At 44.2% G+C, this 57,496-nt stretch overlaps 3 protein-coding genes across 6 annotated transcripts in view; 2 read left to right on the top strand and 1 right to left on the bottom strand.

Annotated features, from left to right (window-relative positions):
• The first annotated feature begins 6,916 nt into the window (after positions 1-6,916).
• Positions 6,917-24,417, top strand: LOC121271416 (deoxyribonuclease-2-alpha-like). 3 transcript variants are annotated; one of them, XM_041177415.1, is made up of 8 exons: positions 6,917-7,114; positions 9,466-9,477; positions 10,571-10,683; positions 15,397-15,562; positions 17,485-17,560; positions 21,042-21,203; positions 21,951-22,148; positions 23,078-24,417. In XM_041177415.1, exons 3-8 carry the CDS (start codon positions 10,571-10,573, stop codon positions 23,443-23,445), a joined length of 1,083 nt encoding a protein of 360 aa, XP_041033349.1. In that variant the 5' UTR covers positions 6,917-7,114; positions 9,466-9,477; the 3' UTR covers positions 23,446-24,417. The 3 variants fall into 3 exon arrangements, with proteins under 3 accessions (XP_041033349.1, XP_041033348.1, XP_041033347.1); XM_041177414.1 differs by having other exon boundaries at positions 9,463-9,477; XM_041177413.1 differs by lacking the exon at positions 9,466-9,477 and having other exon boundaries at positions 6,918-7,114.
• Positions 24,418-27,279: 2,862 nt separating this feature from the next.
• Positions 27,280-48,238, top strand: dcaf15 (DDB1 and CUL4 associated factor 15). Of its 2 annotated transcripts, none has more exons than XM_041177198.1 (13): positions 27,280-27,384; positions 31,994-32,091; positions 35,170-35,314; positions 36,100-36,206; positions 37,394-37,530; positions 37,626-37,796; positions 39,060-39,881; positions 42,094-42,182; positions 43,216-43,344; positions 44,198-44,280; positions 46,227-46,331; positions 46,433-46,548; positions 47,429-48,238. In XM_041177198.1, exons 1-13 carry the CDS (start codon positions 27,310-27,312, stop codon positions 47,482-47,484), a joined length of 2,133 nt encoding a protein of 710 aa, XP_041033132.1. In that variant the 5' UTR covers positions 27,280-27,309; the 3' UTR covers positions 47,485-48,238. The 2 variants fall into 2 exon arrangements, with proteins under 2 accessions (XP_041033132.1, XP_041033133.1); XM_041177199.1 differs by lacking the exon at positions 27,280-27,384 and adding an exon at positions 27,419-27,437.
• Positions 48,239-55,676: 7,438 nt separating this feature from the next.
• The window catches only part of LOC121271415 (guanine nucleotide-binding protein G(I)/G(S)/G(O) subunit gamma-10-like), a 5,258-nt gene continuing 3,438 nt past the window's right edge, over positions 55,677-57,496 (bottom strand). Inside the window, exon 3 of the mRNA XM_041177412.1 lies at positions 55,677-55,899. The gene's annotated coding sequence lies outside the window, so the exon portion shown is untranslated. The remainder of the gene's footprint in view (positions 55,900-57,496) is intronic.

The raw sequence follows: 57,496 nt of genomic DNA, 5'->3' as shown, positions 1-57,496 counted from the left end.
CGCGAGGGGTGATGGGGGGGGGAGGAGAGAGGTGGGGGGTGGGGGGAGCTAGACTGAGATCCCTTTATTACTGAGTTAGTGTTGATCCTGTGTCTGTATTTAGAAGGCGGGTGAGGTACTGGGGATGTCGTCCTTTTTCCTTAATCAAGGAGCACCCATTCCCCTGTCTCCTACACTGTGGCTGACAAGGTCCTCAGCCTGTCAGACCCATTTCCTGCACTTCTGCCCTCGCCCCTTCTCTCCCCACCCCCCCCCACCCCCAGAACCATGATCAGGTTCACCGTTGTCCTCACCTTTCACCCCACCAGCCTCCGCATTCAGAGGATCATCCTCCGCCATTTCTGCCAACTGCAGCATGATGTCACCACCAGACACATCTTCCCCTCACCCCACCCTGTTAGCATTCTGAAGGGACCATTCCCTTTATGACACCCTGGTCCACTCCCCTATCACCCCCCCAACTCCTCATTCCCTTCCCACGGCACCTTCCTGTGCAATCACAAAGTGTAACAGCTGCCCCTTTATCTCCGCCCTCCTCACCGTCCAAGGGCCCCAAACGCTCCCCCAGGTAAAGCAGTGATTTACTTGCACTTCTTTCAATTTAGTCACTGTATTTGCTGCTCACAATGCGGTCTCCTCTGCACTGAGGAGCCTAAACGCAGACTGGCTTTGCGGAACACCATAGCTCAGTCCGACCTCCCTGTTGCTTGCAGTTTCAATTCACCACCTTGCTCTCAAGCCCACATTTGAGTCCCCAGCCTGCCGCATTGTTCCAGTGAAGCCCGGTGCGAGTTGGAGGGACGGTACCTCATCTTCCACTTAGGTGCTTTACAGCCTTCTGGGCTGTATAGACTTCAGACCATGAACCCTGTCCTCCACTTTGATCTGCTTTCCCCCCCCAAGTGCCAGCCAGTATCTTGTTCTCGTATTTTTGTTTCCAGACAACGCTGATCTTTATACTGCTATTCACACCTACTCTGGATCTATCCTTTGTTTCTTTAATACAATCATGACCACTCTCTCTGCTTTTTGTTCCGTGTCATTTAATCTCCCCTGCCCCCTAATCTACCCCTGACCTCTTTTGTTCCATCTAATGCCCTCCGCACCCATCTTCTTTCTCAACAGCATAAAGCCCATCGCGCTCCTCATCAGCTCCAAGGAACAGTCAGAAAGCCTTGAATCGATGACTCTGTTTCTCTCTCTGCAGATGCTGCTGAGTATTTTCCAGCACGTTCTATTTTTATTGAGGTATTGGGGCAATTGGACACCAGTCATCGTTTCTTCTGCTGCTTGTGAGATCTTTGAGGGGGAGGGGGAGGGGGGGGGGTGGGGGGGGATGGTGGTAGACAAACCTCTCAGAGATTCTCCTAAGTTGGTCGAAGGGTTTTTTTTCTTTCTCTGTGTTTCGGTATCTTTTCCCAGGAGACTTTCCCTCGAAGTTGCACAAACGCGGGGCGCGGTCCGAAACACCCTGGGCACAAATCAGCCCCTTGAATTCATCGAAAGCCCAGTGACACACGGAAACGCTCCAGAGAAACTTAGCAGGAATATTGACTGCATGAGGTAAAAACAAAAAAAAACTGCGGATGCTGGAAATCCAAAACAAAAACAGAATTAGGCGGAAAAACTCAGCAGGTCTGGCAGCATGGGCGGAGAAGAAAAGAGTTGACATTTCAAGTCCTCATGACTCTTCAGCAGAACTGGGTGAATATTGGGACAGGGGTGAAATATAAGCTGGTTTAAGGTGGGGGTTGGGGAAGAGAAGTTGGGGAGGGGGGGTGTGGTTGTAGGGACAAGCAAGCAGTGATAGGAGCAGATAATCAAAAGATGTCACAGACAAAAGAACACAGAGGTGTTGAAGGTGGTGATATTATCTAAATGAATGTGCTAATTAAGAATGGATGGTAGGACACTCAAGGTACAGCTCTAGTGGGGGTGGGATGGAAAGACTAGCAGGGCATACAAGATTTAAAAATAATTGAAATAGGTGGGAAAAGAAAAATCTATATAAATTATTGGAAAAAACAAAAGGAAGAGGGAAGAAACAGAAAGGGGGTGGGGATGGAGGAGGGAGTTCAAGATCTAAAGTTGTTGAATTCAATATTCAGTCCGGAAGGCTGTAAAGTGCCTAGTCGGAAGATGAGGTGTTGTTCCTCCAGTTTGCGTTGGGCTTCACAGGAACAATGCAGCAGGCCATGGATGGACATGTGGGCAAGAGAGCAGGGTGGAGTGTTAAAATGGCAAGCGACAGGGAGGTTTGGGTCATTCTTGCTGACAGACTGCAACAACAACTTAGATTTCTATAGCACCTTTAGTGCACACCACGGTGCGTCACAGGAACATTGTCATAGAAGGTTCGACACCGAGCCACTGAGGGGACAAGGTGTAAAAGGCCAGGATTGGAGGAGCTCAATTAGCTGGGATGTTGGTAGGGCTGCTGGAAGTTAGAGAGATAGGGTGGTGTGAGGCCCCGGAGGAGCTTGGAAACATGGATAAGAATTTTAATATTGAGGAACTGCAGTTGGCAATCATTATGAGTACACCTATCCCCTTATTGTAACTTATAGTTTTAACACACATTTCTCCTGATCCGACTGAATGGAATATTCTACAGTTAGCAATAAGCAGGCCTCTTTCTGTCCGCGCAGTCCCATTCTCACTGGATGGCTGAATGCACTTTGCTGATACCTCAGGAGGGCTAGTTCCCAGGGCAGAACCACAGCCTGACATTTGAATGGAGGTCCGGATGCTTGGACTATTTCAGTTCCTGTATCCTCCTCTTGGCCTATCATATCCTTTCCTGCATTAGCTGTGGTTCAGTGTGCAGCAATCTTGCCTCTGAGCCAGGAGAGTTGTGGGTTCGAGTCCCATCCCAAAAACTTAAGCACAAAAGGAGATCCAAGCTGACACTCCAGGGCAGTATGACAGAGTACCATGCCGGAGGCACTCTCCAATGGATGAAATGTTAAATCAAGGCTTGTCTGCCCCTTCAGGTGGAAATAAAAGATCCCACGGCATTATTTCTAAAAAGACTGGAGGAGTTCTCCCTGGTGTCCTGGTTAATGTTTATCCCTTAAGCAACATCACAGAAACAGATGATCTGGTCACTATCACGTTGGTGCTTGTGGGAGCTTGCTGTGCGCAAATTTGCTGCTGCGTTTCCTACATTACAACAGGCACTACATTTCAAAAGTATTTAATTTACTGTAAAGCACTGAGCCGGTGAAAGACACCATATAAAAAGCCATTGTCAACATCCCTTTGTCCTTTTGTCTATGACATCTTTGGCAATCTTTTCTTGGCCTCCACCTATCACTGACCCCCCTATCCAGCTATCCTGTCCCACCCCCTGTTACCAGCTTATATTTCACCTCATTTCTATATGTCTTTGTTCTGTTGAAGAGTCATTCGGACTCGAAACGTCAACTGTGTTCCTCTCTGCAGATGCTGTTAGACCTGCTGAGTTTTTCCAGGTATTTTTGTTTTTGATATAAAAAGCCTTTCTTCTTTAAAGGTAAAAAAGCCATAATGGGAGTTATGTACAGGCCTCCGAACAGTAGTCAGGATGTGGGGCACAAGATACACCAGGAGATAGAAAAGGCGTGTAAGAAAGGCAAGGTTACAGTGATCATGGGGGATTTCAATATGCAGGTAGACTGGGAAAATCAGGTTGGTAGTGGATCCCAAGAAAAGGAATTTGTGGAATGTCTACGAGATGGCTTTTCGGAGCAGCTCGTGGTGGAGCCCACTAGGGAACAGGCAATTCTAGATTTAGTGATGTGTAATGAGGCAGATTTGATAAGGGAGCTTAAGGTGAAGGAACCCTTAGGAGGAAGTGACCATAATATGATAGAATTTACCCTGCAATTTGAGAGGAAAAAGCTGGAATCAGATCTAATGGTATTACAGTTGAATAAAGGCAACTACAGAGGCATGAGGGAGGAGCTGGCCAGAATTGACTGGGAGATGAGCCTAGCAGGAAAGACAGTGGAACAGCAATGGCAGGAGTTTCTGGGAGTAATTTGGGAGACACAGCAAAAATTCATCCCTAGGAAGAAGAAGCATACTAAAGGGAGGACGAGGCAACCATGGCTGACAAGGGAAGTCAGGAACAGCATAAAAGCTAAAGAGAAAGCATACAATGCGGCGAAGAGCAGTGAGAAACCAGGGGATTGGGAAGCCTACAAAGACCAACAGAGGACAACTAAAAAAGAAATAAGGAGGGAGAAGATTAAATATGAGGGTAAACTAGCCAGTAATATAAAAAAAAGCAAGAGTTTTTTTAGATATATAAAGATATATATATGGGCCGCTGGACAATGACGCTGGAGAAGTAGTAGTGGGGAACAAAGAAATGGCGGAGGAACTGAATAGGTACTTTGCATCAGTCTTCACAGTGGAAGACACGAGTGACATCCCCAAAGTTCAAAGAGTTGGGGGGGGCAGAGGTGAGTATGGTGGCCATTACCAAGGGGAATGTGCTAGGAAAACTGAAAGGTCTGAAGGTGGATAAATCACCTGGGCCAGATGGATTACACCCTGGAGTTCTGAAGGAGATAGCTGAAGAGATAGTGGAGGCGTTAGTGGTGATCTTTCAGGAATCACTCGAGTCAGTGAGGGTCCCAGAGGACTGGAAAATTGCTAATGTAATCCCCCTGTTTAAGAAGGGAGTGAGGCAAAAGACAGGAAATTACAGGCCGATTAGCCTGACCTCGGTCGTTGGTAAGATTTTAGAGTCCATTATTAAGGATGAGATTTCAAAATACTTGGAAGTGCATGGTAAAATCGGGCAAAGTCAGCATGGTTTCATCAAGGGGAGGTCATGCCTGACAAATCTGTTAGAATTCTTTGAGGAGGTAATGAGTAGGTTAGACAAAGGAGAGCCAATGGATGTTATCTACTTGGACTTCCAGAAGGTCTTTGACAAGGTGCTGCAGAAGAGGCTGCTCAGTAAGATAAGAGCCCATGGTTTTAGAGGCAAGGTACTAGCATAGATAGAAGATTGGCTGTCTGGCAGGAGGCAGAGAGTGGGGATAAGGGGGTCCTTCTCTTTTCCCTTCTCCGAGTCTTTTGTTTTCTGCATAAAACCTTTCAGAATGCCAAGAGTTAATTTCCAGAGGGAGGTGGGAGGGTGAAGTTGTGAGAGGTTCACCCTGAAAGAGGCTGAACACCAGGAGCACAGACTGTGTGTCTTCACAAAATGTCAGAGCTTCTTCGCAAGAGAGTGAAAGCAAATTGCCTCGTTGACACAAAATCAACTGGTCGCCCAGCTTTTGAAACGAAAACGCTGACTGGAAAATGATAGTTGTGTGGGTCTAAACAGGGTTTCGCTTCCCACTTTTAAACATCTCAATTTGTCAGCCACCTCGATATCCAGGCTGCTGATTAAGACCATAAGACATAGGAGCAGAAATTAGGCCACTTGGCCCATCAGGATGGCGGCCAGTGACTAGTGGAGTTTCGCAGGGGTCAGTTTTGGGACTACAACTTTTCACTTTATACATTAATGATTTAGATGAAGGAACTGAGGGCATCCTGGCTAAGTTTGCAAATGATACAAAGATAGGTGGAGGGACAGGTAGTATTGAGGAGGTGCGGAGGCTGCAGGAGGATTTGGACAGGTTAGGAGAATGGGCAAAGAAGTGGCAGATGGAATACAACGTGAAGAAGTGTGAGGTCATGTACTTTGTTAGGAAGAATAGAGGCTTAGACTATTTTCTAAATGGGGAGAGAATTCAGAAATCTGGAGTGCAAAGGGACTTAGGAGTCCTAGTCCAGGATTCTCTTAAGGTTAACTTGCAGGTTGAGTTGGTAGTTAGGAAGGCAAATGCAATGTTGGCATTTATTTCGAGATGACTAGAATATAAAAGCAGGGATATGCTGCTGAGGCTTTATAAGGCTCTGGTCATACCACATTTAGAATATTGTGAGCAATTTTGGGCCCTGTATCTCAGGAAAGATGTTCTGGCCCTGGAGAGGGTCCAGAGGAGGTTCACAAGAATGATCCCAGGAATGAAAGGCTTAACATATGAGGAACGTTTGAGGACTCTGGGTCTATACTCGATGGAGTTTAGAAGGATGAGGGGGGATCTGATTGAAACTTACAGAATACTGAAAGGCCTGGAGAGAGTGGACGTGGGGAAAATGTTTCCATTAGTAGGAGAGACTAGGACCTGAGGGTACAGCCTCAGAGTAAAGGGAAGACCTTTTAGAACAGAGATGAGGAGAAACTTCTTTAGCCAGAGAGTGGTGAATCTATGGAATTCATTGCCACAGAAGGCTGTAGAGGCCAGGTCATTGAGTGTATTTAAGACCGAGATAGATAGGTTCTTGATTGGTAAGGGGATCAAAGGTTACGGGTAGGAGGCAGGAGAATGGGGTTGAGAAACTTATCAGCCATGATTGAATGGCAGAGCAGACTCGATGGGCCAAATGGCCTAATTTCTGCTCCTATGTCTTATGGTCTTAATCAGCAGCCTGGATATCGAGGTGGCTGACAAATTGAGATGTTTAAAAGTGGGAAGCGAAACCCTGTTTAGACCCACACAACTATCATTTTCCAGTCAGCGTTTTCGTTTCAAAAGCTGGGCGACCAGTTGATTTTGTGTCAACGAGGCAATTTGCTTTCACTCTCTTGCGAAGAAGCTCTGACATTTTGTGAAGACACACAGTCTGTGCTCCTGGTGTTCAGCCTCTTTCAGGGTGAACCTCTCACAACTTCACCCTCCCACCTCCCTCTGGAAATTAACTCTTGGCATTCTGAAAGGTTTTATGCAGAAAACAAAAGACTCGGAGAAGGGAAAAGTCAGTCATGCAATGCAGAGAGCCCTAAATTAGGAACTTGTTTTATTGACTCAGTTAACGCTGCCAAGTTTCATATGGTTCAAACACCCCCCTCTCCTAAACTTTTAAGATGGACTCTTCCAAATAAATGTTGAAAGAGTCCTTGTGACTCGGTGGGTTGAGCTAAGTGTTTGTATGGAGAAAGGGTTAGAACTGGTTAGACGGCTGATTTCTGACCAGAAGATGTTTTAACCGCAGCTGAAGGGGAAGGGAGCAGGACAGGGAGGGTCGAGACACTGAAGACACTGCCGGAACCACAAGCAAGACAGCAGTGAGTACATGAGAAATGTTACAGGGTGGGTGGGTAGGTAAAGTCGAGGACTGGGGGAGAGGGGATGGGAAAGGGTCGCTCTCTCACCTTGTTAATGCAGCTGCAACACTGAAATTGGATTTGTGTGTGTGTGTTTTAAATATCAGCTCTATTTTAGGCTTCAGCTGAGGACTGTTGGAATTTTCTCGTCTTTTATGATACAATCTGAACTCTTTGTCTCATTGTTACCAGCCTTCAATCATTCAGCCTCGCACTCTTTTCCCTCTCTCTATCTCTGTTGGAAATGAACTTGCACACATCGATTAAAGTTCTGATCTGGCTTCTTATCCATAAATTGTGCCCAGTACTCAGCAATGTATTGAGATGTGGTCACCAATCACCCTTACAGAGACCCAGTGAGGTTTGTACTGGTTATTGAGACACTAGAACGAGAGGCCAGTCAGGTTGGTTTGGCTGGTTTCGTACCTCACGTCTGAACATGTTTTTGTGGGCCCAGCACTGGCATTTATCCAGCTTAAACAATTCATCCACTAGGTTGTCTAGGGATGGTCATGACTAAAGATTTCACAATTCGAAACCCATGACCACTACCTTCTAGAAGGACAAGGGCAGCAGATAGATGGAAACACCACCAGCTGGAAGTTCCCCTCCAAGTCACTCACCATCCTGACTTGGAAATATATCGCCGTTCCTTCACTGTCGCTGGGTCAGAATCCTGGAACTCCCTCCCTAACAGCACTGTGGGTGTACCTACACCACATGGACTGCAGCGGTTCAAGAAGGCAGCTCACCCACCACCTTCTCTAGGGGCAGTTTAGGAATAAATTCTGGGCCCAGCCAGCGATGCCCACATCCCGTGAAAGAACGAAAAAAACATTGGCCTAGATTTTCAGCTTGGCGTGCAGGTACGGGGCCCCTCCTGACACACACGATTGTGAAATAGCGCGCGATGAGGTTGGGCGAGCGTCCTGACGACATGACGCGCTCCTGTGAGGTTTCGGTCGGTGGGCACACGTGGAAGTCGGCAGCACGCCCACCGACAATTAAGAGCAATTTTTGCAAAACCTCTTCCGTGGCAGGTTGAGCTTTCGAAAGTCGTTTTTAAAAAAATTTAATTCATTTCTAACGTGTCCTTGACAGGGTCACATGAGGGGACGTGTTTTCCTCACTTTTGAACTCCATTTTATTTTTAATGTTTAAAAATCTTCAGCTCCCTGAGGCAGCTCTGTGCCTCCAGGGAGCTTTCACTGAGCGCACCCCTGTGCATGTGCACACTGCAGCGCCCGCCCTCCTCCCACCCTCGCCCCGGCAGCGCTGAGGTCATCAGCGTGAAATCGCAGTCGAGGCCCAATCGCGGGTGACAGACCATTGCGCAGCTGCTCCTGTGTCCGCCCACCATGCCTGCCCAATGAGGGGAAAATCCTCCCCATTGTTAACATTTTGAAAAGCAGACCAGACTGGTTAAATATAATGAAGTACAAGTCCTGTACTCTGCTGAGGGTATTTTGAGTATGTCACTCCCGGCGTATCTGCAAATCATGTGCCCAGCTCCGTTTATCTCTTCTCAGCTTAAAGAACATAGAGGAGAAAAGTTTTGCAATTGTTGTGCCTCAGTTGGTAACGTTCTTGCCCGTGAGTCAGAAAGCCGATGGCTCAAGCTGTGCTCCAGAGGTTTGAGTGCATAATCTACACTGACACTCCAGTGCAGTGCTGAGGGAGTGCTGTACTGTCAAAGATGCCGTGTTTTGGATGAGATGTTAAATGGAGACCCTGTCTGCCCTTTCGGGTGGACATAAAGGTCCTATGGGGCTACTCAAAGGATATATGGGGAGTTTTTCCAATATCCTGCTCAATATGTGTAACGAAACTAACATCACTGAAACAAATTATCTGGTCAATATCACATCTTGTTTGTGGGATCTTGCTGTGTAGAACTGGGCTACAGCTTTTCTTACAACAGTAACTACATTTCAAAAGTACTTCATTGGCTGTAGTGGTTTGGGGCTCCCTGAGGTTCTATTAATGCAAGTCCATTCTTGTTATAATCCAGAAAGCCAGTTAGTGAAGGATATAACTGGAGCCAATCTTTACATATTTTTATGTGCATTTATTTGCAAGGTTACAAGAACTCCTTACCCAACAACCACAGTTTAAGCCAATATTTATTTTTAGGGGCACAAATTTATCTTCAATTAATGTCCACCACCTCCTTACAGTTAAGCACAATTAAGAGAAAACTAACAATCCTTTTCCATGTTTGTGGTGCAAAGTGTCCCAGCTCTCAACGCATGCCTTCTGAAATGACTCTGATGTTCTTATAAACTGAAAACCTTTTTCCTTTATTCAAGTAGTAGGCATCGCTGGTAAGGCTGGTCGTTTATTGTGGTCCTTTATTCAAGTAGTAGGCATCGCTGGTAAGGCTGGTCGTTTATTGTGGTCCTTTATTCAAGTAGTAGGCATCGCTGGTAAGGCTGGTCGTTTTTTGTGGTCCTTTATTCAAGTAGTAGGCATCGCTGGTAAGGCTGGTCGTTTATTGCTCATCCTTAGTTCCTCTAAGGTGGTGTGGGTTAGTAACAGTCTGATGCAGCTGAATGACTTGCTGGACCAGTTCAGAGGGCAGTTAATGGTCAACCACATTGGTTTGAGCCTGGAGTCACATGTAGGCTCAGACTGAGCAAGGAGAGCAGGCTTCTTTGCCTGAAGGGCGATACTGAATACTGAAATCCAGTGTTGCCTGCTCTCCTTGCCCAGTCTGAGCCTACATGTGACTCCAGGCTCAAACCAATGTGGTTGACCATTAACTGCCCTCTGAACTGGTCCAGCAAGTCATTCAGTTGGGCTTTTTACAACAATCTGTCAGCTTCATGGTCACTTTTACCCATACCAGCCTTTTTTTATTTCCAGATTGTTTTAAATCCAAGCATCCATGGTGGAATTTGAACTCCACATTCTCTGGAGTATTAGCCCAGGTTTCTGGATTACTGGCTCAGTAACATTGTCACTGCATGACCACACGTCTATGTGAAGGTCTGAGCTGACATGAAACACGACACCACTAAAATTGAAAAGGGCGGGAAAGTATAAGTTCTTAGTGATTTTGTTAATGTCGACCCTGGATTTCAAAAGACCCATAGTTATGAGGCAAAGGGAACATTGTGGTAGCAATGGAATAAAATGATGGCTTTAATGTAAATTGTGGAAACTGATGCAATAAATATCGATGTTGACACTATGTAGTCGCAAGGCGAAGGAAGAAAATGTCAAATAGTATATTTGGAAATCCTATCCTTGTAAGTTTATGCCACTGCCTAATTTTTTTTTTAGTCTATTCTTGGGTTAAGGGTATCAATGGCAAGGCTGGCATTTATTGCCCATCCCTAATTGACTACCACCTTTTCCCTAACCACTTCGGTTCGTGTGGTGAAGGTGTTCCCGCATAGTCTCGTTGTTTTTCAGATGCTCCACTCCGATTGTTGGCACGTGCTTGCTTCTTTGACTGTCGCCTGTTTTGCATCTTTCGTGACCTCAGACATTTCCTGTTACAATGATGATGGACAGCCTGTTGATTGGTAAGTTGAGGCATTTGTTATCTACATCTGTAACTCGTTTACCTAAAGACCGAGCTGTAAATGTCAGGAAAATATTAGAAGTGAGCAGGGGTAGGCCATTGTAAGATTTAATCAGGGGCGGCACATTATTCAGGAGAGCTGAAGAGTCCTAAGCAGTTAAGTTTAAAGGTTTAAAGTGCTTTACTGAGAAGTGATAGTTTGAATATAAACACATAATCAGAATAGATATAGTAAACATATGGCCCATGATAGGTGAAAAGGTCCATATGGACCGAGCAGCCTGGTCTTTGCTGCCTGGAGTAATGATCTCTTCCGCACCTTTAGGGTGATCAGGGTGGTAAGCTGAAGCTAGCAACCTTAAAGAGTCTCCTCACTTGATCCATGCTTTTTCCCTCTTGCTTGTCCATTTGTAAGTTTTATTTTTAGGGCTTGGTAGGCAACCCATGCCAATCACTAAAATAAAAGCAAAAAAAAACAGCAAATGCTGGAAATCCAAAACAAAAACAAAAATATCTGGAAAAACTCAGCAGGTCTGGCAGCATCTGCGGAGAGAAACACAGTTAACGTTTCGAGTCCTCATGACCCTTCAAATAGAAAAATAGAAGAGGGGTAAAATATAAGCTGGTTTAAGGGGGGTGGGGTGGGACAAGTAGAACAAAGCAAAAGAGAGAAACGAAAATTCTGTTGAAGGGTCATGAGGACTCGAAACGTTTACTGTGTTCCTCTCCGCAGATGCTGCCAGACCTGCTGAGTTTTTCCAGGTATTTTTGTTTTTGTCATGCCAATCACTCGTTGAATTATGTCTTCCCATCCAATTGTTCAAATTACCCCAATGGATGGGTACAGTTACGACCGGTCCACTGGTGAGATTCCCCCAATTTGTTAACTTCCCAAATGGGACCCCAATTTTGTTATTTTCCCGGGTGAGGAAGAATGAGTTGGTTCCCCCTCTTTATTCAACCTCCTCAGTTGGTCGCAATTAGGTTAATTTAAAAGGGATCCCTTCCCCCTGTGGATGCCTTTTCCCGGTCCAGATGTATTTATTTTTTATAAAGGGTCAATTTAACCAGGCTCCCTTGAGCCAAAAAAAGAGTAAGTTTATTAGTTAAAACCCGAGAAAAATAATAAAATGCAACACACATACACACAGATCAGAAATGAAAAGTTAAGAGTCAGGTAAAAGTTTTTAAAAATATACAAATCCAGTCTTTGGCTTGTCCGTGAGGCATAGGTGGTGGTATGTTGTGGCTGTTAAGTTGGGTGATTCTTGTAGAGCTGACTTTGGCAGTTTTGCAGTTGGCTTGGAGAAACTTGATTCTGCAGGATAGCTGAAGAGGTTGTCCTATGTCCTTTTTGAATGTGGCTTCAGCTGAGCCCTGTCTCCATCAATAGAGAGAGATAGAGAAACTTTCCCTGCAACTGCAGGGGTGACTAGTTGGTCGTCTTGGTCACTCTCACAGCGCACCAGCACACACTGTACCGCTCTGCAACTAGCTTTTTAATCCATTTTTCCTGTGCATTCCATGAGTGGGAATAGTCATCCTGTATCCACCTCAGAACTATTTACACTTTCTGAGATATGAATCAACAGGAGATGGATTTTTGGGTGACTGCTGAGATGTGCAAATCAGTCTTTTGTCTCTGCAACCACAGGAGATTAAAGTTCAGTCTTTTGCATCTTTCCTATATCCCTTTCAAGTGTCTCTGCTTGAATAAGGTCATGACACCTTTTCAGGTGCAACATCCATTTTCTGTCAGGACAGATCTGTCAGTATAATCCACATAGGAGTTTTCCAGAAAGTGGTTACTTTACTTGATCAGTTATCTTTTGATCAGTGTCCTTGCTTGTATTTCTTTAAAAACACACACATCTTCCTTAAAAAGTTCAATATAAGTGTAAGTGTCTTTATGATAAGCAAGCACGAGGCTGTACCTTATCACACCCAGACCTGTGCATAGAGAGTTGTCTCTGGATGGCTGACCTAGATACCTATACAAAACACAATCTACCTTAACAAGTCCAGAGCCTGTGCTTATCTATAGGAGGTGGTTGAAGGATTCCTTAAAGTGAGAGAGAGGGAAAAAAAATCCTATTTCTAAAAATCCACCACTCCGGCCTTTCTTTTAATATCTCTACCATCTCTAGTAAATCTATAATATTCTCAGAACTGCCAATTCTTGCTTCATCCAGCCCCTTGAGCCTCTTCTACCACTCAGTTAGATCTTGGCTGATCTTAACTCTATCTACCAGCCTTGGTTCCATACCCTTTAATGCCCAACCTCAGAAACATAACAGATCCTTCTTTGTCTGTTATAGCAGGAAGAGCTGTTTGATTCACTGAGAACAAAGGGAGAAAACTGAACATATTTTGGTGTTTACAGCATTGGTTTTCAAACTAAAGGAAAAATTTGCCAATTTGTCTTATGCACTGGCATATTCTATAACGCCCCCAGTCAATTACTCTTGATCGAAGCAGTCATTTTCCAGCCTTTGATGTTTATTGATCTTCAAGGTTATTATTGCTATATATTCATGATGTAAAATAGATATTTGTTACAATGATAGTGCTACCTCCTCAGAAGGACAAAGGTCCCGGAAAAGTGTGGGGTCCCTCAGAGCATGTGTATTTGCTGGAGGGTGTCCCAGGAAGAGGCCTGTATTACAGAGGTGCCCTGGGACAATGTGTATAATTATGGGGTGGGGGGAGGAAGCACCAGGAAGGGGTGTGGATTGCAGGGTGTCCTTGTGGATGTAATGACAGGGGTTCCATGGAGACGGTATGTAATTATGGGGAGGTCCCCAGGAGTGTACGTGTGTGTGTGTCTGTGTGCATGCTGAGGGGGCCTTGGTTTAACATCTCATTGAAAATATGGAACCTCCAAAAGTACAGCACAGGGATATCAGCATAGATTTTCGTGCTGCAATCTCTGGAGTGGGAATTGAACCGAGTACCTTGGTGAGTCAGGTAAGAGAGTGCCACCCATAGCCACAACTGACACCATAAGAAGATTGAATGTCATGATCAGTCATTAATTCTTGTGACTACCAAGATGATAGAGGGTGAACTAGCTGGCCTGTGGTCTATTTTTCATCTAGCAACTAATCTCTTCCCCTAAATTTGCTTCTGAACTATCCACAATTTCCCTCCCTTCCTAAATCTCATTGAGGTTTGTGGGTTTCGGCAGAAGCAACACCATATTCACACATCTGACCATTTAACCCAGTAACTGACAAAATCTTGTTTCATTATTGTTAATATCTTGTCAATTACATTGTTAAGGTTAAGAGAAACAGGTGATGGATGTGACTGGTCTTTGAGCACATATAAATAGGGGACAGCTGAGACACTGGCCTGAGCGGGAGGAGAGCTGTGAGACTGAACAGGACAATAAACTCTCTCAATAAAAAAAAGCTTTGTGTCTTGGTTTCAACTTCACCAACCAGCTTAGGATCTTGTTAACAACTATTTGGAGAAATGTTTTCTATTAGTCCGCAAAGAATATATTTTTTTAAAGCAAAGCTCTTATTAGTAACTCAAGTAAACACCACCAGGGAAATTGTTAGCAACCATACTGTGCTAGTGATATTGCATAATGTTTCAGATCTACTGATAACTTTCTTAAATTAATTTTATATCCCATCAAAGTGTGAGTTTGATAATACTTGAAGGTGGTCATTTTGATTCTGATATTGTAAGATGGGTGGCAGAGACTTGGTGATGCTTTTTACATCTCTTGGAATTATTGTTTTGACTGCAGTCAATTGGCAGAGGCTTTAAATGCCCTGTTGCCTCTTTATCACTTGGTTTGCACTTGCACAATCAAAATGAACTCCAAAAGCTTTCATTTCTGGGGCTGTGGATTAGTATTGATTGCTGACGAGTCAGGTACAGCACAGACTGATCCCAACCTCTGGGAAGCTGCTCTTCAGTCTTGGTACCAGTGTGTTTCTGTTCCCCACAGTGGGCATAGATTTTCTTTTATGCAGAATGTAACTATGGTTGCAATCAGTATATTTTCCATTCTGGAGGAAAGCAGACTGGTGAAACCTTCCCCCTCCTGAATAAGATTGGTGATTTTTTTAAAAATCCATTCATGGGATGTGGGCTTCGCTGGCTGGGCCAGCATTTATTGCCCATCCCTAATTGCCCTTGAGAAGGTGATGGTGAGCTGTCTTCCTGAACTGCTGCAGTCCCTGTGGTGTAGGTACACCCATAGTGTGGTTAGGGAGGGAGTTCCAGGATTTTGACCCAGTGACAGTGAAGGAACAGCCAAAAAGTTTCCAAGTCAGGATGGTGAGTGACTTGGAGGGGAACTTGCAGGTGATGGTGTTCGCATGTGTCTGCTGCCCTTGTCCTTCTAGGTGGTAGTGGTCATGGATTTGGAAGGTGCTGTCTAAGCAGCCTTGATGAGTTCCTGCAGTGCATCTTGTAGATGGTACACACTGCTGCTACTGTGCGTCAGTGGTGGAGGGAATGAATGTTTAAGGTGGTGGATGAAATGGGCTGCTTTGTCCCAGATGATATCGAGCTTCTTGTCTCTGAGTGAGGGGGGATATTGTGTTGTGGCCTCCTACTCAACAGGAGTAGTGGATTGATGCTGCCCAAGACCAGATTATAGAGCAGTGTTCTCTTTTCATTCACACACACTGGCTTGGCTGTTAACTTTTGTCTCCTTCCCCCAACCCCATACCCTCAACCCCTCTGCTTTCAGGTTCATTATTTACAAGTTACCCAAAATTGTCAGTGGATCTGGTTTAACATACATGTACATGGACCCCTCAAAGAGTGGCTGGACAGCTGGAAAATACCCAATAAGTGACACCAAAGGGGCTGTGGGCGGGACTCTGCAGCAGCTGTACAAAGGAGCTAAATCTCAGGTAATTGGAAGTGTTGTTTGTGTCACTAAAGCCGTCAATGTTGAGGCAGTTTGGTCAGAAAAGAACCACCTAGCTACCCCTCACATTCAGTATCAGACTATGGGGCGAATGTTAACCAGCAGAGTGAACTGAAATCTAATCAACCTCGCCTTGGATTTGAGAAAGAAAATGTTTGCATTTATATAGCGACTTTCACAACCTGAAGCTATCTTCTAGCACCTTAGAGCCAATGAAGTACATTTGGAATGTAGTCACAGCTGTAATGTAGGAAACACGAGTTAATTTTCACACAGCAAGTTCTTATAAACAGCAAAACGATAACGACCGGATCACCTGTTTTTTGTGATGTTGGCTGAGTGATAAACATTGGTCAGGACACCGGAGAGAACCCCCCTCCTCTTTTTCACAGTGGCGGCCATTGGATTTTTTTCAGGTCCACCCCATAGCGATTGACTGAAATCTACAATAATATATTGAAATGCCGGCCCTCTCCCTGCTCCCAACAGCAGTGCTGAGCCTTTCTTTGAACGTGTTTCACACTGGCTATCCGTTAATTGGCCAGCCAGCGTAAGATCGCGGTCCCAGCACCATCTCGGCCAGGAATGGGTTTTACGTCTGCTTCGGGCACACCCCGAGGGTAAAATTCAGACCATGTAGTGTAATGTTTCCTATGGCCGTCCCATAAATATTCAATTCCCCCCCCCCCCCCGCCCCCACAAAACATTCTCTCCCCTCACATCCAAATTCTACATGTGCGGTTAACCAAAATAAAATTTGGAGGTTAATGAAGAGGGAGCAGAGGGGAAGTGAAACAAGTTGATTATATTTTTCAAAGAGCCAGCACCCTTATGATGGGCAGGTGGCCTCTTTCTGTGCTGTATCGTTCTATGATTTGGTAATTCTACAGTAGCTGAAGTCGGCATAGGGAGCAGAGCTGGGTGGTTCTTGTCCCAGGCAGGCTATGGGATCCATTTTAAGGGAGCCAAAGCCTTGGGGGCTGGTTTGTTCAATTGATCCACCAAGTCTGCAGCTTCATGGGTTGGTCTGAGTGAGGTCCTAACACCAGAGGTGGGGCAGTGAGCTGTTTGACAGTGACCCCATGCTCTGTAATATTCATGTGGGTTGGTAAATATCCAAACTGCAGTGAAAATCTGTGAACTGCTACAATTTACACATATCTCAGCCAATGATTGAACAGCTCACTGAATGGGTCATGGTTTTAACCATCAAAAAGTTACTGACATAATTATTTTCTTTCCCCATCACCTTCTGGAACTCGTGGCTAATCTGTATCTTAACCCCATCCACCTGCTTTAGTGCCCTGTCCCTTTAATGCGCTTGCATACCAAAAAAAAAAATCAATCTCAATTTTGAAATCTTCATTGACCTGCCAATTTTAACAATTTTTGGGGATCAGCGAGTTCCAAATTTCCACCCCCTTTGTGTGAAAAAGTGCTTCCTGACATCACCCCTGAATGGTCTGGCTCGAATTTTAAGGTTATACTTTGTTGTTCTGCGCTTGCTCACCAGGAGAAATAGTTCCTTTCTATCGACCATATCGAATCCTTTAATCATCTTAAACACACCAATTACTTCACCTTTTAATCTGCTATACTTGTGGGAATACAAACTTAGTCCATGCAACCTGGGCCTCCTTGCCTAACCCTGTTTGCCCTGGTGTTGCTGGGTTTGCACAGGCTGGTTTGGAATTGGGAGCTGTGGGAACAGTGTTCTCTCTTCAGGATACAGAGCGAGAGAGAATGATTTTGTTCAGGCAGTGTGTAGCTGAGTTGGGCAGGGAATACTCTCCAATTGTGTCGTTTGTGCTGAAGAAAACATGTTGTTGTGGGATTTCCAGCGTTAGAGGCAGGAAGAAGCAGTCAGAAGGATTTCTGCATTCATTCTCTATTTTCTTCTTCCAGAGTGACAATGTGGCCTACGTGCTGTACAATGATCAAAGCGGCAACCTCTCTAATAGTCGTGTTGGCCATACTAAAGGTGATGATCAGTGACTGTGCAGTGATGTTTCTTCCTTATGTTTCAGGCCGTAGGCCTCTCCATGAGAAAGTTGGACAAGGGAGTCCAACAAGCTTCTTTAAAATGGGCCTGGTTACAGGGCTATATTCTCCCACCTTCCTGCTGCTCTGTTTCTCTGTGTTGCTACATTTCTGCTTGAAATATGGGGGGTTTTTTTCAAGGATTTTTGTAAAAGGTGTTTCCCCCAGTGTGCTCTATGTTGGCTCACTTACCTCCCTGTCAGAAGTTTCAGGACCCACTCTGGAGACTTGTGCACGTAATCTGACACTCCACTGCTAGTACTGAGGGAGTGCTGCATTGTTGTAGGGTCAGTACTGAGGGAGCGCTGCATTGTTGGAGGGTCAGTACTGAGGGAGCGCTGCATTGTTGGAGGGTCAGTACTGAGTGAGCGCTGCATTGTTGGAGGGTCAGTACTGAGTGAGCGCTGCATTGTTGGAGGGTCAGTACTGAGGGAGCGCTGCATTGTTGGAGGGTCAGTACTGAGGGAGCGCTGCATTGTTGGAGGGTCAGTACTGAGGGAGCGCTGCATTGTTGGAGGGTCAGTACTGAGGGAGCGCTGCATTGTTGGAGGGTCAGTACTGAGGGAGCGCTGCATTGTTGGAGGGTCAGTACTGAGGGAGCGCTGCATTGTTGGAGGATCAGTACTGAGGGAGCGCTGCATTGTTGGAGGGTCAGTACTGAGGGAGCGCTGCATTGTTGGAGGGTCAGTACTGAGGGAGCGCTGCATTGTTGGAGGGTCAGTACTGAGGGAGCGCTGCATTGTTGGAGGATCAGTACTGAGGGAGCGCTGCATTGTTGGAGGGTCAGTACTGAGGGAGTGCTGCATTGTTGGAGGATCAGTACTGAGGGAGCGCTGCATTGTTGGAGGGTCAGTACTGAGGGAGCGCTGCATTGTTGGAGGGTCAGTACTGAGGGAGCGCTGCATTGTTGGAGGGTCAGTACTGAGGGAGCGCTGCATTTTTGGAGGGTCAGTACTGAGGGAGTGCTGCATTGTTGGAGGATCAGTACTGAGGGAGTGCTGCATTGTTGGAGGGTCAGTACTGAGGAGTGCTGCATTGGTGGAGTGTCAGTCTTGAGGGAGTGCTGCATTGTTGTAAGGTCAGTCCTGAGGGAGTGCTGCATTGTTGAAGGGTCAGTACTGAGGGAGCGCTGCATTGTTGGAGTGTCAGTCCTGAGGGAGTGCTGCATTGTTGTAAGGTCAGTCCTGAGGGAGTGCTGCATTGTTGGAGGGTCAGCCCTGAGGGAGTGCTGCATTGTTGGAGAGTCAGCCCTGAGGGAGTGCTGCATTGTTGGAGGGTCAGCCCTGAGGGAGTGCTGCATTGTTGGAGGGTCAGCCCTGAGGGAGTGCTGCATTGTTGGAGGGTCAGCCCTGAGGGAGTGCTGCATTGTTGGAGGGTCAGCCCTGAGGGAGTGCTGCATTGTTGGAGGGTCAGTCCTGAGGGTATGCTGCATTGTTGGAGGGTCAGTCCTGAGGGTGTGCTGCATTGTTGGAGGGTCAGTCCTGAGGGTGTGCTGCATTGTTGGAGGGTCAGTCCTGAGGGTGTGCTGCATTGTTGGAGGGTCAGTCCTGAGGGTGTGCTGCATTGTTGGAGGGTCAGTACTGAGGGAGAGCTGCATTGTTGGAGGGTCAGTACTGAGCGAGTGCTGCATTGTTGTAAGGTCAGTACTGAGGGAGTGCTGCATTGTCAGGGTCAGTACTGAGGGAGCGCTGCATTGTCAGGGTCAGTACTGAGGGAATGCTGCATTGTTGGAGGTGCTGTCTTTTGGACGAGACACTAAACCAAGACACAATCTGCCCTCTGGTGGACTTAAAATGACTTGTGGTAATATTTTGAAAACGAGCTGGCGAGTCCTCCCTGGTGTTCTGGTCAATATTTATCCCTCGATCAACGAAAACAGTATATCTGGTAATTATCTGAGCCAGACTGCCTCCAAATGTGACTTTCTATCTGACCTTGGGCTGAACTTCCTAACCCTCTATCATTGCCATGACCAAGACCACATACTTACAGCTCTGTAATATCGCTTCCCTCTACTCCGCTTTAGCCCATCTACTCTGCAACTTACATCCTTTCTTCTGATACCTTCAGACTTGACTATTCCATACTCCTCTAGCTGGACTCCAAACTGGAGCTCACCCAAAACTCTGCTGCCATTACCCTCGTAACAAGTTCCATTCATCCATCCTGTACTCACTGACCTACATTGGCTTTCAATCCAATAACAACTCTCATTTAAAATTCTCATTATTGTGTTCAAATTCCTCCTCTCTATCTCTCAAACTTCCTCCAGCTCTACAATCCTCCAAAAACATGACATTCTTTCAATCTTGACCTCTTAGGCCTCTCCCTGACTTTTTTGTTCCTCCACTAGTGATCCTGCCTAGGCCCCAAACTCTGGAACTCTCTCTCTAAAACTCTCTCTCTGCCTCTCTCCCCTCCTTTAAGACTCTTCTCAAAACCGACCGCTGACCAAGCTTTTATATCTCCTCATTGTTACAGTACAGAAGGAGGCCATTTGGCCCATCATGTCTGCACCTGCTCCCTGAATGAACAACTCACCTAGAATCACTCCCCCCACCTTGTCCCTGTAACCCTGCACATTCTTTCTTTTCTGGTAATGGTTGAATTCCCTTTTGAATGCTTCAGTTGACCCTGCCTCCACCATACTGTCAGGCAGTGCTTTCCAGACCCTAACCCCTCGCTGTGTGAAGAAGTTTTTCCTCATGTTGCTTTTGCTTCTTTTACCAATCACTTTAAATCTGTGCCCTCTCGTTCTTGATCCTTTCACGAGCAGGAACAGTTTCTTCCCAACCTACTCTACCCAGACCCCTCATGATTTTGAATACCTCGACAAATCTCCTTTCAGCCTTCTCTTCTCCAATGAAAACAATTCCAAGTTCTCCAATCTATCTTCATAACTGAAGTCTCTCATCCCTCAAACCATTCTCATGAAACTTTCCTGCCCTCTCTCCAATACCTTCCTATTCTTTCTCACATGTGGCGTCCAGAACTGGATACAATACTCTAGCTGAGGCCAGACTAATGTTTTATGCAAGTTCAACATGACCTCCTTGCTCTTGTACTCTGTGCCCCTGTGAATAAAACCATGTATGCTTTAACCGCTCTCTCAACCTGTCCTGCCATTTTCTGCAGCTCAGTGTCAAATTTTGTTTGCTACTGCTTCTCTGACACACCTTGGGACATTTTACTATGCTAATGAAGCTCTATAAATACAAATTGTTGTTGTATTCCACATGTTGCTGATTATACCTTTTAGTGTCCCATTGAATTTGAAATTCAAACCAATGCCTGACAAGATGTGAAGTCTTTGTCTTGTCTCTACTATTGAATTAGAGTGTCTCAGTTATTCACAATGCGTGAGTAGGAATATGTACGGGTGCTGCAGGTGTTCACAGTGTTTCTTTTCTTCCTAAATGCAGGTGTTGTACTTTTGGATCAGAAACAAGGCTTCTGGTTGGTTCACAGCACTCCACACTTTCCACCCAGAGCTAACAAAAAATACTGGTGGCCAGAGAGTGGACTGAAAAATGGACAATCGTTCCTCTGCGTTACCTACCAGTTCTCCCGGTTCAAGGATATTGGTGAGAGGATTACTCGCCAAATGTTGCTGTGTTTTTCTTGAAGATAGTACAAAGTTCCTCAGTTGGTGAATGTACTGGCTGGAAGGGCCCCAGTCTGGTCCCCTGACCTGTGAGTTAGCTGATCTTAGCCAGGATGATAATGCACTGGAAACAAATCTCCAAACTCCTGGGCTAGGGAGGCGGGGTGGGGGGTATGAAAAAATATCAGCCTGGATTCATACTCTTAATCAATATTCATTGGCTGGGTGCAGGTTAGCCCCAGAGGTCTTGGATCAGCTGATCTTACGACCCCTGTGGTGACTTTGCCTGCTGATGCTCTGTACCAAGGCTGATTGCTGAATACCCAGAGAGCGGTGAGAACGTGGAACTCGCTACAACGGGTAGTGGTTGAGGTGAACAGTGTAGATGTATTTAAGGGGGAAGCTGGATAAACACATGAGGGAGAAAGGAATAGAAGGATACACTGATGGGCTGAGATGAAGTGGGGTGGGAGGAGGTTCACATGGAGCTGTTGGGCTGAATGGGCAGTTTCTGTGCTGTAGGCCCTATGGAAGCTGTGTAACATCTGAGAAGCTCCAGCCTTCAGGAGAGAAAAAAAAATCACCACCACCACCTGCCTCCACCCAAAAAAAAAATCTCCTGCTCTCTGGCCTTTAATTTGTCTTTGCTTTTTTTTAATCATTGAAGGGTTGCATTGTTGTGAAAGTTTCCTGGAAACTCTAACCCCCACTATGTTGTCTTTTGTAGGTACGCAGTTGTTGTACAACAACCCTCACGTCTATGATCATTCACTGCCACCTCCTTTTGACAAAGACCTTGTGAACCTCACAAAGGCAGCGACTGGTGAACTACTGGAGTCGCCCCCCTGGAGCAGAGAAATCATCCTACCATCAGCAGCAGGAAAACGCTTCATCAGCTTTGCAAAATACAGTAAATTTGGAGATGGTAATAACTTTCTCCATTGACACTGTGGCTGTCTTCTCACCCTCTCTGTCTGATTCCTGAATCTGCCCCCTGCTTATAGGTACCTTATTTAAACCTGTCCCATCCAATTGGAAGTGGGTTCAACAGTAACTTCCATAAGCTCATTGGATGTATATTTGAAAATAAAATTTGCAGGGCTGTGGGGAGCAATGGAGTGGGGCTAATAGGATAATTCCTGCAAAAGAGCCAGTACAGTCATGTTGGGTGTGAAAGTTCCTATTGAATCTGCTTCCACTGCCCTTAACCCCCCCTGCCAATTAAATCTGTGTTCCCTGCTTACCTATCCTCCAGCCAACGGAAACAGGTTTCTCTCTATCCACTCTATCAGAATCTCTTATAATTTTGAGCATCCCTGTTAAATGTTCCTTTAATCTTCTGTGCTCTTAGGCAGAACAATCACAGCTTCCCCACGTAATCTAATGTAGGTGGGGAATATTACAGCAGTTTTGACACTTTAGCTATTGTAATTCCAATCTTCTCTTTAGGCTTCCAACACTAATTCTAATCCTTAGGGGATTGAAGGAAATCTTGTATGGAGTTACGTAGAATGTAAAGCACAGAAACAGGCCATTCAGCCCATCAGATCCATGCCTGTGTTTATGTTCCACATGAGCCTCCTCCCAACCTTACTTCATCTCATCCTATCACCATATCCTTCTATTCTTTTCTCCCTCACATGTTTATCCAGCTTCCCCTTAAACGTATCTATACAGTTCACCTCAACCACTCCCTGTGGTAGCGAGTTCCACCTTCTTATCACTCTCTCTGCTAATGATGTTTTTCCTGAATCCCTAACCAGATTTAATGGTGACTATTGTATATTGATGCTCTGAATGAAGAGGTAGAGATCCTGTTGATTACTGCTTCATTAACAAGCTCTTACATTGCAGATTTATACTCTGGCTGGGTGGCGGACTTCTTTCACAGTGACCTGTTGGTTGAGACATGGCAAAACTCTGCGCACACTCTCCCGTCCAACTGTAGCAGGAGCTACGCGGTGTACAACGTGAAGACGATTACATTCCCCACAGACATCAGCTTCAGCTGCCACGTGGATCACTCAAAATGGTGTGTGACAAGGCCGGGTGGAGACGTTAAGTGGACTTGCATCGGTGATATCAATCGAGATGAGGCGCAGGAACACAGAGGAGGTGGAACTGTTTGCACTGATGACCCAGTGGTCTGGCATTCTTTCTTGAGTCTGGTTTCATCCTGCCAGTCCTGCCCGTGTTGTGGCAGTGAGAAGGGAAGAAGCTGAGCTGAGGCTCAGGTGGTACTTTCAGGGTAAATGTATAGTGATTAGCTTCCCCTTTGCCTTTGGGAAGTGGGGTTTAAGAGCCGCGTTTTAGATCTTGTTTGTATATTAGTACCAGGAAAGCATTTTGAAACCCGATGGTGTGCCGGAATCCCAGCCAGTCCGCTCCAACTCATATCCAGACTTTGCCAAGGTTGGCCTCAAACAGACAGATATCTGGAAATTTTCTTTCCGATCTGTCTTTCGGATGAGAATTCAAACTGAGGTCAAATCTGCCCTCATGCCACCTGACCCCATGACCGCTAATTTGAAGGAGAGCAAGGGAGTGTCCTGGTCAGTATGTATCCCTTAATTGACATCACTAAAACAGATTATATAATTGTTGATGTTTCCTGGAGCTTGCTGTGTGCAAATTGGCTACTGAGTTTCCTACATTACAACAGCTTCAAAAGTGCTTCATAGGCTGTAAAGCGCCTTCAGATGCCTTAAGGTTATGGAAGGCGCTATAGAAATGAACCACCTGACCCCAGTAATTTTCCCTGGCTTTCAGGTGAAAAGCAGACACGGTGTTGAAAGGATTGCACAGTTTCGTGTCAGTGAAGAGAGTTGGTGCTCCCAGGAAACATGCCTGCTGCCAATTGAGCTTCGAACTAATGCTGATCTTGCACCAAATCGTATTTTCCTGCAGTAAAGATATGACATGGGGAAGTCCCCGTACCCCACACCCTCACCCCTGCACACATACAGACCTATAAACATGAAAGCTCCGTGCTGTGAATCTTTGAGTCAATCAGCAGCAGGTAGTGAGGTGCCTCACTCTTGCTGTTGGTCCTTGCTTTGCAGTGTCGCTGAGATTAATGGTAGTTTCCAGCTGCAATGTAATGCTGATTCAGGTCACTGAATCCTCAGTAAATTGTAACCTGGCGGCATTGTGTAACGCAATGAATCCTGTTTAAAACCTCTCATTTGATCTGATATGTTGTTTCTGGTCTGGTTTTACTTTGGTAATTTAGTTTATAGAAAGTTATACAAAGTGTCAATCCACAACGCATGGAAATGGGGCATCCAGAAAATCATAGAATCAGGCTGCACACAAGGAGGCTATTTGGTCCATCATGCTGATTCTTTGATAGGGCCACCCAGTTAGCCCCACAATCCGCTTGCTGTTTCCCCACAGCCTTGCATTTTTTCCCGTTTCAAGTTTATGTTCATTTCACTTTTAGAAAGTTGTTATTTAATTTGCTTCCACCACTCTGTCAGGCAGTACAGTCCTGTTCACCTGCGTTTAAAACAACTTTCACATCTCCACCCTTTATCTTTTGCCAATTATCTTAAGTCTGTGTCCACTGGTTACTGACCCTTACACCAGCTTCTCCTTAATTATTCTATCTAAACCTTTGTTAATTTTAAACGTCTTTATTAAATCTCTAAACCTTAAGATAAAGGCGAATGCTGGAAATCTGAGAGAAAAACAAAAAGTGCTGGAAGAACTCAGCAGGCCTGACAGCAACTGTGGAGAGAAAGACAGAGTTAAGGTTTCAAATCCGAATGACTCTTCTTCTTAACCTTCTCTGCTCAAAGAAAATAATCCCAGTGTCTCAAGTCTCTCCACAGAACTGAAGTGTTTCATTCCTGGTAAAATTCCAGCATTTGGACTACATCAGGAAGCAGCAAGGAGCTGTGTAGAATAAAGTTCACAGTTCACTAGGAATATCTGAGATGAGTAAAACCTTGCAAGAAATTGACTTGTTAAATGTCGTACCTACATGAATTTTGCTGCAAATTGCAGTACTCAGTGATTTACAGGCGTGGCCCAGATTGGATCTTTGGTCTCCCTCTGAGGGATAAGTTATATTTATAACCATTTCCACATAAATCATTTTATCTGTGCAGCAGAACTCCAAGCTATGTTCATCACTCTTCAAGTCTTTTTTGCACCTGAACTCATTCTATCCCAGGATCTTAAAAGCAGAAATCCTGAAAGCAACAGTTTGTATTTACGTTCAATAAAAATTGAAGCATCTTGAGATGTTTTTGTCAGGAATGCAATCAAAAAGATTTGACACCAAAGCTTGTATTAGGACAGATGACCAAAACCTTGGTCAAAGATGTAGGTTTTAAAGAGCATCTAAAGAGAGGTGGAGAGGGAATTCCAGGTCTTCAGACCATGGCAACTGAAGCCACACCAATAATGGAAAGATTTGAAATCGGGATCAAGAGACCAGAATTGGATGAGTGCAGAGATCTCGGAGGGTCATGGGGCTGGAGGAAGTTACAGAGATAGGGAGCGGCAAGGCCATTGAGGTATTTGAAAACAGGGATGAGAATTTTTAAAATGGATGCATTCGTCAGGGTGACCAACTCTAAGAAAAAAACAAGGGATAGGTCACTGGGAGGGATGAGGGTGGTGCTGACGAGTCCAGAGGATCCAGCCCAGACTCCCATCCAGCCTCATGCCTGCCTGCCCCTCTCTCCCCCTCGAGTCTGCCAGGACCCTTCTCCCCATTGGGTCTAACTGGACAACACCTTCTTCAGGTCTGTTGGACCCACCCTGGGCCTGTGCCAGAACCAACCACTGCACTCGACTCAGGCCTGAGAGTGCTGCCACCACCGGACCTGACTTCGGACCAAACCGCCCCCTCCCCGTCCACACCAAGAGTCGGCCTCAGTGCTGCTGTTACCACTGCTCGCCTTGACCACCACCATCACCCTCAATGCCCATCCCGAACCCCAAATACCCACCAAAGCCAGACAATTCTCGGGGAGGGGGGCGCTCGCTGCTGCTCCCTCGCTGCTAAGTGTCTGTGTGTGTGCACTGTGCTGGCTCTGGACTAATCTGGGACAAATGGTGTCACAGACAGACCACGCTGGACATGAAGTCAAATTCCGAGACAATCCTGGAAAATCCAGGGTGGTTGGGCACCCTGGCATTGCTTGACTAGCAGCTGATATAGAGCAACAGACACACTGGGTGATGTGTGATTGGGACTTGGTGTGTTTAAGGACATGGCCGGCAGCCCTGGTGATATCAAGTGTATGGAGGGTAGAATGTGATGGAAGGTCTGGAGTGTGTTAGAACAGTCAAGCCTAGAGATGACAGGCATGGATGAGGGATTCAGCAGTAGGTGAGCTCAGGTGGAGGTGAATATCCAGCTCTAATATTAAATGGTAAGGAGGTTTTGTGTTGTGGTGGTCATTTCCCTATCTCTGGGCAAGAAGTTCTGGATTAAGAGTCAACCAGCTGTGAGTTGCAGTAAGGACAGCAGATTTCCTTCCCTAAAGGGCATTAGTGAACCAGATGGGTTTTTACAGTAATCAATGATAGTTTCATGGCCAGTATTACTGAGACTAAATTTCAAATCCAAATTTATTAATTGAATTTTAATTCCCCAAGCTTCTGTGGTGGGATTTGAACCGAAGTCCCCAGGCCATTAGCCTGGGCCTCTGGATTACCAGTCCAGTGACACCACCATCTTCCCCCTAAAGCATAATCATGGACCAATCTAGTGGAAGCCCATGGTTGCCAAAGCATAGCACCTGAAGGAAGAGGAGGAGGAGGAGGAGGAAGATGAAGGCTGGTTGGAACACCAGAGCCATTGACCCTTGGCTCCGTTTGGGCTGGCCTCCGGGGCGCTGCGCTGCCCGCCCTGCAGAGGGCGCTCACCTAGCAACCGGGAGGAGCAACTGCCTCAACCTAACCCGCTAGGCGGCGATGGGCAATGATTGACGTCGGAGGTGGACGAATGAAAAGCGGGGCCGTGGGCGCGGGATAGCCAATAGGGAGCGGAGGTGGGCGGGGCCCCCTGCCTGCGGGCCCGCCCCGAGGTTAGGTTGCGCGGTAGAGAGGAGGAGGAGGAGGAGGAGAAGATGGCGCCGAGCTGGAACAAGCGTCCGAGTGGGAGGAAGAAAAGCAACGTTCTGCGGAACTTATACCGGCTGAAGGTACTGGAATGGGCGGCAGGACAGGCTCAGTTAACATCTGCTGATACTTAAATGTGCGTTTTACAGGGTGAAAAGCCACCGAATAAAGCTGTAAAACTGGGATTGACTGACTGGGGGGGGGGGGGGGGGGGGGGAGGGGAGGGGGAGGGGGAGGGGGGGGACATAAACTCCAGCAAATCCTCCCTCCCTCCCTCCCTCCCTCCCTCCCTCCCTCCTTCCCGCAGCAACAGGCTCAGAAAATAACCAAAATATCATCATTACAACCACTTTCCATCCACCAGGACCACTCAAAACGTTGGCTGTTAATGCAATAGATGCTAAAGCAGCCGAGAGCTGCTGGTCCCCCACCCCCCCAATCAGCATTTATATATATTTATTTGTATATATATTGTTGTAACTATTTATTTAAAGTGCTCCCAATTCATCACAATTTGCAGAATTTAACCCTGCCAGGCTGTGTAAATGAACAGCCCCCACTGGCTTTCAGCATTCACTGTTTGTGTTGTGTGTGTTGTGTGTGTGTGTGTATTTGTAAACTTGCCCACTTGTGAACTGATTTGAAATTGCATTGCCCTATTTTCAGTGTTTGCCTATGAGATTCCTTTGTTTCCATGTTGGACACTGCACTACCTCCCCCCCCTCCTCCCTCACCTCACCTGAAATTGATTTACAGTGAGAGTACAGAAATTTTCATGTTGGTAACCTTGATGTTTAATGTTGTGCATTGATTCCCCTCCCCTCCCCTCCCCTCCCTCTCTTATTTTTTTGAAAGCCTGTAGTGGTTTCAGGAATGGACTGTGGTTTGGGAGCTGCTATTTCCTGCCCTCTTCACAAGCTGCAACGTGTTTGCTGCTAATCCAAAATCATCTTTTAAAAAATTCTGTTACAGGATGTGGGCGTCGCTGGCTGGGCCAGCGTTCATTGCTCATCTGCCCGTGAGAAGGTGGTGGGTGAGCCGCCTTCCTGAACCGCTGCAGTCCATCTGGTGTAGGTGCACCCACAGTGCTGTTAGGGAGGGAGTTCCAGGTTTTTGACCCAGTGACAGTGAAGGAACGGCCGATATATTTCCAAGTCAAGATGGTGCGTGGCTGGGAGGGGAACTTTCGGGAACTCCCATGCATCTGCTGCCCTTGTCCATCTAGTTGGGAGAGGTCACGGGTTTGGAAGGTGCTGTCGAAAGAGCCCTGGTGAGTTGCTGCAATGCATCTTGTGGATGGTACGCACTGCTGCTACTGTGTGTCAGTGGCGGAGGGAGAGAATGTTTGTAGATGGAGTGCCAACCAAGGGGACTGCTTTGTCCTGGATGGTGCTGAGCTTCTTGAGTGAAATGGGAGCTAGAGTCATCCAGGTAAGTGGGGAGTATTCCAATGCACTCTTGACTTGTGCCTTGTAGATGGTGGACAGGCTTTGTGGAGTCAGGTGGTGAGTTACTCACTGTAGAATTCCCAGCCTCTGACCTACACTTGTAGCTCCAGTATTTATATGGCTGGTCCAGTTCAGTTTCTGCTCAGTGGTAACTCCAACGACGTTGATAATGGGGGATTCAGCAATGGTAATGCCATTTAATGTCAAGGGGAGACAATTAGATATTCTCTTGTTGGAGATGGTCATTGCCTGGCACGATGTGTGGCATGAATGTTACTTGCCACTTGTCAGCCCAAGCCTGGATGTTGTCCAGGTCTTGCTGCACTTGCACATGGACTGCTTCAATAGCTGAAGAGTCATGAATGGTGCTGAACATTGTGCAATCATCAGTGAACATCCCCAGTTCTGACCTTATGATGGAAGGAAGGTCATTGATGAAGCAGCTGAAGGTGGTTGGGCCGAGGACATGACCCTGAGGAACTCCTGCAGTGATGTCCTGGAGCTGAGATGATTGACCTCCAACAACCACAACCATTTTCCTTTATGTTAGTATGACTACAACCAGTGGAGAGTTTTCCCCCGATTCCCATTGCTAGGGCTTCTTGATGCCATGCTCAGTCAAATGCGGCCTTGATGTCAAGAGCAGTCACTCTCACCTCACCTCGGGAGTTCAGCTCTTTTGTCCATGTTTGAACCAAGGCAGTAATGAGGTCAGGAGCTGAGTGGCTCTGGCGGAACCCAAACTGAGCATCTTTGAGCAGGTTATTGCTGGGTAAGTGCAGCTTGTTAACACTGTCAGTGACACCTTCCATCATTTTACTAATGATCGAGAATAGACTGATGGGGCAGTAACTGACCAGATTAATGACTGATTGCCTCACCTTTCAACTGATGGAAGGCACTCAACTCACTTCCACATAGTCATTGAGATGAATAGCTTTGTAACATTTCAAAGAGATGCCGGATAAACACAAGGGCGAAAAGAATAGAAGGATATGATGATAGGATGAGAGCAGGCTTGTGTGGAGCATGAACACCAACACCTACCAGATGTATTATTCTTTCATTGGATGTGGGTGGCGCTGGCAAAGCCAGCATTAGTTGCCATCCCTAATTGCCATTGAACTGAACATTTCAGAGGGCAGTTAAGAGTCAACCTCATTACAATGAATCTGGAGTCACATATAGGCCGGACCAGGTAAGGACAGCAGATTTCCTTCCTAAAGGACATTAGTGAACCAGGTGGGTTTTTAAGACACTTGATGAAGGTTTCATGGTCATCATTACGCAGACCAGTGTTTATGCCAGATTTCAGATTTATTAATTGAATTTAAATTCCACCAGCTGCTGTGGTGGGATTTGAACCTGTGTCCCAAGGGCGTTAGTCTAGGTCTCTGGATTACTAGTCCAGTGACATTATCACTATGTCACCATGTCCCCCTCCTGTTTCTGCGCTGCAGCCACTAATGTTACTTGCAGAAGGGAAAAGCCTCTTTGAAAGTTGACTATTAAGTGTCATTACTGGAACATATCCTAGATATTTCCAGCACTGTTTGCCTTGTAAACAGCAGTTTTATTCCATGAGGTAAGGGAGGACCTTGTATAGTTCAGTAACACTAATATTCCTCTTATTGTTGCATTATATCATATCCTGGTCAACTTGGCTCGGTTGGTAGCAATCTGGATTGAACATTTTGAGTCATAACTACACAATTTGAGTTAGCTAACATTGCATTGCAGTACGAAGGGAGTGCTACATTATCAGAGCTGCTGTCTTTCACAAGAATCATTGAACTACTTGATGCTAAAGTTTAAGAACAAGGTGCCCTGATCAACATTTTTCTCTTAACCTAACATTTGGTGGTACTGGTTATTTGGTTGGTTATTTGTGTCACGGCTGTTAGTGGAATGTTGCTGATGCAGAATGGCTGCCATGTTTGTTTCTACAAGAAGTGTCTGCACTTCAAAAAGGAATCCATTGTGTAACATGCCACAACAATGCAACTGTTAGGAACTGAATAGTGCAGTGAGTTTGAAAGCAGTAGTTCACCCCTGGAACAGAGGTTTGAATATGTGAAAGTATCTTCTGTGTAAAATGAGTTTGGGTTGTTTCAGCGTAGATCCTAATTAATAACAGCCCAGAATTGTCCCTAATTTAGCATGACTAGGCACTGTCACTGAGATTGTATGGTGTAAAAATGAGAAAAGTGCCATGTGTCAACAATTGGGAGGGGGACATGTTTGGAGTTAAGTTTTCAAGTGCTCTCCTTTTTTAAATTAATTTTTAAGAGCAGGAGAGTTCTCCCCAGTGTCCTGGCCAATATTTATCTCAACCAATTCCCTGAAATAGATTATCTGGTCATTATCATATTGCTGTTCTGGGATCTTGCTGTGCCTGTACTGCTTAACATTAGTGACTACACTTCAAAAGAATTCCATTGGCTGTGAAATGTTTTGGCACATCCCGAGGCTGTGAAAAGTGCTATATAAATGCAGGTCTGCTTAACTCTTTTTATTTTCCAATCCTTTCCTTTGTTGGGTCAATGACCTTCTCGACTCTCTCCCTGTTTAAATTTTCACCCTTCAATAGGTAGAGAATTTTCTGGAATTTTAACTTCTTGATAAACAAATTGGTAAAAATTGTAGCGAACTTTTCCAGACCTATTTTAGAGTGAGGATTTGATGATTGAGGTGCTGTTCATGGATTAGGAGGTGATTTATTCCAAGCTTTCTCACAGAATGATAAATTTATCACAAACTTGTAGTGGTTCTTAAAACAGGTTTTAATGGGCTTGGCAAATTAAGAAGGCAGTTAATTTAGTTTAACAACCAGGACATGTATATTCTGACACAGACTTTGCAGCAGGGAATGGTTTGTGACATTGTTGGGATGCTCTAGGGTCCTGTACTCCCTCACTCTAATTAAATTCATTAATTAAAAGTCGAGCCTGTAGGGATCTTTCTGACCAATTCTGTTTTCTCACGCGAATTCTAGAGCAGGAGAGTGTTATAGTGAGTAGTGGGTGGACAATCTGATCCTAGTCTCAGCTTAGCTGAATTGTGGGTCAAGCTTCCAATTATCGCAGCCTTTCCAGCAGTTTGAGTTAGCTGAAGTGAAGCAAGATTGCAGTAAATGTGAAGTGTCAAACCTTTTGAACCCAGTCCTTGTCCAAACCAATACCCATTGTCACGTGGTTCTTTCTTGGCCAGAAACACACATGTTACCTTTTTTTCTCTCACACAGATAACTGGGCAGTTCTCTCATCGAATGTTCCAAAATTTGCCTCCCATTCTTTGCGTTCCGCTGAAGAACATTGTGGACGATGATTTTTTACTGGCTGGGTACGTAAATCATTTCCTGACCTTTTTATGTAAGAAGAGTTTGGTTCATTCATTGATTTAACTTGAAAATAATGTTAGGCCCAAGCCATTGCCATTATTCTCTGGGGTATTAGTGTATGTGTCTCTGCATACGAACATATGAATTAGGAACAGGAGTATGCCTCGGGCTCTTGAGCCTGCTCTGCCATTCAATAAGATCGTGGCTGATCTGGTTGTAACCTGAACCCCACATTTTTGCCTACCCCTGATAACCTTTCACCCCCTTGTTAATCAAGAATCTATCTAGTTCTGCTTTAAGAATATTCAAAGACTTTGCTTCCACCGCCTTTTCAGGAAGAGAGCTCCAAAGACTCTTAAACCTCTGAGAAAAAATTTCTCCTCATCTGTCTTAAATGAGCGACCCCTTATTTTTAAACAGTGACCCCTAGTTCTAGATTCTCCCACAAGAGGAAACATCCTCTCCACATCCACCCTGTCAAGATCTCTCAGGATCTTAAAGGTTTCAATCAAGTCGCCTCGTACTCTTCAAAGTTCCTGTAGATACAAGCCTAACATACATACGAAATAGGGGCAGAAGTAGGCCATTCGGCCCCTCGAGCCTACTCCGCCCTTCAAGAAGATCATGGCTGATTTGTTTGAGTTTCAAATTCCACATTTTCTTCTACACTCGATAACTTTTGATTCTCTTGCCTAACGAGAAGCTTCCTATCTCCACCATAAAAATATTCAACGACCTTTCCTCATTAAGACAATCCACCCATTCATGATATTTGTCTAGTAAACCTCTGAACAGCTAACGCATTTACTTTGTTCCTCAAAAAAGGAAGCCAATGCTGTACACAGTAGTCCAGATGTGTTCTCACCGGTGTCCTGTACAATTGAAGCATAACCTCCTACTTTTGTAATCAATTCCCCTCACAATAAATGATAACATTCTATTACCCCGGGACTCTCAGTTCCCTCTGCATCTCAGGTCCCTCTGCAATCTCTCGCTATTTAGATAATAAACTTTTTTTATTCTTGCCAAAATGGACAATTTCACATTTTCCCATATTATACTCCATTTGCCAGATCTTTGCCCACTCACTTAACATATCTATGTCCCTTTGTAGCCTCCTCATGTCCTCTTCACAATTTACTTTCTTACCTATGTGTCGTCAGCAAATTTAGCAACCATACCTTTAGTCCCTTCATCCAAGTCATTTATATAAATTATAAAAAGTTGAGGCCCCAGCACTAATCCCTGTGGCACACCACTCGTCACATCCTGCCAACCAGAAAAGACCCATTTATGCCAAACCCTCTGCTTCCTGTTGGCTAGCCGACCTTTTTTCCATTCCAATATGTTACCCTCTATACCATGAGCTTTTATTTTCCACAGTAACCTTGGTTGGCACTTTATCAAATGCCTTCTGGAAATCTTAAGTACAGTACATCCACCAGTTCCCCTTTATCCAGAGCACATGTAACTCCTTCAAAGAACTCCAATAAATTGGTTAAATATGATTTCCCTTTCACAAAACCATGTTGACTCTGCCTGATTGCATTGATTTTTTTCTAAGTACCCTGCCAAAACATCTTTAATAATAGCTTCTAACATTTTTGCTATGACAAATGTTAAGCTAACTGGCCTATAGTTTCCTGCTTTCTGTCTCCCTCCCTTTTTGAATAAAGGAGTTACATTTGCTAATTTCCAATCTTATGGAACCTTTTCCTAATCTAGGGAGTTTTGGAAAATTAAAATCAATGTATCAATTATCTCACTAGCCACTTTTTTCAAGACCTTAGGGTGAAGTCCATCCAGAGCCAAGGGATTTGTCAGCCCGCAGCACCAACAATTTGCTAAATAACATTGCACCATTCTGCAGGGGTATTAACCCTTAATTTTAAGCAGCCTCATGCCAGTTCTAAAATAGAGGAGAGAGCATTTTTCAGACAAATGCATTGTGTTATGCTCTAGAATCCCACTGCTAATGTGTAGGCCCAGACAACATGTAGTGAATATACTAGTCTCTCTAGTATTTGGCTCTGAACGTCACGATTAATTTTATCACACTACTCGTGTGGCGTAAAAGTTTCTGAACGGAATGTTTTTCATTTATTGAGTGGGCCCATTGAAACCGCAGACAGTTTTATGAAGGTAACATGCAATGTTGTCATTACTAGATTTCTCTTAACAAATCTCTCCAAAGCTGCACTCTGGGTGATGACAAGCAACAGTCTGTAGCTTATTAACAGGTGGTTGTGGCAGCATTATAATTTTCTGGTGGTCTGTTGCATATTTACAGGACAATTGCACCCTAACTCTGACACACCTCAGTTTAATTTAACTCAGTTACTCTTAACGTAGAACTGTTTGGTTGAAGTAATGACCTGAACTGTTTCCTTGTAGCTCAGAGAATTTGGCTAATAGGTAAGTAGGAACGGGAGGAGGTTATTCAGCCCCTTGAGCCTATTTCATCATTCAGTTGGATCATGGCTGACCTGGTTAAGCGAGCCCTGCAAATCAGGAAGATGCCGGTTTCAGTTCCTGGTCTTTGGTCTGAGCTGAGTTAGCTGATCTCATTGGGTAATAGTACAGAAACTGGAATGGGGCTCAGTTCCCCTAGGTTAGGGAGAGGGAAATTCTACCTTTTCTTAATGCACAATGCAATGACTACTGCGGGGTACATGACTTCACACTGTATGAGGATAAGAACAGTTTCAACTGTGATCCACTAACTGCTCCCCCTCCCCCACAGCCCCCACACAATACAGTGATGAGATTTGTCAAGAAAGGACGAGAGGAGGAAGTGCGGTCTTGCTTCTCATTCCCTGGGCAAAGTACAAAAGGCAAACTGTGTCTATGGAGCTGTTTCTAAGCAAACAACCGGTGATTTCAGGAGAGGAGGAGAAAAACTAGGCAGTCCCCAAAATAATAGTGCTCGAATTTAATGAACGAATTTCATAAGTATCTGAATGTTTTGTTGAATTTTGCAATTCTGAAAATCCTCTACTAACTGGGAATTGTTACTGTCGTTTTTACTTTCTGCTGTTTAATATCTTTCCATAATTTCCTTTTCCCTTCCCTTGTCACAGCCACATATTCCTTGGCTTTACAAAATGCGGTAGGTATGTGCTGTCCTACACCAGGGATGTGCCAGAGCAGGATATTGATGAGTTACCGTACTATGTGTATTACCTGTACTGGTGGAAGTTCAACATTCATGACAAGTTGAAAAAGGTGAGTGCCAAAGATTGACTTCCTTGTGAATAGAGAACACATCCTTGGATGGGCATCATCCCTTTTCTTTCTCGTCTGTTGGTATTGCGTTTTATCAATTTTCGTTTCTCAACAACTTGCACTGATATAGCCTTTAACATATTAAAAGTTCACAGGCACCTCACAGGAGCGATTATCAAGCAAAATTGGATATCAGGCCGCATAAGGAGATGCTAAGACAGATGATGAAAAGCTTGGTGAGGAGATGGGTTTTAAGTAGTGTCTTAAAGAAGGAGAGTGAGGTAGAGACACTGAGAGGTCTAGGGAGGGAATTCCAGAGCTTAGGGCCCAGAAACTAAACACGGCTGCCACTGTTGTAGCAATGGGTATCCGCAAAATACTGAAGCTGGAGGAGTGGAACGATCTCAGAGTTGTATGATTGGAGGGGTTTGCAGAGACAGGGAATGAAAGAAAGTGACACCCTGCCTCTGATTCCTTGTGCCATGTCTTTTGGAGGAGGCTAGCCTGCTTGTGTGTAGCTCATAACTCTCACTCAGGGAGGAGTAGAGGCTGGTGCCTGGTGGACTAGGCATCTTCCCGGCACATGTTGACCTAAAGGAGAAAGTGACCTCCAGTTCAAACAAATACGCTCATTCTCTCTCTCACATGCTACACGTGTACGTGTGGGTACATGCTCACGCGCATGCACGTACGTACACTCACTATACTTAAATCCATACTCCTTTTTAGTAGGATACTCTACAAGAGAAAAAAAAATTTTTAATCCTTTTTTCATTGAACTTTAGGTGAGGCAAGTGCATCTTTTCAAAGATCAGGAAGTGTACAGTGACTTGTATCTAACGGTGTGTGAATGGCCAAGCGATCCCTCAAAGCTTATTGTATTTGGGTTCAAGTAAGTATTGTTCTATAGCTTGTTCTGCCATTCAATTAGATCCTGGCTAATCTTAACTCCATCTACCCACCTTGTTTCTGTATTCCTTGATACCCTTTGCTAACAAAAAAAACTATCAATCTCAGGTTTTAAATTTTCAGTTGACGTGTTATAGAGGAGACGAATCTGCTTGTGTGTAGCTCGTAACTTGCATACAGGGAGCGGTAGAGGCTGGTCTCAACAGCTTTCTGGGGGAAGAGTGTTCCAGATTTCCAATACCCTTTATATGAAGGTGTGCATCCTGACATCATCTCTGAATGTCCTAGGTCTAATTTCATGGTTCTGGACTCGCCATCACCAACGGAGGAAATAGTTTCTCTCTCTTTACCTATTAATCTCATTTAATCATCTTAAACCTAATCATTTTGATCAATGAGATCTCCTCTTAATCTTCTATATTCGAGGGACTATAAGATCTATGTAACCTATCCTCTTGATTTAACCCTTTTAGCTGTGTGCTGCACTCCCTCCAAGGCCGATATATCCTTCCTGAAGTCCGGTGCTTTGAACTGAATGAAATACTCAAAATGTCTGCTTCGACTTTATAAATGAAAATGTCATTTAAGTAGGTTGGTGTTCCCATCCTGTTGAGAAGTTACTTCTCTGAAAATTTTCAACCCCCTTAACTCCTGCAGCAAAAATTGCTGAGATTTGTAGTCAGTTGTCAAATTGATTCAGTGGGTAGCACTCCCACCTCGGAGCCAGAAAGTTGTGGGTTCGAGTCCCACCCCAGAGACTTGAGCATACAAATTAACCGAGTCATTAAACCACAGCTCCACCCGCTTAATGTTGATGTATTTAGCATTAGCTAAAGGAGGGAGTTACTCTTGTGCCCTTGTTAATATTTCTTCCTGAACCAACACCCCCTAAAACGTTATTGCTATTTGTAGGATCTTGTTGTTCTGTCTTTTTTCTTCAAAAGACAGTTTAATTTTTTTCCCCTTTCTAGTTTTACCCTGTGCCGTGGACTTTGCTCCTCTTTCAGCTGCTGAAAGATGTGTGGATGACTCACTTCTGCTTGTTATGAGTGTTAGTCCCAGGATGAGGAGGAGGGTGGGCGGAGTCTTTGTTCTTCCTGCAGTCAAGTTGTTTTTAATATAATATTCTGACCTCAAATGAAAATGTAATTCAGTTTCTTTTTAATCCAGCATTCGCTCGGTGAATGATCTGCTGATAAACATGGTGATGAGTGATGAGAATGATCGAGATATTTATATTACAACAGTTGCTACACCGCCGTTTGCATTCTGTCCTGACTGTAAGGACATGGCTTTGCTTAGCACAGGTATGAAAGAAGATTTTTTTTTCCCAGTTGCATGTGTGTTCAAGCTGTATTATTTCACATTGCACAGACCTAACTTGCTGTTGTGTGCTTTACAGATGAGCAGAATGCCTACTGTCTACAGCATGGCTTCATGCTTCACACAAAGTACCAGGTGGTCTATCCCTTCCCCACATTTCAGCCTGCCTTTCAGCTCAAGAAAGATGGAGTGGTGTTACTCAACACCAGCTACTCACTGGTAGCCTGTGCAATATCTGTAAACACGGCAGGTAATGCTCCAACCAGTCATTGTACATTTGGGAACCTAGCTAGTATGTGTGAGTGGGCTAGTCACACTTGGAGAGAAGGGAGGATATTTGGTTCAAATTATTTTCATCCAGGCAGAAATCTATTCAACCTACCTCCCCCATCACTGGAGCAGCCTCCCCTCCACTACTGGATCTGGATGCATGAATAAGGGTCAGCCATGGGCTCAGTGCTAATTCTTTAGAAAATCATAGATTCAAATCCCACTCCAGTGACTTGAGGGCAAAATCTAAGCTGACACTGCCAGTGCAGTACTGAATGGTGTTGGTGATGCCATCTTTTGGATGTGATGTTAAAACCAGGGCCCTTCTGCTATCTCAGATCTCATGGCATTTATTGAAAGAAGAACAGAGGAGCTCTCCCTGGTGTCCTGGGCAATGGGTATTCATCAGCTAACATCACTTCAAAAAGAAAATGACTATCTTGCCATTATTATCACATTGGTGTTCATGGGAGCTTGCTGTGCACAAATTGGCTGCTGCATTTCCTGCAATACAACTGACTACATTTCAAAAAGCACTTAATTGGCTGTAAAACACTTTGTGATGTTCTGAGATTGTCAAGGTGTAGCTTTTTGTAGAGGAGCATCACAGTCACTTATTTTTAAGGCACTGACACCTCTCTGCTGTACTCTGACCCCTCATAGTGATTATCAATACTTTGCAAATTTTCTCTCCAATGAATCTCAGTGTCCAGATATAAATACTCTCTCTCCCTGCTGGGCATTGTAACAGTGTCCAGTCATGTCCTCACCGTACTCACCATGTCCTCTCGCACATAGTCCCATCACAGTCAGTGGATTTCCCAACTCGAACCCAGGGCCATAGGGATTAATTATAACCCCATAAACTGTCACCTTCAGCTGATGTCAGCTAACTCGGCAATGATGGTGACATTCAGCTAAAAGGTCTTTCTGATTGATAAAAATAGTGGGCAGGAAAAGAGCAGCTGGTCCATCAAGCCTGCTCCGTGTTTGTGCTGGCTGGAGCATCATGACCAGATTCTTCCTGCCCTTCCCACTGCTGCATGGAATCTCCTGGGAGAGGCAGATAATTAGAGAAAAACCTCAGGACCAACGAGGGGGATAATTCCTGTCAGGGCACTCGGAACCCACAGTCACCAAGCATGTGGTTTTATAACAAAACCTGCGTACGGCCTTGACCAACAATTCTTCCAATTCAGATTTGTTTAATTGCTCTCCTGTTTCGGTTTTCTGTGTGTTTCAGGTGAGAAAGGACAGATTCTGTACAGCAAGAGCGGTGAAAACACCACACCTCCCGGTCACTATGAGCTGGATCCTAGTCGAAGTTCGCCAGTAATGGACATGTCCGGTCATCAGCAGTGTGAAGGTGCAAATCATCCTTCATCCAGCCACGGAGTGCCAGGCTGCATCTTACACAAAGCTGACACTAACAGCCGTGCGCACACTGAAAACTGCCCTGAGGAAATGCTGAGCTGGGAATTTAAAAGCTCTAAGCCCGCTGTACTGGCAGCGTGTAACCATGCCCAATGTGACCGATCTTCCGCCACAGGTAAAGCAAAGGAGTTCGCAGCTGACATTTTCAGGCGAGCCAGAGCTGCTACAAGCACCACAGAAGCATCGTGTAGTTTGAAGGAAGCTTTAACCAAATCAAAGGAAGGTGCCCCACAAGGGCTACTCACAGAAGACTGCCACAAGGCCCTAAATACACAAGGAAATGAGACTTCTGATTTCGCATTCTCCTCTTGTTCTTCCGAAGCAAAGTTAGAGATTCAGTATTCTAGTTGTGTTGCAGATCCCTCTGATTCTGCCTTGAACTCCAAGCATTCACATTCACTTGTATTAGGGTGCACATGTACAGCACCAGGGAAACCTGCACTGGATAATGGTATATCATCTGCTGCTAAACTGAGAACTGAAATGGCAAGTGAGTTAGTTCAGAGTGAGTCAGGCACAATGGACAGTACTGCCAGCCAACATGAAACTGCACAAACAGAGCCCGGTTACGTGAACTACATAAAGCTGCACTATGTTCTGGAACCTTCCGGCATGCCTGCAGATGATGATGGTGAGTTAAGTAGAATTGCTAGGAAATTGGTCACGCCTCCATTTTTGGTTGTCAGTGTGCTGTTTGCTTCATAATTTACAATAATCCTGTGATGCTGCACTGGCCTTAGCCGCTTTCCTTATCCAAAGGAACTTTTCTCGACTCTTGCTGTGTAACGTGCCCAATTTCGAAAAAAGGGGGATTGGCAGAGGACTTGATCTCAGGTCCTTGCACTCATCACTCTGGCATTGGAAATTGGATAATGCTTAGAAACCAGCAAGGTTCTCCTTCGGTGATTGTGAGTGTTAATCAAATCCCTTGGAATTCCTAAGTTTATTCTTCTCCCAATTGAATCATCACCATTGCTCAGTGTGCATCACACCTTCCTGAGACATTCTAGAGGCTTGAACACATAAATGAAGATGACATATCAGTGCGGTACTGCAGTCATGCCACATTGTCAGAGGTGCTGCATTTCAAATGAGACAGTTAACTGAGATCCAATCTGCCTGTTCAGGGGGACACAAAACACCCCATGTCACTTTTTCATTGAAGCTCCAGTGACCGTGTGATGGGGCGCTTTCTGTATCATCAGAGCAGGTTCTGGTCAACCACCCCACTGCTAATTATGGCATCTTGCTATGCATAATTTGATGACCATGTTTCGCTACATCAGCAATTGAATTTAAAGCTCTTCATTCACTAGGATGCGCTCTGGGATGTGAAAAGTGTTATGCAAATGCAAATGATTTTTTTTTTGGTGGGTGGATAAGGCGTATTATTTCAGAGCCAGTTCCTGGTTGAATCTCCCAGCTCAAAGCGGGCTGCATTTCCCCTTGACAAACACTGACCAGCCCCAGGGAAGAGCAGCATTCTCTCTGTCTCTAATTTAGATTTTAGAATTTCCAGATTTGTTTGGTTTTGTTTTTTTAAACGATTTTTGAAATTCTCGTGATTTTGTGCTGATTGAGGTGCTGCAGCTTGGGACAGTTCTTTTCAAGAACCAAAGATGAGCTTCAAGCACACCTGGGCGATGTTCCCCCTAACTCCTGTTTGCTGTATATGGTCGGCTTGTTACATCGCATGGTCTCTTTAAGGTTGATGCACTGCCCGACTGTTTTTTGTGTGCAGCCTGTTTGTCCCCCGTGCAGCATATTCCTAGTCACTGCGTGGCTGCACGACCTGGGGGGATGTTGCTCAGAAACATGTTGAAAACAGAGCAAAAGCACTCCTCCTGCACCAGTAATCTTAACGAGGCTGTCCATCTGTCATTGAGTTGAGGACAGTTTTGTGTTAATCAGGAAATGTACTGAGACAGGTCAAACCTATTTAACAATTACTGCTGAGAAACATTCATCCTGTCATACTGGTCTGAATTTGAACACTGGTCTGAACTCTAAATGCCAGTGTTTTCACCCACTCTTTGGTCTACTCTTTCCACCTATCCCAGACCAGACCTTGAAGTCCGCAAGTAACCTAACTCTGCACTGTGATTCGATTTCCCCTTTCTCCACACTTAATTTTATCTCTTCTTTTGTTGATCTCAACCCTACTTGCCACCATATTCCCAAATCCCACCTGTTTCCAGAAATGATCCCGTTAACGCCCTGTATTTGTAATGCCAGTAATAATGTTTCCCAATAATTTTCTCAGCTACAGTTTGTAGGAAATAATTGAGTTTTCTGTTCAGTTTTAGTTTTTAAACTTTTCTGCAGTGTTAGCGATTCTGGGACAATGTCACCATTCAGGTAAAAACTCTTGCTGCTAAGCTAGGCAGCTCTACTTTGTTAAATCAATGAAAGTAAATCTCGCAGGTCTGCTGTCCATTAACTACAGATAGATTACCACTTCATCTTCAAACTGGGTGGGAACCATGTTCTTGTGGGGTGTCTGTGCTGAAAATGCCTTCACTCCCAGCCAGTGCAGTACAGCAGGGACAGTGTGATCGGGTAGCTTCCATTGCCTGTGTTGCCTCATCTTCCAAATTGCAATTCTGACACAAGTAGATGGAACTTTGCTTGTTTGCGTTATTACATCATTAATATTTGCACAGTGTTAAATCGAAGGATTAAGTTGAGGAAAGTGTCGCTTTTTTTACATAGAGAAAAAAATGCTCACTAAATTTTGTGATTGTGGATCTTGAAGGATTTAATCTTGCAACCGTCAATAATTAGTTTGCTGCTCCTAGAGGAACTTGATGATGGGAGACTAAAACAGATCTTGTTTCCCACAGGATATGATGATAAGATCTCACTGCATTTTGTAGTGACTGACCTGAGGGGAAGGAATCTGAAACCTGTTAAAGAAAGTGCTTCATATCAGGTAACTTAACCCACTTGCAACATAACCCTTTCTGGCTGAGAAGGGGACAAACCGGTTATTGTGGCACCGTACTGGGTTGCCAACAGCCACAAGGTTTCAATGATTGTATTGTTTAGCAACCTGGATGTTGTCACTGTGATTTTAACAGTGGAATGTACAATATTGAAATGTGAAAATAACTCAGCAGTGGAAGTTTCTAGATTTCATTCTTGCAAATTTGTTTGAAGACTGTCTTTTGCATTGTCTACAGTGAAGCACTGGTACTTGCAGATTATCAGTGGTGCTGGTAGGGGTAATCTGAATTACACTATCACAGGGCATTGAGTGCTTTAGTTTTGATGCATTTCTTTTGTAAATCTCTGAAGTAACAGCACTCTAAATAGCAACAATACTGCATTGTAAACACAGACTTCGAAACCAGATCCCCTGATTACTGGCTATTTTTGGCTGAAAGTATTAGCGTCCCATTTATTTTTCTTCTCTTGGTGAAATAATTGAGGGCAGACTGGGATAAGTTGAGTTTGTGATTAAAACCTAGCAAATATGATGTGTCAGTCTGCAATATTACATTATAACTCGCACTAATATTTACTGTTCATCATGATGATGTGCAACTTGCAGGTCGTTTGCAATAATTACCAATGCTAAGTAAACTCGATTGTATAATATGTACATTGGTGTTTGGCACTCCGTCATTGCTGGGATTGTCAGCCTGGATTTTTGGCTGAAGTCTCTAGAGTGGGACTTGAACCCACAACTTTCTAACTCAGGTGAGAGAGGTATCCACTGAACTACAGCTGACACAGTTTGACATGTATGTGCTCTGGTAGCTATTGTCCTTAGCCAATTGTGCAGTTGAGGCTGCTCTACCGAGAGACTGAGAGGATGTGTTTAAATACTTTCACTGCTTCACATTTCCACGAGGAAAAAATCTTAATGAGATGTGTGGCTAACAGAGATATGTAACTACCTTGTGCCTGGTCTCTCTCTCTCTCCCCCTGCAACCCATCTCTTGCATCTTGTGAATTTCCAGGGCAAGTACCTCACAGTGGAGCAGCTGACGCTCGACTTTGAATATGTCATTAATGAGGTTATAAGGAATGATGCATCCTGGTCAAAGCGATACTGTTCCTTCAGTGACTATGATATTGTAATCCTAGAGGTAAGTGGATTTAGACTGAAAAGCCATGTGTTTTGGACTGCCTGCTGTGGGATGAATGACAGGACGTGGCTTCACAGTGATTCTTCATATGGCCGCTTCATAGATTGACCCAGTCACGGGGACATTCAGTCTGATGAACCCTAAGTGAGGAGGAAACTAGAGGCTGGGTAAGATTATTGTCAGTAAAATAAATTAGTCTCCAGGAAAGAAATCAATTCTATGAAATTGAAATTGGATAAATTTGAGTTGGAAAGATTTTTAGGACTTCAGCATCATTGGTTAGTAGCCCCATTTCATTACATATGTTGCAAATTAATAGTCATGTTTTTCTTCAAATTCCAGTTTTTTATTTCTATTTTGTTTTAAACCGATGTCTCCCCTGCACCCCACACACCATTTGTGACCAGGTGAGGGGCCAGTAAAGTCATTGCCAGTTCCACTCTGAAACTGTCCATAAAGGGTAGTCTGAGTGTGATCAAGAATGACTGAGGTTCCAGTTTTTCCTATCTTATAGGAGGTGAATGACTGGTTTCTGCTGATTCATTTCCAGGGATTTCAGCAGCTTGATATAAGAACACAAGCATTTTTTGAGTGGACAGGAGACCTTGAGGCCTATCTGCCTAGTGACTTGCCACAAATCACCCCACCTTTAACACTCTTTTAACATATTCCTCAATCCATATTCTCTGTATCAAATTGTTTCTTGGACACCTTATGTTCAAAGGCCTTGTGTGTGGGAAAAGTGTGGCCGTAAAAAACTGATGATAGCTTTGTACTTTCAGTGCAGTTCATTTGTGCTTCCTTGGCTTTTGGGACTGTCATTAACACCAGTACGATTGTGATCTGTTTCAAGGTGTGCCCTATAACCAACCACGTCATCATTAACATAGGACTGCTGCTCTTGGCATACCCTTCAGATGAAGAAGGACAAATAAGGTAAGGGAAAGTAACCTCAGAGTTTGTGCAGTTCAGCTCTGAAACAGTGTAGGCTGGACGGATCTGCCTTATACATTTCACTGAGTTGGGAAATCTGACATTTGTTCCATTCAGGGACTTCATGGGTGGGTTCACACACTGACCTTTCAGCTCTAGGATCTGAATCCAGCACAGACTGATGAGTTGCAAGTTTTCTCGCTCTGTTGCATCTGAGGCTGCAATGTGAAATGAGTTTGGTGAGTTTGAGCCCAGTTGGTAGAGGTTCTTGCCTTTATCTGTAGATTTAAAGTCTCCGTTTGACATCGATTGATGTAAATCTGGCCAGTCTGACTTGGAGTGACCACAAGGATGGCTAGACTCAGAAAAGGTATTGTAGGGACTTCTCTGATGGTGGACTCGGGCACCTTGTTAGGAGAGAGTTGGAGCCGCTCCACTCTATTGCTGTTTGTGTTGTATTTGACCTAAGAATTCTCAATGCTGGGATGGGAGGCTGAGTTGGGAAATTATTCTGTTCCCCAGTACAACCACCGTTTAACTCGATGAGCACAAATATCCCCCTCTCTTTTTCTGAGTCCTTTTTAGCATATCTAGGGATTAAAAAACTTTGTCACTGTTATGTTTTAACCTATTCCCTTGTGTGTAACTGGAGTTGTGGATCAATGTAAAAGTGAACTGTGTGTATATGCGTATGTGTACAAAAGTGTGCAAGTATGTATGTGTAGACAAATGCTGTTTCTCACTGTCACTATTGCAGTGTGCTTCCTATAGCTGTTCAACGTAGTGAGTCATGAACAATTAAAGATTAAAACTTTAGAGAACAGTGGAGTTTGGAATTGTTCAAGTATAGACACGTTTACCATAGGATACAGGTACAGATGGTAAACCCTGTCACAATACTGTAGACTGCAGGAATTGAGGATACCACTGTGCTGTAAACAGAGTAACAAGAATCTGCTTTCACAGAGCACCTTTAACATCATAAAACGTCCCAATGCACATCACAGAAGCTTTAGCAAACAAAATTTGACACCCTCCAAACAAACATTCAGTTGACTGAAAGCTTGGTCAGGGAGATAAGTTTTAAGGAGCATCTTGGAGGAGGTGGTGAGGTTTGGGGGGGGTGGAATTCCAGATCTTAGGGCCTAGGCATCTGAAGGCACAGTCACCAATGGTGTGCACCAATGGTGTGGAGTGATAACAGCTGGAGTTGTGCAAGAGGCCCGAACTGGAGGAGTATAGAGAATTCAACAGTTGTGGTACTGGAGGAGGTTACGGACATGAGGCTGCATGTTTAGTCTGGGTGTGAAAATCCTACCTTCTGCACAAAGTCACAGATATTCCTGTGAATGAGAATGAATGGAGATGCTGTGATTTATTTTAATTACCTGATGACACTGGAGTAAGTTCTGTCGTGAAAATAGGTCATTTGACCCATTAAGCCTCCTCCTTTCACAGACCATACACACTGTGCCACTTCCATTTCATCAGCTGAAGAAAAGTTCCACATAAATATCCCCTGGGCCTCAAAAGAATATCAAGCAGAATCTTACAGCACAGAAAAAGGCCATTTGGCCTATCATGCCTGTGCTGGCTCTTTGAAAGAGCTATCCAATTAGTTCTATCCCTCTGCTCTTTCCCTATAGCCCTGTAATTTTCTCCCTTTGAGTATATATCTAGTTGCCTTTTTGAAAGTTATTATTGAATCTGTTTCAGGGAATGAGTTCCAGAACTCTAGAATATGGCTCTAAATCTAAAATCTTCAACTTTGGCTAGCTACCGCACTGCAAATCTCTCAGTATGTCCCTACTACTAGCACAGGAACTGTTGTGTGCTCCTGTTTAGTTATGAGTATATACCTCTCCCTATAATCAATCCTATCTGTTAGTGAGCTGTGGTGTGTGTGTGTAACTGTGAAATACTATCAAACTCTATTACTGATTTTTCAGACCTAAGACCTATCATACTTGTTTGAAGGGCACATGGAACCTAAATACTGGCATCTTTGCAACGGTGGGAGTTGGTGACTTAACTGCTGTACAGGGGCAAACAAGGTAAGTTAAATGGCGCATTTTTCCATTAACATCTTGCACGATGAACGGTAATTTAGACTAACATTCCTTTCTCTCTCTCTCTCTCCATTTCTTTTATTCAGTGGCAGCGTTTGGAGTACCTTCCGTAAAAGCTGTGTTGATATAGCAATGAGGTGGCTGGTTCCTGAAAGCACCTTCCGCAATGTCAACAGGATGACAAATGAAGCCTTGCATAAAGGTGTGCTTTAAAGCTGAGGGTATCCCTGGTCCTTTCTTGCATGTAAACTTTTACTGAAGTACAATGGTGCATGTGATCTAACCCGGAGCCGTTTGCAAGCTGCCTTCTCCCAACTCACCCACCGGGCACAACGGTTCCAAGGGTCTCGAGGCCAGTTCAGTTCATAGTTTGCTTGGCTGTGGGAATGTTGACTGATGTGGCATGCAGTTCTGTTCCCCCTCTCTCTGACTCTGCAAACCTGCAGAATTCTTGGTTTGGGCCGAATTGCAGGTACTGAGTGCCGTGAAGGAGCTCCAGTTAAAACAGAAAACCCTGGGCACGTAGCTTTCATCTTGCTCCTCCTTTGAGGAAGTGCCTGGTCTACACTTGCAACTGCCGATAGAGGCATCATGAAATCGGGAGCCCTGGGTGGGAAATCTCTTCTGCGTACCCGAGCTCTGTCACTGTGTGCCGTAGTCGTTTGTGATATTCCTCAGCCAGCTCCCCCTAAGTAAGGTTCATTCAGTCAGCGGCCTTGGACAACAGGCTAATGAGCTACATGTAGAGTTTGAGTAGCCCCACCCCGCATGTGATTTTCTGCATTCGTGTCATGTATTGTATCTTCAAAGACCAGTGCCACACAGTGGGAAGGGAATATGGATGGACAGTCACATGACACTTCAGAATGTTAGAGCCCTCTTGAACCATTACCAGTAGCTAATAATAATCACATCCATTCTGATTGTGTTGGTTTTCAGTCTCGCTGGCCCACCAGTAGTGAGTGACCGGCCTCATTATTTCGGGTTTGATTGACGGATCTGTATTGAAATCCTGGCCTCAGAACCACATAGAACAGGACAGGAACATGGTGAATTCAATGTAAATGTTGGCTTTTCTCTAGGTCGCTCGCTGAAGCGCTTGGCGGACAGTGGGCGTAGCATGTGGATTGTTCTGTAGCAGTGACTATTACTATCGTCCATTTCACCAACGATTTTTTTAAAAGGGAAGAATGAAGAGCCCGGGTTTCAAGAACAGAGTCAGCCGCAAATAGAATCGATGGCTTAAAAAGTTTATATTTTTTAAAGCAGCTACCTCTTCGTTCAGTTTTTTTTTTTCTCAATCATTCCTTCTCAGGCCTAACAATAAGGCCAGGCCCTTGGAGGTTTAAAAAAAAAAACAAACTTTGTAAAAGTTTTTAAAATAAAACCTTCCAGGTGTGTGCAAGATATCGAATATTTTTAGGTTTTTTGAGGGTGATACATATCTCTCAACTACTGCCATCCCCCATACCAAAGTTTTGGTATCTGCATTACCTCAGCATCAAATTAGGACTTTGTTAGTTTGTGTTATGTGAATGTCTTTGAGAGACTGCAGGCCACTTAACTGAAGAGTGTTCATCTTTTTTTAAATGTAGTTTATGTCATATTTAACACTATTTAGGATCTAGTTTGAAAGTGCAAAGAGCTGGTTACATTCCTTCTTTAAATCCTCCCAGTTCATTTCTTTCTGACCAGGGACAGTATCTGTCACTGGAGGCCATGTGGACCCTGCACAGCGAGGTGAGCTTTTCCCCCTCAGTAAAATGAACCCTGCGGCATTCTTGGTTTGGACAGAATTGCAGGTACTGAGTGGTGCAACTGTATTCCATGTTAAGCTGTTGCTGAGTATGAATGTGTTCCTCCCTGTGAATTTCAATAAAATATAGAACGAAGCTTAGTGTGACTCGTGGTCTTTTTGGAGTTTTAACAGTGAACATCCACACTGGCTCATCCAGATTGGTCTAAGTGGTAGTTTAACTGAAAGCACCATGTGCTAATGGTTGATGTTACATTGGCCATTCAGCCCAACTGGTCCATGCTGGTATTTATGCTTCAGACAAGCCTCCTCCCATTTATCGTCATCTCACCCTATCGATATATCCTTCTATTCCTTTCTACCTCATGCTTATCCTGCTTCCCCTTATTCGCCCTCAACTATTTCTGTGTCAGAGTTCCACATTCCCACCGCTCTCTGTGCACCAAAGTTTCTCCTGAATCTTTATTGGATTATTTGTCACTATCTTACATTTTATGGTCTACAGTTCTGGTCTCACTTGCAAATGGAAATATCTTCTACGTCTAACCTAATAAATCCCTTCTTAATTTTAAAGGCCTCAACTGGGTCACCGCTCAGTCTGTTCTTTTTTGGAACAGCATTGGTTCAAACATGGACAAAAGAGCTGAACTCCTGAGGTGAGAGTGACTGCCCTTGACATCAAGGCAGCATTTGACCGAGTCTGGCATCTAGGAGCCTCAGCAAAACTGGAGTCAGTGGGAATCAGGGGGAAAACTCTCCGCTGGTTGGAGTCATACCTAGTACAAAGGAAGATGGTGTGGTTGTTGGGGGTCAATCATCTCGGCTGCACGATATCACTGCAGGAGTTCCTCAGGGTAGTGTCCTCAGCCCAACCATCTTCAGCTGCTTCATCAATGACCTTCCATCATAAGGTCAGCAGTGGGCATGTTCGCTGATAATTACACAACGTTCAGCACTATTCGCGACTCCTCAGATACTGAAGCAGTCTATGTCCAAATGCAGCAAGACCTAGACAATATCCAGGCTTTGGCTGACAAGTGGCAAGTAACATTTGCACGACACTAGTATCAGGCAATGACCATTTCCAACAAGAGAGAATCCAACCATCATCCCTTGATGATCAATGGCATTACCATTACTGAATCGCCCACTATCAATATCTTGGGGGTTATCATTGACCAGAAACTGAGCTGGACAAGCCATATAAATACTGTGGCTACAAGAACAGGTCAGAGGCTAGGAATAGTGCAATGAGTAACCCACCTCCTGACTCCCCAAAGCCTGTCCACCATCTACAAGGCACAAATCAGGAGTGTGATGGAATACTCCCCACTTGCCTGGATGAGTGCAGCTCCCACAACACTCAAGAAGCTCAACACCATCCAGGACAAAGCAGCCTGTTTGATTGGCACCCCATCCACAAACATTCACTCCCTCCACTGCCAGTAGCAGCAGTGTGTACCATCTACAAGCACTGCAGGAATCCACCAAGGCTCCTTTGACAGCACCTTCCAAACCCATGACCACTACCACTAGAAGGACAAGGGCAGCAGATAGATGGGAACACCACCAGCTGGAAGTTCCCCTCCAAGTCACTCACCATCCTGACTTGGAAATATATCGCTGTTCCTTTACTGTCACTGGGTCAAAATCCTGGAACTCCCTTCCTAACAGAACTGTGGGTGCACCTACACTGCATGGACTGCAGCAGTTCGAGAAGGCAACTCACCACCACCTTCTCAAGGGCAATTAGGGATGGGCAATAAATACTGGCCCAGCCAGCGACACCCACATCCTATGAATGAAACAGAAAAATTCCCAAACTGGAAACTGCAGACCCCAAGATGTCTGTAGAGACTTTCTGGGTGCTTTGCAAAATAGAGTGGCAGCTGGAAGAGTGCTTGGTGCAAGCTGGGAGATGGGAGCAGAGTGCGGCCAACATATGTGCAGCGCTGGTGGGATGGCTATCTCATTTCAGAGGGGAGTGTACATGGAGGAGTATTGAGAAAGGCAGGAAGATCAGCAGGTAGGTCATGAACAGTCGACTGATATTGGATCCCTAATTCTGCCATGGAGGGTTGATTTGTTTTAATTTATCACTAGATAACCATTTCCTCATACCCTTTTGACAGGATGTCAAGGCAGTGCAATCAGCACTTTTGTGTATCTGTTCACGCTGAGTAAAAAAGCAGCACAGAAAGTCCAGGAATAAGGTAACATTCCCACTCTCAATATGAACTAAACAAAAGAGGTGTTTAGAAAGATGTATAGGAAAAATGGAACTAGATTAAAAACTTTGACATTAACAAGGCACACAATGATTTTTTGGTTAATCTTTAATAATTAAGGTATAGTTCATGGTACAAGAAATAAACTGATACTTTCCCGCCCTACTTAAGATGCAGGTAAAACTGATTTAATAATGATCTCAACGCAGGACATTGCAATGAGGTACAGTGGTAAACTATGCTGTTCCCAAATGCTGTTTTCCTATCGTCACCTCCATGGTGGAGAGGTCAACGAGGGATGTCCCACAGGAGGGGCTGGGCAGAGGGAGACCTTGTGACAAAATCATCCCCAAGCCACTCTGGCATATTTCCTGGCATTGGTGGAGCTTTGAGAATGGGTTATGGAACTGGCCTTGCTCGCTTCCCTGTCACTGTCAGACACAGTTGGTACGAGGATGCAAAGTTTAAAAACAACATCAAAAGAATCAAGCTATCACTCTTGTAAGGTCTGTAAAGCTTACCAAAACATTAAGGCATTCATTGTTTTTAGCAAACCCCTACCAGTGACCAAGTCCCACTTCACCAAGAGGTAGGCACCAATTAAATGCTGCTCACCAAAACAATGTTAATATTGTAGTGGATAGTTTTACATAAATTGATAAACGAATGTCTCTGTTCAGTTTATAGATTGAATACAATTCTAATTAAAATAAAGTTCCTGACCCTGCTGGGGATTGCTGGACCAGCAGAAGTACAAATTACTTCCTTGATTTACCTAACAAATTAATTCTGTTCAGAGGGATTTGCATTGTGGAAATATAATAGAGTAGTTTAAAGAAATATTTGCCCACATAAGTCACTGACTTAAAAAAAAACAGTAATTGTGTAAAAGCGCTTGTAACGCTTCAGTGACATGATCATGGTGCTAACAAATTGAAGTAAATTTCACTTTTGGTAGTGGAGGAAATCTCAATGCTGTAAATGCTGAGTGCTACTTCCAATGTTACATCAGTGTTCTGGTGTATTCATCAGCTCTGAGGCTGATGTTTAGGAAGTTATACACAATAAACACAAAGTACTTTATCCAAATAAGTTTTCTGAGGTTTTCTCCCTGTAATCTATGTTCTATTTCAGATGTGCAAGATTACTGTCCTGTAATTTTGCATGTCTACCATTTCTGAGAGCTATGACACATCTGGGCCTGATGCTTCCCAGCACTACCAGTCTCTGAATTTGGAGACCATCCTGGCAGCTGCTCCTAAACAGATACCTTGGGGAGGCAGGTGACAGAAATCTGGAACTCTCTTTCCCCAAATAGCTGTTGAGGCTGGAAGTGAACTGAAAATATCAAAATAGTGATTTTTATTAGGCAAAGGTAACAGAACATCCATGATTTAATTGAATGGCTAAAAGGGCTGAACAGCAATTCTTGTTCCTGTCTTACGGAGTAGCATGTCGGAAGGATGGGATATAGATCACCTGGTCTCGGCTGTGCTGCTGTTTAGAATGGAACCCATTAAGGATAAGGAGCCCCTGACCACTACCCACAGGACTGATGTACTTCCCTAGTGTCTGGTTTCAAAGTAGCCACTGGTCATCTTATGGGTTGCAAATTATGCAGAGAAAATAACTAGGAGTTAGGAAATGCACATTAGAAACATAGAAAAGAAATACTGATATTATTACGTAATATAAAAATTGACTGGGCCAGGGATCACTTTAAGACACAAATGAAACCATTGGCTGGTTTCATGCCTGTTATGTACAGGAATTGACTTCCCAAGGCCAAGTCAGGGTTATGGAATGTCTAATTCACACAGGTCATCTGTATTCTGTGTATTCAATACAATATTGGTATGTTACAAGAATTTGTACGCTGGAAATGAGATTTTCAGTCTCAACAATATTTTCAATCTATTTTCACAAAATGCACTTGGAAAAATTGCTACACAGGAAATTACAATGCATGGTGTTCGATAGGGGAAACAAAAAAACTTAAAACAAAGTGGAATGCTTCACATCCCAGCTCCAGCAAGATAAGGTCAGAGAATAAACATGAAGGCAATCCCAAAGTGAAAGATGGCATGATATTACGGTTATTAATCCTCCAGGATTGGCCTGGAGTCTCCAGAAATTAAAATGTTAATCTCCAGGGTAATCGTGGGAGCAACCCAAGAGAAAAGTCAAAGGGACATTTACAAGGTTTTTTTTTCCAATTGAACATTTTTGTTTATTAGTGATAAGAATTTTGGAGATGATGGGAATATTGGAGATGGATCAGGTAGGGCAGTCAACAACAAGTTATATTTATATAAATGTAAAACACCTCCAGGTGCTCCTGAATTTGCAATCCTGTACAGAACGGTGTTATTCCAGTGATGATATTTTCATATCAGACTGGATTGGATTACGTCCTGCAGGTATTGCTGAAAAAAAGAGACATGTTTAAGCTTTTCATCTTGTACTCCATCAGGACTCTTGGCAAGAATACCAATATAAGGGGAAAACAACAATTTATACTGTATGTGAAGAGAGTGCTGATTGGTTGGTAAGTGGACTCTGATTGGTGGAGGGGTTGCCATGGGGAGTGCAGCAGTGATAGTGACTGACTGTCACTATCTGTCAAACATTATTTGAAATTTAAACCAGGCAGCTTGACCCTGATTGGTCAAGGAGGAATGACAGCAAATGGCTGTCACTTATTTTGTTTAGCTGAAACAGATACAATGTGTGTACATGTTCTTTCTGTCTGCAAAGAACAGGGCCCTGTGTATTAATACATGTAGCTTCCAGTACACACACACGCGCCACACTGCGCGACCAACTGACAATCTTAAATTGGTTGTCAGCGTAATTCTTAGCACAGTGAGGGTTATTTAGCGAAAGTTGTCCAATCGGGATATATGTAAGATTGCTTTGTACTGTATTAGGGAATTTTACTCTATAAAGGAAACGAACTGACGTGGTAATGGGCAAAAGGGTGGTGTTCCTCTATACTGCCCAAAATTCAGAACAGGTTTTGCTCCCAAATGGATATTACATTTCTTATTCCTCGATTCTATAGGTTTATCAGTGTGAAGTTGGAGGGAGTTCTTGTTGACAGTGTGGTCCCAGGGAATCCAGTTACTGTGCCATCAAAACTCTGAGCACGGTTTACAGTGACAGTGCTGTTAAGTTTCTATGTAACAGGATAGCTTATAACGGCTCTCAAATGCTCTCTTGTTACGAGGGTGGTGATTTTTGCGGGGTCTTTATGATTTACATCTCAGGGCGAGCAGCCAATGCTCCTCGATTGGGATTCATTGCCATTGATAACAAATCTCAAAGTCATCACTTGTGCAGATTCAAATTCCATCTATTCAGGTTGGTAAAGAAACCCATCTCCATTATCTTTAAAAACATCTACATGTGTCACAAAACTGTATTTAAAAAGCTATAGCCATTAAAAGAAGGAAATGAATAATCTTAAGAACCATATTTCTTTAAACAGGATTATGGTGTTAATAAATGGTGTGGAGTGCAGCCCAGCATTTGGTACCTCACCAACAGAGATGGGATCAGCAGTGAAACTGTGCAGCCACCATTCAATACTCTGTTGGTGTTCACTGCCAGGGCTCACACAGGGAGAATGGTGACCAGCTCTTGAGGGCTGCCAATGTCCCTAAGGACTGCAAAAAGTAGTTGGGATGAATAGCACAGGTTCATTTAAAGGGAAGCTAGATAAATAGACAAGGGACAATGGAACAGAGGATATGCCAATAGGCGAGATGAAAAGGGGTGAGAGGAGGCTCATGTGGACTTAAACACCAGCACAGACCAGTTGAGCCAAATGGCCTGTTTTCATTGTAAATTCAATGTAATGTTTCTAATTAGTCAACACAAAACTAACAGGAGACTGCAAAGAGAGGAGTTTGTATTGGTGACAGCAGGAGGTTTAAATCTTTTTGCAAGACTGTGAAGGATCTAAAATGCACATTGTATATGGTGAATGTGTTCTTGTATGCTCCCCATCACTTGTCACATGCTGTTTATTTCTTAAGTGACAAATGTGGGCCAAATCTTGAACACAGCAAAAACGGACTCCACTGTTAGGCAGGTCACTAACCAGAGGACACAGATTTAAGGTATTTGGCAAAAGAACTGGAGGCAAGATGAGAAGAGTTTCTTTTTAATGCTGTGCTTTGTTATCTAGAATCTGCTGCCTGAAAGGGCGGTGGAAGCAGATTCAATCGTAACTTTCAAAAGGGAATTGGATAAATACTTAAAAAAGAAAAATGCTCAAGACTTTTGGAACAATCAGGGGAATGGGATTAATTAGATAGCTCTTTCAAAAAGCTGACAGACAATAATGGCCAAATGGCCACCTTCTGTATAATTCTATGAAAATTACCTTTGGTATCAGCACAATCAAGCATTAAGATACTACCAGCAATGGGCAGGGGTATACATTATCCAGAGGTTCAATTTTTGCAAGGGGTTCCTGAAATTCCACAGGAAAATAACCCAATGAATTTCACACCTTTCCTAAACTTGATGAACCAACAACTGAAAGAGCCACTCATCAGTACCAGCCCTTTTTTTAAAAATAAAATTCATTTTATAGGATGTGGACATCGCTGGCTAGCCCAGCATTTATTGCCCATCCCTAATTGCCCTTGAGATGGTGGTGAACTGAATTCTTGAACCACTGTAGTCCATGGGGTATAGGTTTTTTTTTTATTAGGCTTCTAAAATAAAAACAGGAAATGCTGGAAAAACTCAGCAGGTCTGGCAGCATCTGTGGAGAAAGAAACAGGGTTAATGTTTCAAGTCAAATATAATGAATTTTTAAGAAGAGTCATATTGGACTCAAAATGTTAACTCCGTTTCTCTCTCCACAGATGCTGCCAGACCTGCTGAGTTTTCCAGCACTTTGTTTTTATTTCAGATCTCCAGCATCCGCAGTATTTTGCTTTCCCTTTAGGCTTCTGTTATTTTTCTCCACGGTTCTGAAATTGGCAGGCTCTCTTAGGTTTTCAGGGAGCGTCTGGAACAGGTTCTTTGATCCTTTGTTGTTTAGTGAAAGGATTGATTTCCTTGTACTCAGGATTCGATGAACAGTAGCAACTTTTGGGTCGCACACCCTTGTAAATGTTGCAATGTCTTCTAACACTAGATGTTGCTAGAGAATTGGTATGGCTCACTAGCAGCCTCTAGAGAGAGAGCTCACTGCTGCAACAGTTTAGTACTGCGTGGTAAATCTGTTGACTGTCTCAAAACCAAGTGCCCAGTTTCGCTTTTGTAATTTTCAATGTCTCTTCTGCATTCAATGTATTGTATTAAAAACTAAAAAAACAGTGCATCAAATCATTCTCCAACCAGTTTATGTAAATAATTCATTGCCCCAAACACCCCTCTCCAAATATTCTTTCCAGAGCAGTTCATGTTACAAAGTGTTTTCTGTTCCATTATTGCAGGCGTCAGTATTGGAATGTTTGTGATTGTCTTTCAGTCTTGTGTGTTGTTCAGCACTTCATTTATTAGGACCATGCAGGGATTACACAATACCCCAATTAATTTAATCAATGACCTAAAAGGAAACAAAACAAAAGACAACTTTAGAATTTTATTTTGCTTCACCAATTTTCCACTTGAAGTCATCACCAGTGAACAGAAAGAAAAAAGCAACCGAGTGTGTAAACGCCTCACTCAGCACAGAAAACTGTCTAAACTAAAAACAGAAAATGCTGGAAGACTCAGCAGGTCTGGCAGCATCTGTGGAGAGAGAAACAGAGTTAACGTTTTGAGTCCAATATGACTTCTGCAGAACATTTTCCAGCATTTTCTGTTTTTATTTCAGATTTCCAGCATCCACAGTATTTTGCTTTTATCACAGAAAGCTGTCTGCTGTGTAATCTATTAAAATGGTGCCCAACACCTCGAGGGACTTCCTCCTGGCTTTGCCATGCCCCTCCCCCAATCTCCCTCCCAAAAATATTACCCCATAATTTAACATTGAACCTGGCTCTTCACGGGCGCCTCCTATTGTTCTGTGACATTGGGAGTCCAATGCATTCGGCCAATAGGACAGAACAGAGGGAGACAAAGTCCACAGGAGTCAGTGCTGACCCAGGGAGAGCTGAGGGTAGGAGAACCAGTAAAAGTGTTCCACTGCCAAACTCTTGACATTTGTCACCTCGGCAAGAAAGAACTTGCATTTATATAGCACTTTCCATAATCTTAGGACGACTCAAAGTGCTTTACAACCAATGATGTACTTGTGAAGTGCAGTCACTGTTGTAATGTAGGAAACATGACAGTCAATTTGTGCACAGCAAGCTCCCATAAACAGCAATGTGATAAAGACCAGATAATGTACTCTAGAAATATGCAAACAGAAAATGCTGGAAATACTCAACAGACCAAGCAGCATCGGCAAAGAGAGAAACAGAGTTAACATTTCAGGTCTTTGACGTTTCATCAGCAAGTGTCTGAGGAAGTGATCGACCTGAAACGCTAACTCTGTTTCTCTCCTCACGGACGCTGCCTGACCTGCTGAGTATTTCCAGCATTTTCTGTTTTCATTTCAGATTTCTAGCAATTGCAGTATTTTGCTTCTCTTTTACTGTTCTAACAATGTTGGTTGAGGGAGTGTGAAATTGAATAGCATAACTTTATTGCACACTTTTTCAAAATACCTCTTTCCTCTGCTGAGTATCCCAGGACACTCAGTCAAGCCTGGGATCGGGAGGAGACCATTTGTCCCGTTGAGCCCGTATCACCATTCAATGAGATCATGGCTGATGTGAACTAACTCCATATACTTTCCTTTTCCCCTTAATTAGACTTTGATCACTACAGCAGCTCACTAAGGATCCACTGACAGCAACTTCCAAATTTGTAACCTCTACCACCTAGAAGGACAAGAGCAGCAAGCATATAGGAACACAAGTTCCCCTCCAAGTCACAAACCGTCCTGATTTGGAACTATAGTCCTTCAGTGTCGCTGGGTCAAAATCCTGGAACCTGGATCTCGCTCCCTAACAGCACTGTGGGTGTACCTACACCACATGGACTGCAGCGGTTCAAGAAGGCAGCTCACCACCACCTGCTCAAGGGCAATTAGGGATGGGCAATAAATGCTGGCCCAGCCAGTGACACCCACATCCCATGAACAAATAATTAAA

This window comes from Carcharodon carcharias, chromosome 30 (assembly GCF_017639515.1).
Source record: "Carcharodon carcharias isolate sCarCar2 chromosome 30, sCarCar2.pri, whole genome shotgun sequence".
Classification (NCBI taxonomy): Eukaryota; Metazoa; Chordata; class Chondrichthyes; order Lamniformes; family Lamnidae; genus Carcharodon; species Carcharodon carcharias.
The sequence above is the reverse complement of the archived record's forward strand: the minus strand, read 5'-3'. Positions and strand labels throughout refer to the sequence as shown.

Excerpts from the sequence above, each read along its gene's own strand:
- LOC121271416 (XM_041177415.1), top strand. The coding sequence starts at position 10,571 with ATGCTCCACTCCGATTGTTGGCACGTGCTTGCTTCTTTGACTGTCGCC. Across the intron at positions 21,204-21,950 it reads CTCCCGGTTCAAGGATATTG|GTACGCAGTTGTTGTACAAC; the intron begins GTGAGAGGATTA and ends TGTCTTTTGTAG. Across the intron at positions 22,149-23,077 it reads ATACAGTAAATTTGGAGATG|ATTTATACTCTGGCTGGGTG; the intron begins GTAATAACTTTC and ends CTTACATTGCAG.
- dcaf15 (XM_041177198.1), top strand. The coding sequence starts at position 27,310 with ATGGCGCCGAGCTGGAACAAGCGTCCGAGTGGGAGGAAGAAAAGCAAC. Across the intron at positions 35,315-36,099 it reads TTCATGACAAGTTGAAAAAG|GTGAGGCAAGTGCATCTTTT; the intron begins GTGAGTGCCAAA and ends ATTGAACTTTAG. Across the intron at positions 44,281-46,226 it reads GATGAAGAAGGACAAATAAG|ACCTAAGACCTATCATACTT; the intron begins GTAAGGGAAAGT and ends CTGATTTTTCAG.